A 72,089-nucleotide genomic window follows, 5' to 3' on the forward strand; every position below is an offset into this window, starting at 1 on the left:
TGCTCTATTACTTTAAAATAGACTGTATGACTAGCAGCTGGCAACAACCTTGGTGCTCATTTTCAGATGTATTATGTGAATTGCTTCCTTGAATACGTGCATATTTAAAAACGCTGGAGTACTTAGGAAGTGTTCTTGGAATTTTTTGATTTGAAGAAAATGGATTACACAGAACATTACAGCATGGAACCAGGCCACTCTGCCCAACTAATCCATGCTGGTGTTTACACTCCACATGACCCTCCACCTCTCCTATCCTACTCTCGCATACCCCTCTTCCTTTCTCCCTTGTGTATACACTTCTTTGTTGGAGATGTTATCCTCAGACAAGGCATTGAACCAAGGTCTCATCTGCCTGCTCTGGGTGCTAAGCCACCTTTTTGAAAAGAAGTGTTCTGGCCAACAACTTTCCAGATAAATTGGTCATTCAATTGATAGTTGTTTATGCGAACTGCCTTGGGCAAATTGACTGTCCCATTTGCTTACAAATATTACAAATGCACACATATTAACTGTGAAGTACTTTAACATTGCCAGTGCTGCATCAAGTGCAAAGAATATTATTTTATTATTGATTCTAATGGAAGAATTGAACAGGTCAAGATCTTACTTTATCCACTGCCTTTACAGTATTAGGAAGAGACCACCTTGCTCCCAGTTTGGCCAGAAGCTTGAAATTCAGTCTTCAATTATTTATGATCAAACAGAACTTTGGAAACTGCTTCTATTCAGTCTTAATTTGGAAGATGGTGTGCAACAATTGTTTAAAAAGGCTTCTCAATCAAGAACTATTTCAAGGACTTTTGACTACGTTGCACAACCTTAAATTTTAAGGCAAATGGTCCTAGAGGGCGGGACTACAACAACAACAACAACAAGATTCCATTTATTGAGCGCCATTCACGTCGGGAGGACGTCCCAAGGCGCTGCACAGTTGGGTCAGGACCCGAGCAGGGGGAAATGGTCAGGGTGAGGGGAGGGATGGGAGGGAGAGAGGAGGGGGTAGAGAGTCGAGAGGGAAGCTGAAGGCACGGTCAAAGAGAAAGGTCTTGAGACCGGCCTTGAAGGAGGAAAGGGAGGAGGCAAGGCGAAGGCACTGGGGGATAGAGTTCCAGAGCCTAGGGGCTGAGAGGCTGAAGGTCCGGCCACCGATGGTAGGGCAGATGGGGCGGGGGATGTGGAGCAGACCGGAGCCAGAGGAATGGAGGGTACGGGCGGGTATGTAGGGGGATAGTAGGTCGGAGAGGTAGGAGGGAGCAAGGCCGTGAATGGCCTTGTAGGTGAGGGTGAGGATCTTGAATTCGATCCTCTGGGGGATGGGGAGCCAGTGGAGGCGAGCGAGGGTGAGAGTGATGTGGTCCCGAAGCCTGGAGTGGGACAGTACACGAGCTGTAGAGTTCTGAATGACCTGCAGCTTGTGGAGGGAGGTGCCAGGAAGGCCGGCGAGGAGAGAGTTCCCATAGTCCAGCCTTGAGGTGATGAAGGCGTGGACCAGAGTTTCAGCAGCATGAGGGGTGAGGTAGTGCCGTAGTCTGGCGACATTCCGGAGGTGATGGAAGGCGGTGCCAGTTGTGGTGCGGATATGGGGGAGAAAGGACAGCTCAGGGTCGAACAGAACCCCGAGGTTCCTGATTGGCTTTGAGAGGTGGAGAGTGCAGCCTTGGATGCTGATGCTGTGAGCGCCTGAGGTGCGGAGGCGCTGACGCGAGCCAATTAGGAGGGCCTCAGTTTTGCGTACGTTGAGCTGGAGAAAGTTATCTCTCGTCCAGGACTCGATGTCGGACAGGCAGCTGTCAGGACATCGGTGGTCGTGGAGTTGAGGGTAGAAGAGGAAAGGTAGAGTTGGGTGTCATCCGCATACATGTGGAAGTTAACCCCATGTCTGCGGATGATGTCACCAAGGGGGAGCATATAGAGGGTGAAGAGGAGGGGACCGAGGACAGAGCCTTGAGGGACACCGCACGAGACAGTGCGGGGGCCGGAGGAAAAACCATTTGAGGAGACAAAGTGAAGACGGTGGGAGAGGTACGACCTAAACCACTCAAGGACAGGGCCTTGAAGGTTGAGGTGGGAGGACAAGCGATGGAGGAGGATAGCATGGTCGACCGTATCGAATGCTGCGGATAGGTTGAGGAGGACGAGGAGGCAGAGGGAGCCCTGGTCACAGATGGTCAGGATGTCATTGGTGACCTTGACCAGGGCAGTTTCTGTGCTATGGGCAGCACGGAAACCCGATTGAAGGGGTTCGAATAGTGAATGGTTGGAGAGGAAAGAGCGCAGCTGGGAGGCGACAACTCGTTCCAGGATCTTGGATAGGAAGGGGAGGTTGGAGATGGGCCGGTAGCTTGATAGCTGCGACGCATCACGGGAGGGTTTATTTAAGGTGGGAGTGATGGTGGCAGTTTTTAAGGGAATGGGAATAGAGCCAGAGGAGAGGGACAGGTTGACGATGTCTGTGATATGTGACTAAGTGAAATGTCAGGTCTCTCTGGTTTGGGCTGCATGTTGGCCTTTAATAAACTTAAATATCTGTTTTGATTGAGGGTGTAAAGCTCCCATAAACATATAAAGATTATGTTATAAACTGTACCATTGAGCATCCTTGCTCATGTGCTCCACTCACCATCTGTGTTAATGCTAAGGCAAGAATGAGTCCAGTAGAGTTTGCTTGTCACTGTAAGGTAATGCTAACCTTTCCACCTCCTTCCAGGATACTAATTTTAAGCGGTGCGAGTTGTGTCAGGATATTTCGCCAGCTGTGTAGCAATAGAGTCCTTAAATTATTTTAGCAGCTGCAGGATCAATCCTTGTTAGACTCGAAATCCCTTCCAAAGTTCACACAGCTGGCCCACCTCATTGCCAGGTCCAGTGGGAAAGTAGAGCAAGTCCAACCCTGGCCTGATTAAACAATTAATATCTTCAAATGTTGGTCACAGCATGTAATGGAGCAGTGAAGTCTGTCTGGAAGCTGGACCAAGGGGTCATGATCCTCAGTAGGAGGTCTGGAAGGACATCTGGTCCAGGATTAGTAAAGTGGCAATACCCAACTGACTTGCAGAAAGATTGTTGTTGAAGTTAATATTGTTTATCTGCGAATTGATTTTAGGAATTTACAAAACGACGCCTAATTTGTCAAGCTGTCATATGTTAAACGTGTTTTGTTGCACAATTGCTGCCTTCTGGGCGTTAGCTCCCTGATATGTCCATTACTGTGCATGTGTGAGTGACAGAAAGCGCTCTGTGCACACACACCATTAACAATTTATTGAATCAGCATAAAACGACCAATCTGCACATAATCCTACCACTTTGGCACCCTTCCACAAATCGCTTCCTTCTCCCCAGATCCTTGGCATTTCCATTTTGATGGCCATTTCTTTATCGCCACTAAAAATCCACAATTTAAACGGAGGGCTTCTGATTGTCTCATCTCTCTCCCCGCTCCCCCCACCCCCACTCTCTGATACATCTGTGTCCAAGTTGTTTTAGAAGCATATTACAATTTGGACAAATGTATTCAATCAGGCAAGGCAAAGCCCGACTTCTTTTAACAATCTGGCATGCACTTCTGTTTTACCTTAGGGAATCTCATCAATTGGCACTTATTAACTGGAAGGGTTGATTTCCTTGTACTTTACCTTCACGGACATTCTAAACCATTTCTGTCCTCGGCTCTGCTGTTGGCCGACCCCTTCCTCCACCATCCGGCCTTCAGCTTTCAAATTCTGAGACTCTTGCGTTGATTTTTAGTGATTGTATTACTTTTAAGACCCAGCTGATCAGGTTATAATGGGGTGTCCCTCTATTGGTATTTACCCTGAATGACTGAACTCATCCCAGATGAGAATTACTCATTTATGTTAAAAAAGAAACCTTGACATTAGGGAAGTCCTATCCATGTGTTGGGTGCGGATTATGATTTTATTTTATTAATTTATCAATACTGAAAACTAGCCTGAGTTCACCTTAGATCTAGTTTTCAACCTCTACACCATATGGCAAATGAAGGCAGCACATCAAGTTTAAATCATTTTCTGGAGCCACGACCAACATTATTCTGTGCTTCTCTGCACTCTTTGCATGTCCAAGCTTTCCAGTTCTACACTCCTTCTACACCAATTCTGCAACTCCCTCCCTCAAGTTCCCTGTCTCCCCTCAACTTCCCTCCTCATCGGCCTTCCCAACTCTTCCCTTCACAAGCTGCAGATCATGGAGTCCTGTAGCTCAGTGGTTAGAGCACTCGCTTTGCAAGCGAGAGACCTGAGTTCAATTCCAGGGAGGGCGAAACCTTGGGCAAGTTTCCTTACTCCACACGCCTAATAATAATCCCTCCAAAACCAAAAACAATAATAAATTGGTCATTTTCAATCCACGACTGTTTGTGAGACATTGCTGTGCGCAATTGGCTGCCGCGTTTGCCCACAAGTATACAGTCAGTTCACTTTACAGTGTGTTCTGTGCAGCGCTTTGGGACGTCCTCCCGACATGAAAAGCGCTATATCAAATGCAAGGATTATTATTATTATTTATCTAAAACTCTGCAGCTCGTGTACTCTCGCGCACCAGGCTCCATGACCCCATCACTCCCACCCTCGCCCGACTCCACTGGCTCCCCATCCCTCAGAGAATCGAGTTCAAGATCCTCATCCTCACCGTTAAGGTGTCCCCTCCTACTTCTCTGACCTGCTGTCTCCTTACCAACCTGCCTGATCTCTCCATTCAGCAGGCTCTGGCCCGACCCGCCCTACCATCGGTGGCTGGGCTTTCAGCCTCTCTGCCCCCACATTCTGGAACTCCATCCCACAGTCCCTTCGCCTCGCTTCCTCCCTTGCCTCCTTCAAGGCCGGTCTGAAGACCCTCCTCTTCGATCGTGCCTTCAGTCACCCTCCCACCTCTCTGCCTTCCCTCACCCCTACCCCACCCCTCCCCCATGCTTGGGTCCTGACCCCTAACTGTCCAGCGCCTTGAGACGTCCTCCCGACGTGAAAGGTGCTCTATAAATGTAATCTTGTTGTTGTCTTGCCCCTCTCTATATCTGCCTTCAAGTCCTGCCTCAAGACTTACCTCTTCAATCATGCCTACAGTCACCTCCTTCTCACCCCTTCCCCGCCCCCATGCTCAGCATCTGCCATGCCATTATGAGAGTCTCTGAGTCATTATTCTAGGTGAAGGATACTAAATAAATGCAAGATGTTGTTTTTGTTCAAAGGCAGCCTTTTGAACCACCCGCATTTATAGATTGGAACCTCCTTTCCCTCAAAAGCAATTTCCTCTTATTGCTGTGGTTTTCCCAATGCAACTACCCTCCAATGTCTGGACAGATCTACAATGGCAAACCACCAACTCCATTCATGAGGAATTCTGTACAGTAATCAACGGATACATTGAAGATTTAAAAATTGGTAATGTCTGGTCTTTGCAGCCATCTTGTGGAGGTTTAATAGAAATGCAGCAAGGAGTTTTGGAAACTGTTTTATGGCATTAACTACTATTCCATAAATAAGTCCCTATATTTGGTATAGTGCCTTTTCAAGTCAGGAGGATGTCTCAAAGAGTTTCACTTTGAGCACTTACTCTAATATACCATAAAGGATACACAATAAAGTGATTTTTTGTGAGCAAGCAATAAAGATCATAAGAATAGTTTGGATAAAGAAGGCCCTTTGGCCCATTTGATCTCATCTTTCCAGAATACAAAGCGTCTTAGCACATGCCTCAATAAGGAAAAATCAACAGAAATAATCAACCAATTATAAAAATAATAAGACACCTTGCATTTGACACATCGGCTTTCACAGTGGGAGGACAACTCAAAGTTCTTCACAGGACTCATGGTAAAGTGTCGTGACTTGGTATTTAGTAATTGTAAAAATACCTTTGAAAGCAATGTGCTTGTGGGACATTGAGTGGCAAAATTTGTGGCATTGCTTGTGATAATTATCACAAGGAACACATTATAAACCACTGCTAATTTTACCCCAGATCCCATTTTAGTCTAGGAAAAGGCTGTGAATGTTGGGCTCTGCTTTTGTTTTTTGTTGTTGCTGTTGTTTGTTTGTTTGTTTCTTGGCCCTTCATTGATTTGGTGCAAAACTTTGAGACGAGAGTGACGTATTTTCAGAATACTACATAGTGTTAAATGAGAAGAGCAAGAATTTGCCACATTAAATCCATCAGAAGAGATAGGGTAACAGTGTTTTGATTGATTGAATTTACAGCATGTTTCTGGAAGTGGTTTTAAGAACCATTACAATTTGATGGTTATGATTGATGCTTTTATGTATCCTTTTTACAGCTCTATAAATCTCCCAAAAAATAAATTTGGAAAGTTAAAAGTCCCAGTTGTCTAGTTGTGCTTTATCATTTTTGTAAAAACAAAGATGCATTCATAGATATAAATGAAGACATAAATGAAGACCAGTTAAGGTTCAATAAAATTAAATCAGAAGAACCAACGAATATCTTTCGATCTTTATTGAGCTATAAAATGTTCAGAGTGATAGACCCAAACTTTCACCTCGGCTCACCCTGAAAAAAAAGTTTTTGTCTTAAAATTTAATAGCACAGAATTGTGGAAAATTCTTAAATTATGCCTTAATTTGGAAGCTGTTTTTCTGCAGTCCTAAAACAACTCACTTTCTTATTATGTGGGTGAATACAGTAGCCAATTTCACTCAGCAATGTCCCAAAAACAGCAATGGAGTGAATTACCAATTTTATCTGGGGGATTGCTGACCAAGATATCAGAAGAAACTCCCTTCTCTTTTTGAGTTGCGGCACGTCCATGGGATTTAATATCATCAATTTCATTTAATTTGTTGTTAATGTCCATCTGAACAGGCCTAGAGGACCTAAGTTTAACATCTCAGGACGATACCGCCAACAATGCCAGAAACATTTGCATTGGAGTCATGTCAGCCTAGACTATGCAAATTCAAAGTCCTGATGTGGGGTTTGACATCCACCCCCAAACTGCTGACTCTTAGGTGAGAGTGCAATCAACTGAGCCAGGCTGACTCATTTCTTCAAGCTTGATTTGGTATGAAAATGCATTTGTTCTGAATATTTTGCTTTATAGCCAATGAAAGTTTGTGTAGGAGAAAATTGATGATATCTCAATTGAGCAATCTGCTGCACTCCTCAAAATTGTGGATCTCTGGCGCAATGTATCTTGTAAAGTGCGCACTAGAAGAGCAGCTACTGCAAATAGTTTCAACAGATAGGTGTCCCCAGAGATCACTGGAAAATTGAATCTACACATGACACATTTTGGGACCTCTTAATAGAGAAAGAAATCTTTCAATCACACTAGCCTGACATTTCAAATGGGTTAGAAGTGTAGCTCGTTCTTTAAGTTCTGCTTAGTTAACCTGCAATAAGAATAATGTAAAATTTGCTTTGTCTGTGAGAGAAAAGTGTAAACTATTCTTTTTTTTGTAGTGAATCACTTTAAGCTTTGCAGAGACATTGAAAGCTGCAACCAGGGTTTGGTCAAACTTTGAGTAGGAATGTGTCTTCTATAACCATTGAACAGATGAGCCCCATTTTTTTAACAGAAGACTATTAATGTGAATCTATTAATGTGTACTATTACAAAGGATCTTAAAAAATGCAATAATAATCCTTCCCTAAATAAATTGTCCATTGATACTTTCAAAAATTAAATCATATTTGTGCTTTTAAAGTTTTGTTTTCCAGTGGCACAGAATTAATGGTGGAACTGTATGTATAAGAAAAAAGATTATTCAGACAGCGAAGATGTCTGCGTAGTGTGCCTTGTTCTAAGCAGCTTACAAGGAAGAAATCAATTTGCATATCAATGTCGCTGACCTCTTTGCCCCGTAGGATTCTACAAATCATAGACACAGAGCTCGGAGATGAGAGTCAGAATAAGTCACACAAATTGCACTGATCTCCATTGTATATAATGGATTGCTTCAGATCAAATATTTTATTTCTTAAAAAATACCTTTAATTCCACCCCAATGTGATAAATAAGAATAATTTGCAAAGCCCCTCGGTGGAAAAAGGTGTTCTAGTAATGCAGATTTAAAGGGATTTAAAGTATATTTTTCTGTGACTGGAAATAGATATTTAAAAAACAGGACTGGAAAACAAATAGTTCTTACAGGAAGGTAGATCATTAAGTACTTTGGTAGGATAGTGCGCTGAATTGTTTTAAATTTCCATAGAGTTAAACGGCTAAGTGTTTAGTGGAGGAGTATGGAAATGTTGTGGGCCTCAAACGGTTACATGGTGAGGTTAAACAGAGTGCACAGCTGCCAATATGAAAGCACTGCAGTGCATAAGATTTATGAAGGCGCCATATGCATGAGCAGTACTGATGACCCATTCTGAAACACTAAAAGGCTCTGTTTACTAAGCATGCATGGTGACATTCAAAAACATCCATTTTGAAGCTGAAAAGGCCGATTGACATACAGGTATGTGTGATCCGAGCTTGAGCTGCGCTACAACCCGCAAGGATTGCACTGAGGGAACCGGAACACCCCTGAACACGAAAACAACTCCTTTTGATCAAGAGGTTACTTTGTGACTAGACCGTGTGAGCTGAAGAAATACTGAATCGTCATCGGGAATTTTTATGAGCAAAGAAAAAAATATTCTTGTGTAGAAAACCATATAGGATCTTGGTTTCAAAGGCAAAATTATAGTAACAATAGCACAGTGTTACCAAGCCACTTCATTAATACTGTCCTCACCCACGAAAATCACAATCACGACCATTAAGATGGAGTTTAGTCAACGGGCATTGGCTTTGTGTTAACACTTTGGCATCTCTATCCTTCCAACCAAAACGTCTTGACACACTGCACCTTCAAAGGTTTGCCAGACTAGGATTTAGAAAGGGAATTGGGACAATTAATCACCAAAGGAACATTGCGCTTCATCTAAAATGGGTAAACGGTTCTGCGTTCTATTCCGATTTACCAAACCCGTCCTTGACTTCATGACCTTGGGTCATGTGGTGTAGGATGATTTAGTGTTGATTTTGTGGTGTAGCAATGCACGTTTCATTTTTCACTTTTGTATGCTGACATTTATTGAAAATTGACTGCCACGCTACATTTCATGCAAGGCTTTTACAATCTATCTGTCGGTGCACTGGTGGAAATTGTAATTACATTTTGCTTCAGTTCAGCCATAATTTATGTGAAACCTATTTCAAGACAAGAGAGTGTAAAGCTTGCTCTGTGATAAGGTGACACAGCACACGATTTAAGGGGCTTGTTGCGGTTACACCTTCACAGAATGGACATGAAGGTTTTTAGGGTCATTCATTATATGGTAAATACTGTGCACAAGATGCATAATAATGTGAAAATCAGGTAATATTGTAACTAATAAATAGCTGAACACTGATTTCAATATTATTTTCTAACATTCGCAACAGTGCACTGGATGAGATTTTGAAAGCACTTCCTATGAATGAACTATTAACACAATCACAATTCAAGTCAATGTTTGAGCCTTTTCGGTTTACTTACTGGTATTGCAAACGTTTTGATGGTCATGTTAATCCAATTTGCCACTGGCTTGGTAAAGTCCTTACATTGAATGTAGGTAGTAACCTTTGCTGTAGCAATTACAGGTGGTTTATTGGGTTTGAGTATTATTTTTGCATCTGAAAGTTTCCTCAACCATAACTAACATGCTGCCCTCTCTCTGGAACTCCCTTCATCTCCATCTCAGCCCTTCTCTATCTATCTTCAAGTTCCACCTTAAAATCTCTTCAAACATGTCTATGGTTACCTCCCCCTTTCCTCTCCCCCCCACCCGCACTCAGCATCCATCCTCACCACTGTAGAGCACCCAGTGACATTATTCTACATGAAGCAGGCTATGTGAATGCAATTTGGTAGTGTTCTTGTAACATAATCTTAAAACAACAGCAACAACTCGCATCGAATTACTGTAGCACCTTTCATGTAGAATGAACATCTCGCCTCGAAGGGTTTACTGTAATACTCCATTAGTTGGTGCAGAGATGTGCACAGACTGCTTTCAACAAGCCTATTTTGGAAGTCGCTCATACAGAAACCCAACTGAGGAACATCAAACGAAATGCAGCACACACAGCATTGAATAACCTGAAGCTGGAGTACCTCACCATTCAATAAAATGAGAGTGGTTTATTGAGGCTCAGTTAGCAGTTCTACCCTCAAATAAACTTGGGCTTTTTGCATAATGTTTCAACTGGAAACAGAAGCTGTCTCTGTTGAATCAAACCTTTTCTGGTGGCTCTTCTTCAATGACTCATTTCAATGTTGTGGCTGTGTTGAGGAGCAATTTATTTAATATTGACTCAAATACTATATTCCATGAAACGCTACGTATTTGTCAATAACATTCTCCTTTGCTTTATTCTTTTCTGATAATAGACGATGCAGAAGTCTACCAAGGAACATTTTTCAGTCCAGGCAGCTTCAAATTCAAGCAACAACAGCAACTTGCACTCGTATAGCGCCCTCCACCCAGGGTAGCATCTCAGAGCATCACACAGTGTAAGAGGACATTCAATACATTCAGACTCAACACAGTTTGATCCTGTGTCTGATTTAGAACTTGAATCAGGACTGAGAAACAGAAACTAAATGGCATCTTGTATATAAACAAAGCAACCATAATAATGAGAAATGTAGGGATTTGAGTTTGATTTGTCTCACGAACGCTGTAACTGAGCCGCAGAGGGTTTTTCCAATGCTTTGAAGCATTCCTGTTTTCTCTTTGTGAATTGTGTGAATGATATCGCTTAGTCTTACAGTTAGTTCACAGTCAGTTCAAAAAAAAGTAATGACTGACTAAGGATAACTAAGGATATGCTGGGGATATTATTATTACTGTTGTGCTGAGATGTGGAAATTAGAATTACAAACCGTGTTGATATCTGCAGCCTTACCTATTTATTGCACAGCTAAGATCTCCTGTTGACTTTACTTGGTCCAGCTGCTATAATTCATCAGCCTGGCAGTGCCTGGCAGCGGTTTCATCACAATTTGCAGTTTCATTTCTCGTGCATTTGGGTGCACCGTGTACTGATTGCTTTTACAAACCTTTTGACCCTAAAATATAAGTGCATTCTAGTATTTCGAAAGTGCTATTGATGTTCTGTCATCAGAAGTATGGTCAGAGAGTTTAACATTCTATTGCATGGGAACATTTAGGTGCTCAACTGGCATTTTGGATATTTTTTGTTTGTTTTGTTGAAAATGCAAACAAACGTTTATTTTCAATATATTTCTAGTGAGTGAAATGGAATTACAGTGACCAGAATATTGACGGGAGGATCCAATTGGGCAGGTGAGTTCATTTCCAGCCCACAGGACAGAATCACTCTGTCACATTGCTCAAAGTATGTGTCCTGCATCAATTAACTGCAATGAAGACTCCTAGTCTGAGTACTGTGGCTTTATTCTCTATTTAACCACTGGTTTGGTTCTTGTGATTGATGTATTCATAATTGTGTGCCTCCATGCTGCTACTGGAAAATGGATTAACATTTTAATTACAAAAACAATGACATGTGAGAAAACTGACCATTTGAAGACGAGTGTCCAAAATAATGTAGTCATTTCCTGTTGATGACACTATGTTGTCAAGCATTTCTGGTGGCAGATATCATGGCTGGTTTGAATGTCGAGTAAGATTAGAGCTTGTCGCGCCTGAATCTTAGTTCTGTACCTTATTTGTTTATTTAATAAGAATAATAATCCTTGCAATTGAGTTAAGGATGAAAGAGACATTGTTGAGGGCTTCAACCCAAGCAAGGGCTTAAATCTGACTTCAAACACTTCAGGTGTTATCCTATCTGTGGAGTTTATGCCTTCCAGTTTTTTGTCCACTGTTCAGCACCTGGAATTTGTCCAAATTAAACTTCATTTGCCAGAGTTACCAGGTACATTCCCAGTCAAACTGGAAGTCTGTAGGCACAGTGGTGCATCTCGCTGTCAATTTGGGCTGCCATCTCCTCAAGAAAATAAGTCTGTGAGTTTGGCCAAATAAGATCTTCTGAAGCTGAGTCTATGAAGCTGATAATTTATCATATTTACAGAGCAGTTTGTGTCTCTGTCAGTTCCACTGACTGCTTATTAATTAGATTTATTAAAGTACTGTACTGCCGGAAGGGAAGATAATAAACCCAGGCCTACTCACTTACTTATAAAGATCCACTCTTTCTGTTGTATTGTTACCAGTATGCAATGAAATTAGGAGAGTTGCTCAATGTTAGCAGGTTCGGTAAATTTAGTCACAAAGAAGCAAAAAGAAGAGTTGCCCACTGTTTGCATCAAAACCCATTAGAACATTATTTATCTCGCAGCAAGGCATTTAGCAAGTTATGTCAAACCATTGAGCTAATTTGCATTGCATTAAGGTACACATAAAACATTCTTTACCAAAAACATCAATGTCTATCTCTGCGCAACATCAAGAACAATCTCTTGGTTAGATTAATGTTGACATTTCAATTGATTAGCATAACTTCTGACATTCACTGTAGGATATATTGCTCTAATGTTAGTTGCAGAGAGGAAACTGCCTCAACCTTCTGAAGGTTCAGGGATCATAATATTTGTAGATTATACGGCATGTTAGATTGTTTGTATTATGCTGTTTGATAATGCAGAAAGATAGGAGTAATAATTCAAATGTGTTTATTATCTGTTCACATAAGAACATTTCATGAACCAATGGACTGGATTTCTGTAAGGGTTGAGTCAAGAATGACAAGGTTTATCCTATATTTCATTCAATTATATTTTGCAACCAACATAAACGTAATTATTTCAGTAATACTTTATGTAACAAAATCCTGATGAAAACACTATAATTGAAAAAAATGTTTTCCTTTGCTATATGTATGTTGCATTATTGTATTGCTTTACACAGTATAATTTCTGTCTGTTCACACATGGACTACTCAAGCTGTGTACTTTTTTAAACGTTCATTTTATATATTCAGTATAAATAAATTGCTCGGTGTGGAGAGATCTTGATCTGGATTCTACACATTAAATCAATTGTACAGCATTACAGTAGATCTGTACATAATACTTAAACTAAGATAATCTCCCCGAAGAGTAGTTTGCACTGGAAAGTCAACCTTCTTTGCATTTTGTCACAATCAGTACGCTCTATCTCAATCTGTGTAACATACATACACCACCTTTGAATAAATATCCATTTTGCCTGTATTAGTTCAACACAGAAAAGCAGCAAAGTTACCATTAATGACAGCAACTGTTACAATGTGATTGCTCATGGCTGTCAACAAAAAACCTACAAACAGACAAATTGACTGAAAAACATGCCATTTCATAATAAATTCAACATCACAGATTTCGTATTGATGTTGAATCTGTTATGAAATGTTGCATTTTTTCACCCAAAGAATATAATTTCAGCACATGAATAACTGGTGAATTTTTGACCTATACAGTTCAGAAGGTCTTTACTATTACAGACCATACATTCAGTCACAGGAGTTGAAAGCAAAGCAGTTGTCACCCATGAAGTGACTCTAATGCTATTTAATTGTAAGTAAAATCTACAAAATCATGAAGTGAATATCTGTGTGGCTTGATAATGATATCATACTCTAGTTGGTTCATTACATAGCTCATTTAGCTTCAGCAGGTTCTCATACTAAAGAAGCCAACATAATAAATGTTAATGGTGCCTGTTAGGTCAAACAGCACAAGATTTTAATTTACTATAGTACACTGGACTATTAATCAAGTCATGCTTTTACTCTCCGAAGCATCAGTATACCTGCAAGCTGAAACAAAGTCACAGAAGTGCTTGCAATACTGCAGTTCCTTTGCACAGATGCATACCCTATGTTCATTTACACTTGGAGATTGAATTGCCACAAAAATACAAATATAAAATACTGTACAATTAACATAATACAATTTATATTGTGCCTTTCACGTCCTGAGGATGTCTCAAAGAGTTTAATATGCTGGCTGGGCACCCGAGGTGGGGGTGTTAGCCGAGCTGGATGGAGAGGGAAAAGATGATTGAAAGCGCAGTCAGAGAGGCACACCTTGAGATGGACCTTAAACGATGTAAAGGAAGGAGTTATTACAGGTATTCCTATAGGAAAGTGTTTGCCGATCAGTTTGATTAAAGTGCTTAACAGAGGAGAGGAAGTAGGCCTGGAACAATCCTTTCACATACACCAAATCAGCAACACAAGGAAGCATAGGTTTAGGGCTGCAAATTGCAAGTTTGGGAAGCACATCAGGAAGAATTTTTTTATACAGAGCATAACAAATCAGGATCAGGTGATTTTGGTGAGAGGATCCTCGACATATTTAAGAAATACTGTAGCTTGATATTGTAATGGAAAGATAGTAGAGTTGGTATTCGGAAAGGATGAGTGAGATGGGCCAAATGGTCTTCGACTGAACTTTGTCTTGTGGTCTTATGAAACAAGGATCCCATCTTCTTTGGAAATTCTCAGTAGTCTTTTGAGGAAGGGTATTATGAATTAACAAGTTTTTTGTTAAAATGCAGTGCATTAATAAATAACTTAATAGGAAATAAAAGTACGATGTATAGGCAAACTGTCCAACCAAAGGAAATTAGTTCCTGAGTGCTATTACAAATATATTTAAAGACAAAATTAATTCCCACTATATAAAGAGTTATGGAAATCACACATCTAAGAGCACTGCTCTCTGTTTGGAAAAAATGTTCTGCACACTTATGCACTCACATGTAAACACATGTATAAATATTTATCAGCACTTCCCACTTCAGTAACTACTGATACGCTCACCAGTAAACATGGTGCTCCAAGTCTGTGGATTTTACGAGTAGTTTTTGTTGCATTCATACAGCATTAAAGGCTAAAATTAAAATTAAAGCCCATTGATTGCTTTGTGTGAGTGTAATGGTATTCCGGTAAACATTTTCTATTTGACTATTACTCATGTTTTCTATAAATTTAGTGAGTAAACTATCTTTGCATGATTCTGAGAGATGCAAATTATTAAGCAGAGCATCCAGTACAAGAACATACCCAGCCATAGCAGGAGCAAATTCAATAAAAATGCTCTAAAATGGATTAACTGGAAAATTAAAAGAGTGGTTTAAAAAGATTTATAATGCTTGTAGAAGGAAGGAACAGGACAGCCCTTGGACTGAGTACTGGACTTTAGAGGAGTAGTTAAAAGGGAGTGTAAATTTGCAGCATGAACCTACCATTATGTTCTTAAACGAATAGAGCTTATGAATCTACTGTGGGTTCAATATTAGTTTGAAATTTAACTAGCTTACATTATGAGTCTTGACTGCCATTTTAGTGAAACAGAATTAGAGAATGAGAATACAGTACTTCATACCTCTCTGTGCTGGGTTTTAAATTGTTTGCCTAATGACACAAATCTCTTGTGATGTTAACCAGGTTAATGGAAATAATAGTAAGTCATGTCCAGGAACAAAAATAGAACTGAATTAAAGATTAAATGTCATTAAAGAAAGGAAANTTTTTTTAATTACAATTAATATTTGACTCACTTTGTAAATTGGCTACTTGAACCATTCTTTATTAGGTCAATATGGTATTATGATAATAACCTTATAGGACAGCGATGCTGTCTGGTTTTATGTCGTACGTCACAATGATTAACTGGACTTCATTTCATGCGGTAGTTCTATAATAAAGTAATTAAATATTCTCACATGAATAATTACTTACTGTGAAATAATTTTGAGTATGCCATCGCCGTTTTAATGTTCAACCCCAGCATCCAATATCGGACTGAACAAAGCTGGCAATACAACAATCAGACCTGAATGTCACTGGTTAAAAAATCAGCCAAGTGTGCAGTTGAGTGATTTATTAAGGACTTGTTTGCCTACAAAATACACAGTCACACTACTTTGCAGTAAATTCTGTGAAGTGCTTTTGTAGTGTCATCCTGACATGAAATGTAAGAGTATTTTTATTATTTCAGAATGGGTAAGTAGCAAACTGGTTTTTATTTCAAAAGACTATCAATTCTTTGATGTTTACTGCAGGAACGTGAAGATACAGCAAGGCAGAGCAAGGAGTGATCATATTCTTGAAGTAGCTCAGTGGTTAGAGCACTCGCTTTGCAAGCGAGAGACCTGAGTTCAATTCCAGGCAGGGCGAAACCTTGAGCAAGTTTCCTTACTCCACACGCCTAATAATAATCCCTCCAAAAAAAAAAACAATAATAAAATTGGTCATTTTCAATCCACGACTGTTTGTGGGACATTGCTGTGTGCAATTGACTGCCGCGTTCGCCCACAAATATAGAGTCAATTCACTTTACAGTATATTCTGTGAAGCGCTTTGGGAACGTCCAGAAGACGTGAAAAGCGCTATATCAAATGCAAGGATTATTATTATTATTATTAGTTAATATTTTCATTGATGGTTTGTGGCATCGCCATTGGCAACATTATAAGGCGTTATATCCGAAGCAAGGATTATTACAATCAATTGCTAATAACTGGATCCTGGTGTAATTTAGGTCATGGTGCTATCAATATCTCAGCCTCATTTATGTATACATTTAGATATATGCCTAACTCGCCACTCCACCCCCCACTGAGCCCTTTTCCTTTGGAGCAACGAGCTATCAGGAGTTTACTGTATATTACTACGTTGATGTGTGCAAATATGTGGATAAACCATCACATTCCTCTTTAATATATCTGCCTTCATTTGTTGCAACTCTGAGGAAAACAGACGTCTCCTAATGTCTCAAGAAGGTTTGGGGGGGGGGGATTTTTTTTTGGAGGGGGGATGGGGAGGGAGGGGAGTTTGAGGGATTATTATAATGATGATGATGATGACTATGAATCTTCGCCATCCCTTTAAGAGGCGGTCGGTGTGGAACCCGTCTGCTCTGTGGATGGATCTGCGTAAAGCTCCCCCTTTCCTCTCCTCCTCCTCCTCCTCCTCCTCCATCATCATCTCCTCCCATCATCTCCTCCATCTGCCAACACAGTCATAAAGTCGGTGCAAACACAACGTTGTTGGGGAGGAGGAGAAGGAGTGAGTGAGTGGGGAAGAGAGACAGAGAGAGAGAGACAGAGAGAGAGAGACCTCACAGCCAATGCACATCCCCAGGAACTGCTCAGTACTTTTCTGAAAGTGAGCAGCGCCGCTCCCATGGGCGAAGCGACCATCAGAGGACACTCGAAGGCATCCAAACGGCTCAAGAGCATCCGCAGGAACTCCATCAACCGCAGGATCTATGCTGCGGCTTACGAGGAACACGAGAACAGGTGAGGTTTGGGGCTCCGGGACCACCCACTCACCCACTCACTCACTCACTCACCCACAGGTGTGACAGCCCCTCTCCTCGCCCGTCTGGGAAGAGGCTGATGGATGGATCCAACGTGAAGCCCAAGTTAAAAGTACTTTGGGGCTTTAGGACTCCAAAGCGCTTGAGGGTGAGAGGGTGATGGGGGGGGGGGGGGGGGGGGGTGATAGGTTGTGGGGGGTGTTGGGGGGGTTTGGGGGCAAGAAAAGAGGTGAAAAAAAGTTGAGGAATTTTTTTAAATTAAAATTAAAAGACACACACACACACACACACACAAAAAAAATCAATGCGTTAAAAACCTCCCGTTTCAAGGAAGTTTCTCAACTATTTGAAATGATGAGCAAAAACACACACTCAAAGAAAAGGCGATTGGTTTTTTTTTAGTGGAGCAGTAGTTTGCTTTGCTTTGCTTTGCTTTGCTTTGTTGGTTTATTGGAGCGTCTGTTTGGTATCTGACTCGTTCATCAATGCTTTGTGTGTGTGTGTGTGTGTGTTTGTGTGTCTTTGCTGTAAATCGCAGTAATTCGGAAGATGATGATCAGGAGGATGGGAAAGCAGACTGTAAGGACCCAGAAGAAATATTTCAGAACATTCAGATGCAGAAAGAAATGATTTCCAACATTCGCTGCCGACCCTGGCCAATGAGACAGAAACTCAAGGCGCTCAGGTAAAATGCGCTAAACGAACAGCGACGGGATACTGTGGATTTGTGTGTTAATGTGTGTGTGGTGTGTGTGTGCGCTTTGATCCATTCCAGTGACTATAGAAAGAATACACTCTTAAATAAATGGACCCTCTACTGGGTGCGTAATAGTACTCTCGTCTCTATAATGGGTTGCCCCATCGGTTGTCTTCACTAAGGATGCCTTGTCACTTTGCTGCTTGTTAATTTCAAGTCACATTCATCTCATCCGAATCAGTCAGTCGCTGCTATCTACATTTGTACTCAGACAGACTGAGAACATCAGCACGCAAGCCGGGAACTGGTCAAGAAGCAAGAAATGTGAAATTGTGAAGAATAATTGTTGAAATTGTGAAGAGCGAAGCAGAAAGTACTGCATTGTACATTGCAATCCATTGCACATTTCACACTGTAGTGCTTGTTGTAAAAGGGAGCTGACAATTTTCGGGAGGGATAAGGATGGGAATAAAAACATGTTTTCGAATTGGGTTCATTTCCATCCTTTTTGTATTGCAATTTTCTGCTGTCCGTTTTAACCCTGCAATCCTAAAGATACACTGCGTGTGCACTGGCTTCATGTTCTTATAACCGGGCCAGTTCATTTCCTCAGGCAGCTGCAGCGACTACGTAATCCTATGCATTAAATTGGTGAGTGAATTGGACTGAGAGAGCCAGTGAGCGAGTTTGTTTTGCACTTGCTCTTTTTAAGCGCTCCGAGACACTGTCCAGCATGAAGGGCACTGAATAAATGCAAGTAGTTGTTCTTGTTGTTCCCGTTTTATTTTTATTTTGCAGCGCACAATAGATATAAGTAAGTTAGGGTCACACATTACAATCTTTACATCCATGAAAGTACAGAGTTAAAGCAGGAGTTGTTCCTGTAGTGCGATTACATTTTTCACTTTGCTCCATTGATCCGGGTAAGATGCTGGTATGATTTTGGTATGGTTTGCTTTGGAGGATGGGGGGTGGGGGGAAGGGAGATGATGAGCAAAAAAACTTAAGAAAAAACGATGGCATATTTGGAGGAGACTGACACCAACTATACTGTGTTCACTGTCAGTGCCTTGGGACATCCTCCTGACGTGAAAGGCACTCTATAAATGTAATTTTGTTGTTGTTGTTATTTTCTAATCAGAGAAACAGCTCTAAATTTGGCTACCAGGCACATCCATAGCCTCAGACTGCCCTTGACGTTTTAGCGTTAGGAAATATTTGGCTATTATTTTTCCAACATTGCAAACTCATGTTGAAGATAATGTTATTGTTGTTGGATCCCCACTGAGAGCTTAAAACTCAGCAGTGCACAGGATGCAGTTAGACTCGTTCAAAGCTTCGCAAGGAATTGGCAGATCAAAGTGACTTTTGTGCTCTATTTACACTAAAGGTGATCAATAGCTAGAAAGGATAGTTGAAGCCAAAAAATTGGACTTGATCAAAAAAAAACATCTTGATGGTGAAGGCATAACAGTAGGGCTGGTGGTCTGGAAGGGTGAAATCTAATAGGATCACTCTTGTGATCTTGCTATTTATATCTAGTTATATTGATCATCTTTTGTTAGTATAATAAAAAAAGCATTTTACACTAGTCCAATACCTACATTATAACTGTTTAATAAGATGAATATGCTCAATTATCTGTAGTGGAACCCTGCTTCACAGATAAGAAATTGCCATTTAATTCACTGGAACTTTTTTAATTAAATCCCACTGATTTTACATTAAGAGAGCTCCACTGATTTCATAGCCAGCATTTTCAAGTGTAGGTACTCCACTGTTCAAATTATAGCACTGTAGATTTTTTAAAAATAAATCAATACTTCACAGATGAGGTACCTTAATACTAAAAACTTGCATAGAATGAATTGGACAATAAATGCTTGACGTTTGTTTGATAAATGTTTTCAGCCAAGCCGAAAATAAATTATTTACTTTATTGCACCTACATATCCATTTACCAGCCCCCTTGTCCTCAACACCAGGTCTCTTTTGTAATAAAAAGGGAATTGACAATATTTTCAAAAAAATACACTAGGAGAAGGGAGTAAATGATCCGTGTACACTTACTATATCGAAATGATCTATTTTCATTATTTTTTCAATACACTTTGGGCAAAGTGGATAAGGTAAGCAGGAGAATAGCTTTTGTACATGTGACAGAAATGACAATTACGTCTGGCCCCTAAAGTACACTCTGCTGTGATATATTGATCAGGCAAGTAATAAGAACATACGAAACACTAGACAAAAAAAGACCAAGGTCCATCTAGTTCACCTTCCACCTTCCTGGCAGTCGAATACACATATGTCCCAAACTACCTACGTACTATATTCCATAATGTTATTTCTTAAAAAAAACTATCTAATCTGTGTTTGAAAGAATCAACACATTGTGCTTCAATCGTCTCCCTGGAGAGTCTGTTCCACAGGTTCACTATTCGTTCACTGAAATAATGTTTATGTAGATTTGTTCTGAATATACCCATCTTCGATTGCAGGCTGTGTCCTCTGGTTCTACTTTTCTGGACAAGTTGAAACAGCCTGTCATGATCCAGAATCTTTAGAATCTTAAAGAGAGCAATCATGTTGCCTCCCAATCTTCTCTTTTCCAGTGTGAAAATGCGCAATTTACTTAGTCACACCTCATAGACCAGTCCTTCCATTGCCTGAATCATTTTGGTTGCCCTCCTCTGTATTGTCTCGATTTCTCCAATATCCTTTTTGTACTGCAGCGACCAGAACTGTACACAGTACTCGGAGGTTTGGTCTCACCAATGATTTATACAGTGGCAGGATTACCCCACTATTTTGGTTTGCAATTGATCTTTTGATACATCCCAACATCTGGTTTGCTTTACTCACTGACACAGAGCATTGGTGCGAGAGCTTCAATTTATTGTCAATCAGGTCCTTTTCATTTTCCAAACATATTACTTTCCTTCCATTCAAATAATAGTCCCTTCCAGGATTTTTTGTCCCCATGTGAAGTATTTTACATTTCTCCAATTGAATTTCATCTGCCACTGATCTGCCCAATTCCCAAGTATGTTCAAATCCTCCTGTAACCTATCTTGCTCAGCTTCGCAATCTACCACCTTCATTAGCTTGGTGTCATCTGTAAACTTAGCCACTGTGCTTGCGACTCCTAGCTCCAGATCATTTATAAAAATATTAAACAAAAGAAATTCCAAAACAGACCCTTGTGGTACGCCACTGGTAACATTTTCTCAGTCTGATGACATTCCCTGTACCACCACCCTCTGGGTTCGTCCAGCCAACCAATTGCATATCCGTTGTAACATACCTTCACTGATTCCTGCTTTTTTTTTTACTTTCAGTGCCAAAGGCCTTGCATCAAAAGCCTTACAGAAATCCAAATATACAACATCCACAGCCTTACCCTTATCAAGCTCCCTTGTCACACCGTTAAAGAATATAGAATAGAGCCCTGAGAGCCCCAGGTCATTTTGGATCAGGGAACCCTTCTTAACTAAGATATTATGAGACAACAAGAAACTGACCTTTCGGACATCCTCCCGACATGAAAGGCGCTATACAAATGTAATTTTTGTTGTTTGTTGGTTTGTTTGTTGAAAAATAGGTTGCAGACATTATTAATAATAAGAATCCTTACTTTTTATATAGCCTCTTTCATGTCCGGAGGATGTCCCAAAGCGCTTTGCAGGATATACTGTAAAGTGCATTGACTGTGTGATTTGTGGGCAAATTACTTACTAGAATGTAATGAATTTGAGGTAGGTTGCTGTATACTTGCCCAGAACCTCCCTCTCCCCCAGTATACCTACAAATAGTGTCAAAACTGGAAAAGCTGAAGAAGCAGAAGTAATAGTGCAAGTGAATGAGTGTGTAAAGGCCTGGGATAGCAGAAAGTCCTGATAAAAGCCTTAAAATATTTTGCTTGAAACAGAATGTGTTGCAGGTAATAAAATTGCTCATTCACTTCATGGCTCTTTATGGGACATTACTGTCCACAAAATTGACTGCTGCGATCACCCGTAAAACACACAGTCACTGCACTTTACAGAATATCCTGTGAAGTACTTTGGAACATCCGCCTGAGGTGAAAGGCACTGTATCAAATATAAGGATTATTGTTATTATTATGAATAAAATGAGTATGTGGTTAAGTATGGACTGTCTTTATGGTCTTCTGTAAAGAGCTTTGAGATGGTTATTTTACGCAAAATGCTCTATTTGAGTTGCTATACTAAATGGTCAATATCAATGATGTCTTTTTAAAGCTTCACATTCTCTTACCTATGTGATGCATTACATCGGCTAAATAACACCAGATACATCAAACGCCAGGGCATGCCAGAATTGTCACTTCTGGTAATCTGTGAAAAAGCAAATTGGAATCCAGTAGAATCGATTTTCCAAGGAAACACTAAATGGTTTAAATCACATATTTCAGTTTTGCTTGTTGAGGTAGATAGAATATATACTTCATATTTTGTTGTCGTTACAGGACTGCAGTGTGGTGCAGCAATAGTGAAGAGTATGGATGATATGGGTTCTTTGGTGTTTCTTTACAGACAAGCCAAAGAAATTGTGCTGAAGTATGAAGGCAGGTTGACAAGGACAAGAGGCTATCAAGCAGCAGGAGCAGAAGTAAGTCAGTTTTGGCACAAACATTCAGCCCTTAATTCATTTTGATATTCTCTGGTAGGCTTTTTAATTTAAACTCTCATGAGTTTACTCTGCCTGCAGTAATTAAACTGCTCCCGCCCTTTAATGAATATTTATAACACCGCAGTGTAATGGCTTTAATTAAAATGCTCAGAGACTTGTAATAAAAGCTTCTCAAGTCATAAAATTAAATTACCATTTTGTCACCTGTATCAATCGTTGTATGTTTGGAGATGTTTCTTTCACTCCGTGAAATTGGTTACTTTCCTAGTAAATTTTTAACTTGTGTTCATTGCTTCTTGTCAAGATTACTTATCTGTGTAAAAAGAAGTGATTGGCTGTATTATTAGGGTTAACCCTGCCTGCAGATTAAATGCCAGTCATTTGGCATGGTAACAGAGCTTTTCTGTATTTAGTGGTGCTGCCTAATAGCTTATTCCAATCTATTTGTTTCATTTTAGCTTTGGAGAAAATTTGGGCGTCTGGCCTGCAATATAATAGTGCTGTTCGTTCCATGGGAAATGAGAATAAAGAAAATAGAAAGTGAGTAAGAAACAGTAAACGTTCAGAAAATATTCGTGCCTGTGGAATCGGCATATTTATTTATTAAACCAACATATTTATTTTGTGATTTTATATAAATTAGTTTACAAGATATGTGTCTCATTGATGGTACATGACCCTGAAAGGCTGTAACAAAAGATAAAATTATCAACAAACCTTTTGGATGAGGGTAGGAGAAATATTTTGATATGAAGAGTTGTAGGGGCATGAAATGTCCTGGCAAAACCTTGGTTGAAGCTTGCTTAAAAAAATAAATATTACTATATTACTATGAGGCAAGAGAAAAAGCAGGGAAATGGGACTAAATGGAACCGGTGGATACGATGGGCTAAATGGCCTCCCTTCTGGAAAAAGCTTTGATTGTTTAATCAAAATGTAAAAAAATTACTGTAGACATAATTTGTAAATTTATATTATATAACATCCTGCATGCGGGTAATGTCTCAGAGCACTTAAATATGACATATTTCCAAACATATAAAACAGAAGCAAACATCATACTATTGCTTGTTGCATTTCGCCCACAAAATATACAGTCTATTCACTTTACAGTATATTCTGTGAAGTGTTTTGAGAAGTCTCGAAGATGTGATAAGGCACTATATCATTATTATTATTATTATTATTATTGTATCAAATTATTTCCGTTGTCAGGTCATTTTGGCTCTGGAGTTGCTTCATATTTTATCTTTTTGAGGTGGATCTTTGGAATCAACATAGTTCTTACCATAATGACAGGAGCATTTGTTATATTACCAGAGGTAGGTGTGTGGCTTTTCTACAGTACAGAGCTTCGAATATTCTCTATGTTTTTGAAATAATCTGTTTGTGCATTGAACTGGAAAATGATTGTACTGCAAATTGCATCTGTGTATATTGGTTAATAGTTTAATTTTATATTTAAAACAAAGTACAAATGTCCTAGGTGATGTTACAGAAAAATGCCTTTTCTTTCATCTTAACCTTGTAAAATAATTTCACTATATTATGTTGTTACCGCATTACAGATATAACGTTAATGTTTTCTCATGCAATTCCCTCCTAAGATTTATCTAATCGTTCTAATACTCTGAGATGTCCGACAAATAAAATCAGTAATGAGATCGCATCTGTGTTTTTTTCACAAGCTTTTAGCAGGTGCTACGTTTGGAAGTATTCCCAGCAAGACTATTCCGCCCGAGCACATAGAATCTGCACAAGACCTGGACACCATCTGGTCACTTGGGGCAAGGCTATCAACATGTTTTATTACTTTGCCGTTATTACACCCCAGTGAATTGCACAACCATTTAATTAAGCCAGTTTCTTGCTCTGACTTTCATTCTGTCCACTGTACAGGGCTACCTCCAGTATTCTGTTTTGTTTTATGGATATTATGGAAACAAGAGGAAGATTGGACGTGCAGGCTATCGCTTGCCATTGGCTTATTTCCTGGTTGGAATAGCAGTGTTTGCCTACAGCTTCATTATTCTTCTACGAAAGTAATTTTTATATTCAAAAACATCTGTGTGTGTGTGTGTTTGTGTGTGTGCTATAAATGCAAGATGTAAATTACATATTGATATACATTTGCTATCAATTTTTTATTTAGATTGAGTCGAGATATAAAAAGATGTTCATTTGTGTCGATCTGTTTTTTGTATAATTCACAATCGGTTGCTTTTGTTTTTTTTTCCCCCTTTGCTTTCCCTTTAAAATTTTATTTATCTAGGTTTCAAAAACCCACAATGTTTACGGCTACAAAATATGTCAACTTGATTTAAATCATTGGTATACATGTGCCTCAGAGGTTTCAAGTTACTTTCCTCTTTTAAATAACATAATTTTCGGGGGGAAATTTCCGATGAGGTATTTCACATTTTAAATTCAAGGAAAGTGAAAGCTATACCTTGATTAAAATTAAAATGTATGTGTGTATAATTTGTTTGTGTGTGGTGTCTGTGTGTGTGTGGAAATGCTGCTGGTTATTTAAATTGTAAAGATGAAAATTGTTAACCTGTAATATCCTATGAAATACGTGCGATGCAACAAGTATAGTTTGACTTGTTCAGTATGTACATAATTGGAGAAATTATTGGTGAACCCAGTACCAAATGAAAAACAAATGTCTTTGCAATTTAACACCTATGGAGTCGGAGTTTATCTGCAGTGAAATATTTATCAAGTGTCACATGTCAAGTCGAACAAAATATAGTAACTTCTTAATTGCATTGTTCATTAGAATGGCAAAGAACTCTCGGCTAAGCATGGCCAGTGCATCTGACGAGAACTACACTTTTTGCTGGAAGGTGTTCTGCGCCTGGGATTATTTAATTGGCAATCCTGAAGCTGCGGAGAGTAAAACAGCCGCAGTAATCAACAATATTCGAGTAAGTTATCCGCAACTTCGTAAATTGGAATAATATTCCGAACTGTTCTAGTCATTCTATGTTTGTGTTGAGTTCATTCCGAAACTTTCATATCTTTCAAAAAGGATGACATTTTACTAACCTATGGGTTCAAAACATTTTTTTATTAAGGAAGCGATCTTAGAAGAGCAAGTGAAGAAAAAAGAAAAAAGCTTGTATGTATTGACTCTGGGATCTAATGCAAACCAGGTTCAAAAGAATCTCAGGTGTTGTGCTGAATTTTATAACTGTGGAATGCAAAATCATATCTTATTTGAATTCCTTCTCAGGGCAGTGTTAATAAGTTTAAGGATTCTTGCCAATATTCTCGTGCTTCTTTCACTCGCTGGGAGTATTTATATCATTTACTTTGTCGTGGATCGCTCACAAGAGTTGGAACGCACTAAGATTGAGTTGTCACTGTGGGAAAAAAACGAGGTAAGCTTCTGTCTGTGAAACTGCAGTGGGTCCAACACAACTCTCTGAAGTGCGACAATAATATAACATAATTATGCAAATGCAGTCAATTGTTTTTTTTCTTTAGGTGAGTGTCGTGGTATCACTCATCACCATGATCGCTCCCTCTGTTTTTGAACTTGTGTCTCAACTTGAGATGTTGCATCCCAGAACCACACTGCGCTTCCAACTGGGCAGGTAATAGAAGCCTAGAACTGCCTTGTCTGTCACCCCTGAGCTGTCTTCTGCAGATATTACAAGACAAGATAAAATCGATTGCTTTCCTAAATTGATGTCATCACTAATAAACATCAGAGAATTACTGCCGTAATAACATACTGAACAGCATAAGTTCTGTTCTCCTGTCACGTAGTGCTGTGTCAATGGCAGTGCTTGTGGCACAAAAGCAGTGGCTGTGTTTGCTCAAATCCCAAACATCAAAATATGATGGCAGGGAGTGAAGATTCAGGTCTCAAACTGGTGATGCGAAATATTATTTAACTGGTTTAAAAAGTGAAACGTGGCTTGAAAAACATATTATATAATCTGTACCTGTATCCAAAACATCCACAGCCGCAAAATTGTAGTTACCATTTCCTAGATTGCGAGATTAGGTGTCGGTTGATAGCGCTCTCGCCTCAGAGTCAGGCGGTTGGGGGTTCAAGCCTCATGTCTGGACTTGGAACTCGTAGTTTAAACTGACATCAGTGCAGTACTAGAGGAACTCTACATTGTTACTTAGATTGAGATGATGATGAAAAAATATCTGCAATGATTTATTGATTTTGGATTGAAAGCAATACATCATTTTGTTTTTACCCAAGTTGTTTAATGCAGAATATCACTTTGTTTGAAATGCAGGGTTCTGGTGTTGTACTTGGGCAACCTGTACAGTTTAATCATTGCTCTACTGGATAAAGTGAACAGCATGAGCATTCCTGTAAGTTTGTTGCATTTTAGTTTAAGATAATGTATACATTATAATATAATGTAACTTATACAATAGAAGACAGTAGATGGAACTATAGTTAATCTGTTGAGACAAGGCACATTGACACTGCATTGTCGTGCTGGGGAGGAGTGTTGTATTGTCAGATATGCCGTCCTTCGGATGAAGTGTTAAACCAAGGTTGTATCTACCTCGACGTTAAAGATCTCATGACACTATTCAAAAAGAAAAGAGAGTTCTCATAGTGGTTTGGACTACAATCCATCAGATAAAATTGGACATTCACTTCATGAGTATTTGCAGACATTTATGTGCGCTAATTGGCTAGAATGTTCACCCACAAATATAGTCTTCAGAGTAATTCCTATGAAGCTGGTTGAGACATCTCATGAAGTGCTATATCAAATGCAAGCACTATTATTATTATTATTCAAACTGTCACTAACCATATTCCCAAACTCAGGAACATACTATTCCCCAAATTCTCTTTAAATGCCAGGAATTTATTGGCAACACGCTTAACTAGATAATAGCCTTGACTTGTCTTTCAATTTAGCACCTACGCGTGAACTGTTTTGCAATTCTTTGGGAGATAGTGTTGTTTAATGAATGCATTAAATACCTCACAATCAATATGGTGTCAGGTGTAGCAGGCAAAACTACTCACTTCCACACATTTGGAGATAAGTGCAATCTTCACAGATAATTAAACTCCAATGTGCAAACCACCATTAGAAGTTCCATTTATGAAAGGAGCCATTTAACCAGTTTATAAATATTAATCCATCCTAAAGTGAAATGGACACTCGTCCACAAAACACACAGTTCACTGCATTTTACAATACATCCTCTAAAATGCTTTGAGATGTCCTCCTGACAAAGGATGCTTGTAGTAATACTTTAAAATGGCAGAAAAACTTAAAACTGTCTGCATGATGTATATTGAATCATTCTTTTCAGGATAATTCTACTGATGTGGGCACTTCCTTTTTGGCAACGAGAGCTCTCCCTGAGATAGAAAACTTCTCTACAGCTGTACCCGAGATAGGATTCAATCACAACATCACGTTCATCCTGGAAGAAGACCAAGAAACACCCATCATCATGTCTAACATGACGGCCTCATTTGATTACAACACACTGACCCAGCAAAATCAATGTTGGGAAACGTATGTTGGGCAGGTCTGTATAACTCTCGTTGCAAGAAAAATCTTTTATAATTTATGTGAAGTGTAAATGTTTTTTGTTTCAATGGTATGTTGATTCACAAGCTAACTGCACTTAAATTAAAGTGGCCTGGGAAGTTACTCGGGGAAGGAATGAATTAGATTCTTAGTGCAGGGTTTGGGTCCTGGGTTTGAGTCTCAGCATTTTCAGAAGGTTTTTAACCTAGTCTCAGCAGGTACCAAATCCTTTGCCAACTTCCCCAGCCATGGAGAGGACCTGACCTGTGAGCCTGGGGTCGGGGGGGGGGGCGGGAGAGAGAAGAGAAGCTTTTCTGTCCTGGGATTAGGGAGTGAGAAAGGAAGTAGGCATGAAGCAGCTCCATAGCTTCATCAAAGCAATTACGTCACAGCAAAAACATGGCAGCTGTGTAACATGTATTGGACTTTGTTGTTGTATAGAAATAAGATGCAACAGATAGAAGAAATAAAACAGTTCCAGCAGGATAAACGGTAGAATAAGCATGACTGCTGCATGTGAATTTGTACATTCAATATCCAGACCATTGGACAGCAAGTGGTCAGTTAATCATACCTTGTCTTGTGTACATTAATGGAAGGCAGTGAACTTAATGCNAAAAAGGCCCTTGTGTAGTCAGCGATATGGATTTCAGCTGCTACCCACCAGGGCTCAGTGCAGATCAAGATCATTTGTGTGTGTCTTCCTTCAGGAGATGCTGAAACTGTCCATTATTGACATGATCTTCACCGTCGCAAGCATCCTGCTCATAGATTTTTTCCGTGGCCTTTTTGTACGATATTTAAGTGACTGTTGGTGCTGGGATCTGGAGACTAAATTTGTGAGTACTGAACACCACCCCTTCTCCTCTCTCCCTACGGAGAGATTGTGTCATTGCGCTCATCGTATTGCTTTGTGCTCTTAATTCTAACTTTTTGAATTAAAATCTTTTGCAGCCCGAGTATGGAGAATTCAAAATCGCCGAGAATGTTTTGCATTTAATATATAATCAAGGAATGATATGGTATGTACAGGATATGTAGAGGGGGATGGATCTCATGAGGCAAATTTAGGTCAAATTATTGTAGTTTTAAATAACTGTGACTGTGATAATATCTTCCTAGGGGTGAGAGGGGGTCAGGGAGAAGAAGGCAAATTAGGCCTTCCTAATGCTGAGTCTGTTTCAAGGTCACATATTTGACAAGGGAATGTCAGAATCAAGAATTTTCAATATGGAAATTTCCGTGTGTCTGGAATGGAACGCGCACTGTCTCCCTGGAGGGATGCATCTTGCTTACCTAATTCTGGAGAGTACTGAGCACAGGTTGGCAAGAGCTGAGGCTTGGGGACACCAGAATGTGGGTTGGGGGACTATTAGAGTTTAACCAGCTAAAGCCACATTGCTTACCATTGAGAGCACTGTCTGGCAAGTTTCCCACTGCTTTTCCAGCAAGGACCACCCTAGCAGTTAGAGCTTTGGCTTGCAGGGTTAACAGGAACAACAACAACCACAACAAGATTTCACTTATGGAGCGCCTTTCACGTTGGGAGGACGTCCCAAGGCGCTGGACAGGGGAGAAATGGTCAGGGTGAGCGCAGGGAAGGGAGGGAGCGAGGAGGGGTGAGAGAGTCGAGAGGGGAGCTGAAGGCACAGTCGAAGAGAAAGCTCTTGAGACTGGCCTTGAAGGAGGAAAGGGAGGAGGTAAGGCGAAGGCCCTGGGGGATGGAGTTCCAGAGCTTAGGTGCTGAGAGGCTGAAGGCCCGGCCACCGATGGTAGGGCGGGGGCTGTGGAGCAGACCGGAGCCAGAGGAACAGAGGGTACGGGCAGGTAAGTAGGGAGATAGTAGGTCGGAGTGGTAGGAGGGAGCAAAGCCGTGAATGGCCTTGTAGGTGAGGATGAGGATCTTGAATTCGATCCTCTGGGGGATGGGGAGCCAGTGGAGGCGAGCGAGGGTGGGAGTGATGTGGTCGCGAAGCCTGGTGCTTGGGATGTAATTAGTAATTTCCTGTGAAGTGCTTTAATAATAACGATTCTTGCATTTGATATAGTGCCTAATCTTTAATCTTCAGGATGGGTGCTTTCTTTTCCCCGTGCCTTCCAGCGTGCAATGTTCTCAAACTGATTGGACTCATGTACTTAAGGAGCTGGGCAGTTTTGACCTGCAATGTTCCACATCAACAGGTGTTCAGAGCTTCCAGGTCAGTTCAGATCCTCACCGTACAAACTGCTGTATCGATGTATCATTTCATTTATAATCTATAAGGTTGCCTAGCTAAATATGCAACTCAATCAGAATGTAGCAGCCAATCATTGATTCAATTCAAACAAAGACAATACATGTAAAATGTTGTGGAAGACATGAGTATTATTCAAATTAATTAATCAATGTATAAACTGTGGTGATAACCAGTTTACTAAAGGTGAATTAAATCTTTGAGCATGTCTCTAGCACACCTGGACACAATACGAAAGACTTATTGTCTGAAATATGACCTCTCTTTTATCCCTGGCCAGTATCCTCTATCTCCATCACAATTTGGGGCCAAAGGGTCTTCTTCACCCAGACCAATCTTGTGATGTCTTGTGACTTTTTTTATCTTTAAGTATTTTATCAATATTACCGTGTTCATCACTGCTCTGAACTATGTTCCATCAGCATTCCTATGTTCCTAATCCTGAGCCACGTTCTGCATTCATGGGAAGAAATAACCACATGTGCTCATTGTAATAATACGAAGAGGCAATGTGCTGTGCTTCATCTTACTATTGTGTTTGGTGATACACAGATGATGTGTACTGCAAACACATGTTTTTTTGTTTAAAGACGCTCTTATTTTTCCTTTAGGTCCAACAATTTCTATCTTGCCATGACCCTGTTTATGTTGTTCTTGTGCATGTTACCAACAGTCTTTGCCATTGCAAGATACAGACCATCTCCCAATTGTGGTCCTTTCAGGTAATGAACATTTACTTACCAAATGATTCACAGGTCATCTATTTATAGGATTGTAATTTATGGTATTGTACATGCATCATTGCGCCAAACTTCATCTCGATCTTGTTTGTTTTCTCAGCGGCCAAGATAGAATATATGACATTCTGTCTGAAACTATAGTGAATGATTTTCCCGTCTGGTTCAACACCGTAATGGGTTATGTCACCAGCCCTGTAGTCGTTCTTCCTGCTTTGCTCCTTCTTTTGTAAGTATTCAGTCAGTTAAATATAAAAGCTTATATTCCTTTCTGAAGCCACTACTTTATCAATGTTCTTGTTTTCTGTGCACTGATAATTTGAACTAAAATAAGTTGTGTGTATTATAGAGTTGATCAGCATGAAGCATTTTTTGTTATCAGTAGACTTGTGGCTGTTGCAATTGGATCCTTGGGTAACATATTTTGTGTATTTTTACAACAATTCTTTTTGACGGGAAGATAATTTTCATTAACAGTGGGAAGAAGGAAATCCTGTTTATGTAGTGTTTTGCAATTTATGATGTGCAGTGGTTCTAATTAATAAAACGAGCTTAATTATAGGACTAGCGGCAGTGCATTCTGCAAATTATTCAGTTAGAAGCTAATACATAGATTGTAACTGAAGTACGACAAGTCAAAGCAACTGAATCTTTCGTAATACAACACTGTAAATGTGTTCCGATGTTAAAAGTAGGAAGATGTTAAGATGCAAACATTGTTATTTGACTAATTTATTTTCTTTACCTCTAGTATGCTGATATATTATCTTCAGTCAATTGCCCGCTCGTTAAAATTTACGAATGGTCAGCTCAGGATGCAGCTCCAAGTTGTAAGTATTTGAAATGTGTTAACCCTTCTACATAAATAATCAATTATTTAAGAAATTGCTACAGGTAAATAATAGGAGTATTTGTCTTTCCTACAATAGGAAAGAACTGAGGATAAGAAGAAAGTGTTACAGATGGCAGTCGGTATGAGAGCTCCTGATTTTTCATAAGAACTTGTATTTCGCCCACAAAAAATATACAGTCAGTTCACTTTACAGTATATTCTGTGAAGCCCTTTGAGACATCTCAAAGACGTGATAAGGCCGCTATATCAAATGCAAGGATTATTATTATTGAATTATTTAATAGACTAAAGTAAGAATGTTTAGAAATTCATAACTGTACTTAAAAAAACTATTTAACAAAGAAAACCAATCTGTTAATCCCTCTGTGCAATATTTAAATTCTTTCTTAACTATTCTTTAGAATATGTTGTTTCGCTACAAAATTTAGGGATATTTTTTATTTTTAAAATGTTATTGGAATGCACTTTGAACATTCTGGGGGCAGTTCACCTATAACATAGTAGTCACTGTGCACTTTATAGTAAACAATGTGAAGAGCTTTGAGACATCCTCCCGATGTGAAAGGTGCTAAATAAATGTATATTGTGTGTACATATCATTTGAACTATTGATGAGATGTATTGTTATTCGCAAACATTGTACAGATCTGTATTTTATAGCATTCCAAGTTAAATTTTTCTGTGCTTTTTCAGCACGATTTCAACATTTGGAGGACGGAGACAAAACAAATGAACAAGAGAGTGATATCACTAGCCAGGGGGAGTCATCAATTCGCTCATCACCTCGAAGGAATGGAAGTGTCACAAACTTTGACTCCCCAGCCCGAGTCAGCCGGGGAAACAGCATTACCAGTATCTCACAACACGTACCACATGCTGTAGTTACAAGACCTGCTAACATACCCTCAAACCCGCCAGCAGCTACTGCACCAAAACACAGGATCGAGCACATTTCCCAAAGGTCATAATCGTTCTTTTTCATAATAATAATCCTTGTGTTTGATATAGAGCCTTTTCACGTTGTCGAGACACCTCAAAGCGCTTTACAGAATATACTGTAAAGTGAATTTGACTCTATATTTTTGGACGAACAGGATGGTGTTGGATCAATGAGTTTGTTCAAAAAGCATAATTAACCCACTGCTGTATGTTTCTTCTCCATCCTCAACAGGCATCCTGGGATTTTGCAAGCTGCTTCAAGCGGTCTGTACAAAGCCAAGGCACCGTACAGCCAGGCAGCTAAATTCCCCGAAGATATCCGAATTGATCCCGAGTTCAGAAAAGGTGCTAGGCCGTTTCACTGCTCATCGGCAGAGGTAGCCCCTCTCTCGTTTGTGGGCCGCAGAGCCCACTCCACGAGATACGTAGTGGTGAACGAGCACGCATCGCGAAAACGACTCCTACGATCCGCCGTCAGAATCCCGAAGCACTACAAGGTGGACGAGGGGGCAGAGATTGTGGAAATGTTACCGAGGCATCTGAAGAGGTACACCGTTCATGGAGCGCACAGGCCGGTCTTCCAGCTGCATTTGAGTGAGGAAGAGGAGGATGAGGATGAAATGGAGCAAGAATCGTTTAGCAAGGGTCGCCCTCACTCACTGTCAGATCTCCAGCAGCCAGCCCGCTTCTATATCGGCGACAGCACAGATGGTCGAATATTAATCGGAAAGGACCTGACCAAGATTCGCTATGAGTTATACAATGAAAACTGCGACTTGGAATGGGATCAGCCTGATCCTGCCACCTCCTATACTCGTAGGAACAGCAAAAGCATGGGATGTATCAACCAAGTTGCGGGACCTCATGTGAAATGGAAAACGAAACACAAAGCAGACCAGTCATTAAACCAGTCGACAGAATCAGACTCTGTTTCACTCGAGTCCAGCAGTGATCAGCAAAACAGCAGCACTGACCAGTACATCCAGATCATCCACAACAAGGAGAAGTGCTTCAACCCTTCCAGTGAGAAGCTGAGTAGAGCCAAATCTAAAACAAGCATTCAGCTTAATGTCACAGAGCCCAATGATCTGATATGTTCAAATGTGTAGGTAGGAATGGAATTCTTCTTTCCCCCTTACTACTTTGATAGTTGGGGGAGAATAAGTCCTACAGGTTTAAATTGGGCACATTGTTGTACCTTCATATGCACATTTTGATCATAGAAGTAGCTATTAATCAGAGTTCTCTCATCTGCGATTGTCGGACTATCGTGACATTGACTTGTTTGTCTCCATTGCTTTCAAAGCCTCAGCATTGACTCCTTGTCAACATCACTTTTATAATAAAGACTGCCAAGTGTGCTTCAAAGTTCTCAAAGAAAACAAAACAGGACATGGTGCTGGTGTTTCATTGACTGTCAAAGTAAAGCTATTTCGTAATTGGTTTATCCTGATATAGGTACAGAAACTGCATGTTATATTTTACTACACTGAACACTAGTATTTTAATTGATGTGATCTGCCATTGGAGGTTATGATAAATGATAGGTAAGTGGATGGAAAGTGCTAATGATCAAGTTAACTATAAGATTTCTTTGAATTCAGATTGTTCATACTGATAAAGATGGTTTTGTACATATCAGAACCAATAAAGTACTTTACTTCAATGTTGAAACTACTTTTATTTATATATATATATACTTGACCCTCTACAAAGTCCTCTATAAAGAATTTAAAGAACTTGCATTTTTAATCACACCTTATGTCAAAAGAGCTTCGCAGGTAGTTACTGTCAAGTATAGTGATTGTTTCTGTAGGCTAACCTGACTGTCATTTTTGCACCAGCAACCCCAAAAACCTTTGAGTGAATGACCAAATTAATCTGGAGGATTTTTAGCCAGGTCAACGGGAGAAACTCCCTTTTCAAATAGTGGTAACCGGAGGCAGATAGGAGCTGTGTTTAACAGCTCATGGGAAAGAATTTCACTAACAAACCTACAACTTCAACATTTCTTCTGAGTTAGTCTTAAGGAATTTTCTCTGCACGAACCTGTTAATTGTACATGTGGATATTCATTTCTCTAGTTCCCTCCAGTAACAACACAATTTTAATTATATGATTTGACTTCTCTGTCACGTGGGCTTCCCATCTGTCCTGTTAACAGAGGATTAAGACACACAGAATTCAAAATATAAAGGACTTTTACCAGTAGCATCAGAATTACTTCCAGAGTAGGAGATTTTCCAGTGAAACAAGAGAGTGACAGTGTGTGTTTTGATGCAATATCCTCTGTCTGTAGTTCAGTGATCAGGTTAATGTGGAAATGTACACCACACAGAATGTGACTTAAGAGATTCGTGGATGACATCGTTGCAGAAATTATCTTGAAATGATCTTTTTGTACCAATTATAATCATCAGTGGGAATGCAGCATCTGCTGTCAGCTTTCCCTGCAAATTGGTGCTGAGGACCATTCAATTTGAGCAATTATTTTAATAACCCATATGTCAACTCTGGCTCTATTCCAACTGGAGAGAACTTAGAGATGAAAATTTTAATGATCAACAGCCGCTGCAGGTCACATAGAAATACATGGGATTGCACCTATCTGTGAAACAGAATTGGTCTCCACTGACATACAGCTTCTGCCCCAAGAGCTGAATAAAGCAGCAGCATTGCTGCTGTCTAATAGTATATTCCTGTGATATTAGAGAAAGAATACAGTTAACAATAAGAGAGAGTTTTGCTAGCCTTATAGTTGTACGTTATTCTGCGTTTAGGTTGTAACTGGAAGACAGAAAAAAATAATAATAATCCGTGCATTTGATATAGTGCCTTATCAAGTCATTGAGATGTCTAAATTGTTTCACAGGATATATTGTAAAAGTGGATTGACTATTTTGTGGGCAAAACGCGGCAGCCAGTTGCGCACAGCAAAGTCCCACAAACAGCCATGGATTGAGTGACCAAATTTATTTGGGGGATTGTTGACTAGGTCACTGGGAGAAACTCCCTTCTCTTTTCGAACAGTGCCATGAGAGGTTTAACATCCACCTGAACAGGCAGAAGGTACCCCAGTTTACCGTTTACCAACTTCGCTGGCCAATGTCAAATGTGAGTGCCTTAGCATTCTGTCTAGTCTTCTAGTTTTTATTAGCATGGTTTTGTGTCCACTTGGTGGAGCTGGTGGCAATGAAATGGTTTCAGTAGAAAAGTACCTTTAAAGGATACGTTTAACTATAACCATTTTTATGGATAAACACTGAATATCATAACTATATTCAAAGCTGAGAAACTAAGCTTATTAAGTAGACAGTTGCAGAAAAAATAAGCATTTGCTGCTTTTGTAACAGTAAGCCGTGTTAAATCTTGATCAGTGTAATGTTTTTACACATCTTTTTAGCTTCATCAATCTGAAGTATAACATTAAGGAAATTAGCAGGTCTGTTCATTTTTAATTTTTTCAGTGGAAAAGCAGAGACATTGACTCTATACTTCTCGCAGCATTTAAAAATTGTAGTAATTGTTCACCACAAACTTGTATGTGGAAAATTGTGAAATAGACGCTCAACAAATTAGGTAAATTCTTTGAAGAAATATAAACACTAAAATGTTGAGATGTAATGTTACTGTATTCCCAAAGGACAGTTAAACAGGAGCTGATCTGACCTGCCTTCCCCTGCAGATGCCCATTATTTCATACAGTGCAAGTACTCTGTGTTATGCTGCAGTACATTCTTGTGTGATCAAAAATCGTATTTTGCTTCATGTCACAGTACAGTGCCAGCCTTCCTAGGTCAATCCACTTAGTGTCTCTTTGAAAAGATTATCCCTACTACTTTCTGAGAATTCTGCATTAGAGCAAAATGCAGCATAATACTAACAGGAGAGTACCACTGTTAGCAGTACAGTACTGGTTCTGATAGTGCAGCTGTGCGTGCTTGTTTTTTTATAGATATATATATAAATATTTGTGGGTACAAGCTACTGCCTTTTTTTTACATTGAATAAAATAAACTAAGTCAGCAGTTTTATTTTTAACCATTGCCATGTGAGCAGGCTGTACAGGCTGGATGTTTCTGAAATGGTTCATGAATTGCACAAAGGGCACTATTGGGAAACACGGGGATAAGTCAGGTGACTCTGCACCCAGGACATTTTTCAATTGCATTGATTTCATGCTGCCACTAGGATCTTCCAGTCATTGGGGTTTATTCTCCTTGTATATTTGGGATAAATATTTCTTGTTTATAAATAAGTCTTAGTTTTATTAATCACGAAGGAACATCTTAGGCAAACCTTAGGCAAGTTTTCTTACTCCACACGCCACTGTTTATCTAGCAGTAAGTAGGAACCCGGTTGTTAGTCAATTGGCGGATTGTTTTCTGGGGGTAATAATCCCTCAAAACTAATTACAAATAATAATTTGGTCACTCAATCCAGGACTGTTTATGGGAAACTGATGTGTGCAATTGGCTGCCGCGTTTTGCCCATAAAAATAGGCAATTCACTTTACAGTATATTCTGTGAAGCGCTTTGAGATGTCTCAGCGATGTGATAAGGCACTATATCAAATGCAAGGATCATTTTATTTTCATGTTATAACATTGTATTAACTAATTGCTGATTCAAACTAGTTAACCTTTCTGGTGACCGGGAGAGCAATTACAGCCTGTTTTTATTATTTATGCCGGTAAACTAACAATCAACCTAATTGCAAGCACTGTAATGGACTATTGCAGCTTTTTCTTCAGCACTCTGCTTTCACTTTTCTTCATAAAATTCAGCAGATATTTTTCTTTTAAGGTAAAAATGAAACTATATGTCCTCTCTGTAATGCTTTAGTTTTGGTATTTTACAAAATGCTGGCAGAAAAGATGGGAGTGCTCTTAAAAATAGCCGAGCGCTTTATAGACATAGCTGAAAATTTGAAAACGAAAATATCTGCTTAGACCTCAGAATACAGTTTATTTCGCTTTTAGAAGATTGGTGAGGAGAAATTTAACCTGGATCTAAATTTACTCTACGTCGCAACAAGAATTTGGCAAATTCTTAATACTTAATTTTGAATCTGGTTTTCTGTAAATTCTTTAAGAAAGACAGAAAACTGACTTCAAAGTTGAAGCTGAATTCAACATTTTGACACATTCTGGGCACTCAAAAATGCTATGCTATGGAATTTCTCCACAATAGTTTGTAGTTGGTGACCTTGTCCAGCAGATTGTAAGGGATCAATAAATGATTCAATCATAAATGGATAAGGCTATAGTTTTCTGTGTGACTTGCTGTAGATTTCCAGGCTTTCTGATTTTCTTTCAGATTTACCACATTTCATTTCTTAATTTTTACTTAGCAGCTTTATCCTATAAATATGTGGAAATATATGAAAAGATAAAGGCTTCCTCAAATCTCCACTCCACGATTTATTGGCCCTTTCCCACAAAATGCATGCATGACCATCATCTTGATTTTCAATATGTTTGTCAGTTCCTTGAGATGTAAAACATCAAGCGATGAATAATTCATTTTTATTCACATTGGAGGACGTCCCTTTGGAAATTGAGCTTTCAGAAAATGAGCTCCAAAATTGACTGTATTTACAAAGACGTTTCAAAGCGCTTCAGAGGAATAGTAATAATAATCCTTGCATTTGATAAATAGCACTATATCACGTCTTCAAGACCTCTCAAAGCGCTTCACAGAATATAAAGTGAATTGACTGTAAATTTTGTGGGCGAAACACGGCAGCCAGTCGCGCACAACAGTGGATTGAATGACCAATTTCTTTTAGAAAAAGAATTATTACCCCGGTAAAGCGATCCGCCGAACCGCTTAAGAACCATGTTCCTACTCACGGCTAGGTAAAAAGAGGATATACTGTAAAGTGGATCGACTGTGTGTAATTTTTGTGGGATTTCTGGGATGTCTAAAGTGTTAAGAAAACAAGAGCAAATCTGCGGCCGAGCTACTGTGGCTCCTCCTGGCACCGAGTCAAACCAAACCCAACCCAACCCTGTCTCTGCCACTTCCAATGAATGAACAACGCCCTTTGCAGGCCAGAGAAGAGGTGCTTGACGTTGACGATGACGACGATAACAACGCAAGGTGATGTGACAGGCTCCTTTGTAATGAGAAGAGACGGGTCGGAAATTGGCTGGCTGAGAGCAAGTCGCGCCACCTCTGCGGCTCTCGAGCAAAATCACCGTCAACCTGGGAGGGTGGGTCAAGGTGGGGAACTTGTAGGTAGATGCAGCAAACAAACAAAAAAAAACAACACCACCCACCCCATCCCACCCACCTCCCTCCCCAAGTGTTGGGTACCCAACAGTGGCTGTGACTGCACCACTGCTGCTTCCCCCAGTGCCAGCCCCCAACTCAGCCCCGCCCCCCCCACCACCACCGAGCTGTCAATCACCCCGAGGGTGGGCGGAGGGGGGGAGCGCGAAGCCTGACGGGAGTTGTAGTCGATCGACTCCCCGCCACCCCCCCCCTCCACTCCCCCATCCGGGTCGGTCGGAGGAAGCCCACCCGCCGCGCGCAGGAGACTACAACTCCCGGCAGCCCACGCGGCGCCCACGTGTCATCCCGCCTCCCTCCCGCCTCAGACGCCGCCGGCTGTCGTTGACGCACCGCGTGAAGGAGTTGAGGCGGTGGGGCGGTTCACGTCTAAGGGAAGGCCGAGCAGAGCCGGAGACACAGATGATGCGAGTCTCTCGGTGGGGAGGGCGGCGGCTCCTCGGCTTGTAACTGCGGCTCTCGGGGAGTGGCTGAGGTGGGAAGACGGACAGTTGGTTGCGCCTCTCTCCCTCCCTCCCTCCTCCTCTCCTCTCCCTCCCGCCCTCCCTCCCCACCACCTTGACCGGCCTCAGGTGATGAGCGGTTGAGAGGTTGTCAAGACAGAAACCATCATGAATTACAAAGAAGAAGCCAATAAAGTAGCCGAGAAGCTGCTGGGATACAGGAGAGATCAGAGCGGGTGGACATTGTGTAAAAAGACGGTGAGTTATCCCTCCCTCTTCCCCCCTCTCTTCCTCCTCTCTCCCTCTTCCCTCTCTCCCTCTTCATTCTCTCTCCCTCTTCATCCTCTCTCCCTCTTCATCTTCCTTTCCCCCCTCTCTCCCTCCTCTCTCCCTCTTCATCCCCCCCTCCCTCTTCCCCCCTCACACTCCCTCTTCCCTCCCCTCACTCCCTCTTATTCCCTCTCTCCTTTCCCCCCTCTCTCCTTCTTCACTCTCCCTCTTCACCCCCTCTCCCTTTCCCCCTCTTCCCTTCCCCCCCTCTCCCTCTTCACCCCCTCTTTCCCTATTCCCCCCCTCTCTCCCTCTCCACCCCACTCCCTCTTCACCCCTCTCTCCCTATTCCCCCCCCCTCCCTCTCCCCCTCCTCCCCCCCCCTCCCTCTCCCCCCCCCCCCCCCCCCCCCCCCCCCCCTTTCCCTCTCTCCCTCTTCCTCCCTCTCCCCCAAGCATCTCAAGTTGGACATTTGCCCAGCTCCAGGGTGTGCATATGCAATGGGATAAGACATTCACCTGCACTGTTTGTTGAGGATCTCGTTTCCATTCGTTTTAGTCAAAATCTCTTACACAAATTGAAATGTATAAATGAGTAAGACAACAGTGCGAGTGCATATTATAGATCTGTTAATGAGTATCATTTGGATGCTGTGAGAAACTGAAATCTATTTGATTTGAAGCCATGATTTTGAAAGGGGTTGCGAACACCTTAAAATGGTCCTGGGGGCCTCTGTACCTCCTACTTCAGAGATGGTTTTGGAAGAGGAGTTGGTCAGCGACCTCTGATTGACTGGGTTAACTCCAGGCCCCAAGGGTCTGAAGATCAGCGTAGCCTGTCAATCAACCCCCCACCCAGTGCATGTCCTCTCAACTGTGTGTCAGCAATGCCATTGAAGACTCAGTTTGGTTTGGATACTCTTTAAGTCTGGTGATAGGTCAGACACTTGACTGACCCAAAAAAAGGCATAAATGGACATGCATCTTGAAGCGCCTTGGGACGTCCTCCCAACGTGAAAGGCGCTATACAAATGTAATCTTGTTGTTGTTGAACTCTCACAGCCTTTCTAACAAACTATATGAGTGTGTATGTGAAGGAAATAATTACAAAATGAAAGGGTTAACCAGTTGTGTCCATTGATTAATCGTACCTTTTAGCTAGAGCTGTTTGTCAGCTCCTGAGTAAATCTTATTATTCATGTTTCAAGGATAACCACAAATCTAGTTGCTGCAGCGAGTAGCGTATTCATGCTAGTTATTAGGTTTCCATGTAATAATGCATCTAAGCAAGCTAAATGTGGGTTTTAAATGAAAGCAGTGGGACTTTCATTAAATAGATTAATATAGAGTTTGGTAGAATATGATTTTAAAAATTATGTTTTGGGGGTATAATGTGTAACTTTGTAATTGAAGATTAATTCCACTGAACTTCTCTATTAGAGAACATATGGTAAATCTGTGGTGTATAAGCTTCATTAAAATAAACAAATATGACTAGGCATTATTCCGGAGTACTACACTGTGTATGTTTCTGCCAATATGTTTGTAAATAATCAAAAATTCTCCTGATATTTAGTACAGCGGCAGTTTTGTGATGTATAAAGGCTTATTAAGACACAGCTGTGGCTATATTGTAGGTTAGGAATGAATTATGAAAACAACTGAGAGGATTAATAGGCTAGGGAAATTGCATCCTCTCTGAGCATGCTGATTGAACAGATATACATATCTGATTCATGAAAAAAATTAAACAACCAATTGGAGAGTGATATCTATGTTAGTAGCCTGTAGAAGCTCCATGGTTGGTGCCAGTCTGCTTGTCTTGGATGGAGTGGGCGGCTGAGAATTGTATGTGTACAATATACATTCTATGTTTTTCATTCAGCAATGGAAGGAGTTATGTGTGATTGTACTCAGAAGCCAGTACATCCAAGTTATAAGAATAGTTATCCACCGTTCCTTTAACAACAACAACAACTTGTATTTATATAGCGGCCCTCATGCAGGGTAGCGCCCCAGATGCTTTAACCATTGTATTGCATTAATATAATCTACAATATGAAGCAAAGGAAATGCACAGGAAACGGATTTCAGTTACTTGACTCTTTGTTTTATACAGATTTTCAGTATAACACTTTGGTTTTAAGTTCCATCAAATACACTGTTTCAGCTTGTTGTCCATATGTTAGACGCTTACTTGTGCACTAGTTAATTAGTTACCTTAGCTAATACCCTTTTTTGTACTTTGCTTATTCTATTTGGATCTGGAAATCTCTGGCAAACCAATAGTGTGCATGACACTCGATCCTGCAGATCTAATGGGTAGAGTCAACATACTTTTTAACTAGGTAACACAATTCCTGAAAGGTATGGTGGTGGGGAGCAGAGATATAACTGTCTAACTTATTGATTTCTAACTTCAGACCATTTTCCGTAACATTGTATGCCCATTTTACCTTTGTCAGAAATATTTGCCTGCAGCAATTGTATACTTTTTAATTATATAACATAATTACAATCACTGAAATGGAATGAGATCATGGTTGTAATAATTACTGCAACAGAATAGAATTTGCTTACTTGGTAAATTTTGAATATAAACTTAAACCGTGCAAAATGCATTGCTTTACGTAAGATGCTGCTGTATTTATTGTTGGGTGTCTCCATGGCTCAGTTGGTAGCCCTCTTGCTGCTGAGTTAGAGGTTGTGGGTTCCTTTCGGTGTCTGGATGCAAATCTCCCGAATAAAAATTGGTCATTCAGTTCATGGCTGTTTGTGGGACACTGCTGTGAGCAAATTTGGCCGTTGTGTTCACCTACAAAATTTTCAGTCAATAAACTTGACAGTAAATCCTGTGAAGCACTTTGACACACCCTTCCAAATGTGAAATGCACTATATCAAGTCCAAATGCAAAGATTATTATTCATTGGTTGCATTTTATTATCACACTATCAGTGAGAAAAAGTACAGATTAAAGCACCCCTTTGCCAAATCTCTATTCTAGCCATAAATGTAATCCTCATCTCCCTGTGCTTGGCACTTAAATGCTTTCTGACTATTCTAAATCACCTCCTATCTTACTCCAACCAAACATACAAAATTTAGGATCTGTATCAGCCACTGTTCAGTACAGAACATCAGTGTTAACATATTCATACCTTCACTATCTCTTCTATGTTTGCACTCCGTGTTTCTTTTTCATTCTGTTTGTTTAAAAACAGAGTTGAAATTTCACACCCTCCTGTTGCTATTTCGTCAAATTATTTTCCCTAAATAACAATAAAATTACATTTATATTGTGCCTTTCAGGTCAGAAGGACGTCCCAAGGCACTGGACAGCATTTTATTACCCATCATCCAGTGTCTATTTGTGTCATCAGTTCTAATTACTTCCTAAATCCTTTTTTTAAATTTTGGCTTGCTCTCTGTTTTCTTTAGGGACCCTGCAAGCCACCATTTCAGTTTTGTTGAAGGGTCACAGTGAGGATGTCACTGAGGGCTCTGACCCTGGCAAAAGTTACCTTAAATTATTTCCTCACATTGCACTTGTAAATGTTGACACATTAGCATGAAATATGCTTTTTTGTTTTGAGTTTATAAGGCTTTCTGCACAAATATCCAAATAAACTTAATGATTTAATTTTGTTGTTTGATAGAATGACGTTTCTGTCTTCTGGAGACCGTCCACAGAATTTGCAGGAAACTTGTGAGTGTGCAAACGATTATACATGAATGTTTATTTGCCAACAGTTCTATTGAACATTGGCAACTTCAACAAGTTTGTTAAAGGAGCAATCCATTTTAAATAACCTTTGCCTTGTTATATGCTGCCCCTATACTCAAATACCAGTTAATTTTAACTAAGTTGTTTAGTTGTAATAATCACATCTAAATGCACAGAATGTTGCACACCTTTTAGTCCCACAATTGTCAAAGCAAAGTTTCAGGTACACAAATATGTGAACCAATTTCATATCAACAATATTAGACTTCTACATTCTGAGCCTATTCATAATATATATGTGGTTTGATTCCTGCTTGTAACTTGGTTGAGAAATGATTTACAGATTTTATCAATAAAGTAGTTATTGTTCTAATGCCATCTGATTGCCATTTCTCTTGTGGTTTTACATTTAGATACAAAGGAGAAGGAATCGTTAAATCATCACCAGAACGAGTCTGGGAGTGCCTGAAGCCAGATCCAGATGGGTTAAGGGTGAAGTGGGATAAAAATGTTAAAGCATTTGAAGTGATCGAAATTATCGATAATGTAAGTTTGTTAACTACTATGTTAAAATTCCATGATATGAAAAAAAATGCATACTTATAGTTTAAATTGTATTGGAAATTTAGATATAGAAACTGCTTCAAAGTAAAATAGCTGTGCAGGCTGCAAACAACTAACAGGCATGTCCATTGAGAATTCCTGTTGAATATGCTGCATGTGAAAAAGAATATGGCTTATTCAATATCTACAACCTTGGGCAAGTTTCCTTACTTCACATGCCTGATAATAATCCCTCAAGAAACCAAAAACAATAAAATTGGTCACTTCAATCCACGACTGTTTGTGAGACACTGCTGTGCGCAATTGGCTGCTGCATTTCGCCCACAAATATACAGTCAATTCAGTTTACAGTATATTCTGTGAAGCGCTTTGAGACGTCTAGACGCTATATCAAATGCAAGGATTATTATTACAACTACAAGAGTGAGAAAGTGAAGTGAATTAACTGCTGAACTGGATGTAACCTCTAATCCTAAGATTCTTTGTTTTTCATTCTCTTCAGGCTATATCTGTATGTAGGACTATTACACCGTCAGCAGCTGTGGGTCTAATCTCTCCAAGAGATTTTGTGGATGTTATTTTTAGCAAAAAATATGAGGATGGAACGGCATCCTCAAATGGTAACTAACACACAAAACACTCTTAGCTGTCGTATAATGGAGAAGTTCTTTTTGTCACATTTATTTTTACATATCGTTTTTTTTAATTCTCTGCTTAATTACTACACAGAATACAGTAAACTTTGCATAGAGCCGCAGTTCAAATGTTGAAAATGCAAGACTTTAATTGTGCTTAGTTTCACATTCCAATTAGTTTTTAGAATGTGATTTACTTTCATTATTCCAAGAAACTGAAGATGCTCTGTTTCATTGGCAGCTGTTCACGTAGAACATCCAGGTTGTCCTCCTAAGCCTCACTTTGTTAGAGGGTTTAACCATCCCTGCGGATGTTGCTGTGTTCCCATTCCTGGGTAAGAATCCAATCTTATTATTGTTTATTTTCATTAAAAAGCAGCAAATAGTCTGTTGTTGCTTTCTCCTAGAAACTTGTGTGTTTATGATTTGAACCAAAATCTTTAATTTTCTTCAATTACTCTGCACCAGGGGTGCAGTGTGCCTCATGGTCTTAGCCTAGTTTATATCATTGATTTAATATCAGATGTTTTTAAATTTAGTTTTAATTATAAGTTTACTACAATTTTTATCCAATCCTTAAAATGCTGAGAGGCATAAACGATGTATTTAAACAGGGTATTTAAATTCAGCTGTGAAAGTAGAACTGGAGGTTTGTAGTCAGGAGTTAATTATAAAACTATATCGTGGCATGGTCTTGCAATAGTCAACTTCAGTCTTTCATTGGAGCAAAGTAGCGGCATAGCATGGAGCGTTTTTATTTTAAGTGGAACAGAAGAATGCTAGTAATTGTAGAGTTGTGTTCACAACAATGTGCTTTTGTCTTTTATTCTCAGGGAACCTGGAAAAACACACTTGATCACTTTCTTCCAGACTGACCTCGGGGGCTACCTCCCACAATCAGTGGTCGAGTCTTTCTTTCCATCCAGTATGGCTGAATTTTACAGCAATCTGACAAAAGTTTTGAAGACTGTTTAACATTTGATTTTTTTTCTCTCTCTTTTCCCCTCCCACATGCTTTCCGTCCCAAAATACCAATAAATAATTTCACCACATTCAGTAATATTCAGACACCACTCTTCCAGCGTGCTCCAAAGCCACCCGAAGCAGCCTCACCATCCCTTCTTGCTCACACAATTACAATACCCTAAATGCCGGTAAATGCTTGTACTGGCACTGTAATTACACTTAGCTGTAAATTCTGGCTCGCTAGACAGGATCTCCTACCCCAACTCCCCCGCCCTCCCCCCCAATAGTCCGGCCAGCCAGGGTTTAAGTGTACAAAATCTGCATCATTTTAGGGCACATATCGCCAAGTAGACAGGAAGTGTGATTTTCAATATTATTTTCCATAAGGACCAAAATTACCTGAAATTCTGAAATAGCCACACAGATTTAAACAAAACAAAAGCACTTTGTAATATTTTTTCATCGATATGAAAATTTCTTTTATGCACTGCGTGGGTTTTAAATATAAAAATTTTTATTTGCTAAAGTGCTGCCAAAACGATAAACACTCATATTAAATATTTGTATTTTTCTAACATTAATTTATAACCCCAAAAAGGGATTTGCAGTAACACAGTGCACTAGCATGCATCTGAAGGGTCATGAAGCAGATTGAATACATTAGAACAAAAGACTGCACTAACCTTTTTGAGTATAGGTTGACCCTCAGAACTTTCATATTGGCGTCTTAAAAAGAGTCCTAGTGGCATTACTGATGTGTGGTCACTGGCAAAAGCGTCTCCTACAGAAATGGAGTGTACTCTAGGGAATCCCCAGTGGTGTGCAGAGTTGAGAAACTTGTGCTCCAATGAGATCTTGTGACGCTGTGCCTTACAGAGGACATCCTGTAACAACACTATTTACATTGCACGCATTGTTGTCAGGGATGATTCAGCAATTTGCCATCAATGAGCTTTGTAGGAACCAATATGCACTTGAACAAATGTTAGAGCAACATACAGAACTGTAATATTCTCCAAATAGAGTTACATTTATATAATAATGATCTTTGCATTTGGTATAGCATCTTTCACATCTGGAGTGCACCTTAAAGTACTTCACAGGATATATTGTAAAATGTTTTGGTGTTTTAGTAGGCAAATGCAACAAGTTGACAAATCGCATTCAGCCTGATAGTGAAAATGTCAAAATTGCTGCCCTTAAAGGAGTGAGGATTTTCTCACTCAGAATCTGAATAAATGACCACATTCATAAATATGTGCAATAAATCTCCCCACAAAACTTTCTGTTCCTTTGTCCTAACAATTTTGTAACCAGGCTGAGTGACTAGATGTCATGGCGTACCAGTGTTAAGGTAACTGACTCTAAACTGTGTTAAGGAATTTTGTGCTCCAGAAATGCTCTGGGAGGTTATTCTACAAACCACGAAGTAAGAAATCAATTCATATTATCTGATCCACCCCTCTAAAATATTTGAGTAATTTAGTACAGGTACCTTGCATGAATATAGCAGAAAGAGTCTTAAGTGTTACATTATGAATATCTGCTCCAAGCAAAACCAGTCTGATTGTACAGCTGTTTGTCTTGTATCTTCACTTTTTACAGAATCACAGTGATTTTTCTTTTGTCATCTTAATTTATTCCTCCTCCAAACTGGCACAAGTCTATTGAATTGGACTTTGTTTCCTGATGACTTGAATCTCTTGTTTTACAAGATATTATATAGCTGATTTATGCTGATAAAGATATTTGAATCTTTAAAATAGTGCGATGAATTTGGTCTGTATGAAATTCAAACACTAATCAAAGTTTAAATACTCTTATCAGCCAGTGGAAGGGTTAAATGTATTTACCTATCAAATATCAGAGCACAATTTTAAACTCATGTACATGTATCGACTCTCATAGCATCAAAGTGCTTTTCCCCAAAAAAGTTCAAGTGATGTGAATTTTTATTTTGTTAATTTAAATTTTGTTTTGTGAAGTTCAATGTTTTTTCATTTGCTACTTTTTTTTAACTACTGTATATTGAGATTTTGGTGGTGTTGATATGAACTCATTTGTTTGAAAGCATCTTTCTTCATTGCTTCATAAACTGAAGATGTCTATTCCACACTGTGTGCTTGGCAATTAATGTTGGAAAAATGGCAACATTAAAAGTTCTTACTTGAATGTTGATTGTGAAATTGGTCTGATTGAAAACAAAAGGAACAATTCTTTATAATCTCTTTGAAAAAGATGGTAAGGAATTTTATTTATCTTACATAAATGCAGGTAGCAAAATCACAGAATGATAAGACAGGATTTTGCAATATGCAGGGTGTTCTACTTGTCTCGTCTCAAGCTCCCTATGTAACCTGTGCAGTGGGAATTATCAGATTGAGTCATTTTCCACAGATGCAATATGTGCTCCCATCTGATCCTTAAATATAGGATATTGGCAGCAGAGAGCTTTATAGCCAGCACAGCTATCAGGACAATAAGGAAAATGTTCGGTAGTCAGAGTATGGGACCAATCAGTCTTAGGCCTCAGGTACGTTTTCTGCTCTTTGCAGACTAGGATTTAGTTGAGCAACTGAAGACAGAAGGGAAGGCAATTATTATTCTATTTGAACTGAAAACACTTGCTAGACAGCAGACTCAGTACCATTCATTATCAATATTCAATCCAATGAGCAAGCCCAGAATCTGATCAGTGAAGTTGTGCGTTTATTTGTGCAATTGTTATTTTAATTATCAGAAAATAACAAACACATTTGCCAAATCTGTCCTTCCGTACAGCAGTTGAAAGCATGGAACTCTGTTATACAGTTGAAAGTCTTAAGAAGTTACTAAAGCACAGAGCAGATGATAATATTATGTGCAAATTATTCTCACAATTTGCTAAAATTTTGTAACGGTCTGGCAGAATTTTAGCAGGAATCAAAGTGCAAGTTGATCAGGTAACTTTTTATCAGCAATGTTCTTTCAACGGATATGATGTTGATTGTTCTGTGAACTGTATAGCTATTTTACTGCCTGCACCAGCTATTGCCAAATACAAAGAATTCTTAAAATCAGTCAGAAGTCTGTTTTCAGCAGGTAATTTTAAGAACTGCAAAAATACTTTCCAAATTGAGACTGAACTTAATTTTATGGTCAAGACTATGACCAAGTTGGGCCCTGATATCTTGTGTGAGAGCTCAAAGTGGCACACTAGGATGTTGAATTATCTGGCATTAATACCTGCAGGGGTACAGAATAAATACACTTACTTACTTGAAGGGTGAAAACTAACCTGTGCAGAGAAAAGCCAGTTAAAAGCAGGTGTATCCAAGTAGAAAATTAGTATGCAATCAATTTTCTGATAAATGAAGTATTTGAAAAAAGATATGTCACACATCTTCGTTGGTTCTTATTTATCAGCAGATTTATTCAACACCTGAAGGTGGATCTGTTGACGTGACTATGTTGGAAATCAAACTTTTTCTCCTAATGATGACTTTAGTAGGGCCGTCGGGTAGGGATTTGATGACATTCCAGGCCTCAAAGCGGGTAAGACCTTGCATGGTAGTTGTGTTCAGCTGCACTAACTCATCTCCAGGCAGGATAATGTTGCTCTGTTCGGCTGCTCCTCCTAGGGTTTGGGGGGGTGGGGGACAGAGATGAACATAGACAAGGACTTTATTTTGCTACACTGGAAATAACATTCAGGATTATTTGTTCAATGGGCTCCTGGTAGCTTATTCATGGAATGATAGAAATAATCATCGAATAACCCTGTACAACCCTTCAAGCCTAAGATAGTGTCATACAGGTTCAGAACCAGGGAAGCCATGGCTTCCAAATTAGGACTGAATTCATGAAGTTTCTGAAATTCTACAAGATGTTAAATTTTGAAGTATTAGTTTTGAGCTTAAGGCCATGTCCTCTCCTGCACCAGGTTAAGTTGAGCCGATCCATTGACTCCCCATCATGAATCGAATTCAAGGTCCTTGTTCTCGCCTTCAAGTACCTTCACAGTCTTGCCCCATCCCTATCTCCACAACCTCCTTCAACCCTACCATCTTGGCTGCTCCCTTCGCTCAACAATCACTGGGCTACTTGATTTTCCCTGCCCTATCCATCCCACTATCAGTGGGCAGCCTTTCAGCCATTCGGCTCCTGCTCTCTGGAATTCCATTCCGGAGTTCCTTCAATTCATTCCCTCCTTCACCTCATTCAAGGTCCACCTCAACACTTTGAGGCTTTCGGTCATTCGCTATGTAAATCGTAAAACAGAGATGATGGCTCTCTGGACTTTACACACGCATCAATTTATAGATAAGACAATTTATTCTTGACATGTTAAATAGTAGGTGAAGAAATTGTTTTGACACATCCATGCCACGTACTTTCATTCATTCATTAATTTACAATGGGAAAACTAAACACTGAGCCAATGTACCTAACATAAAACAATGTACAAACCTTACTTAAAATGCAATCTACTCTCATTTGAAAAACTGCTTCCTGTTGCTTACCTTTAAAAATTCTGTTGATCACGACAGGTTTATCCCCGTGAATTGAACCCTTTCCACCTTCCAAGCTGAAGCCCATGCTACCAGCACTTTTTTCAAGTTCCAGAGTAAAGCTGCTCATTTTATCTTCTGTTGCTGCAAGCGACAATAGTAATGCCCTGTTAGAACTGTATTTCTGAGCTTTATAAGAATACATATAATCTGTAAACCATTTACACAATGGTCAGGCTGCAGGTCAATAGGAGGGAGGTGACCTCATAGTATGTCATTAGCTGAAAGAATTGGAAAGGGTTTGTCCTGCCTTTGGGACTATCAATTACAGAGTGTCATTGATAGCAATCTTCATCCAGCCTGAAGGAGAGAGCAATTCATCATTCACCAAATGGGTTTTGTTTTGGGAGATAAATATTTGAACCTGTTTGTAGAGTTTACATCATGCCCTCTATGCATTACATTCAATCTGGCCAAATTTATTTGGATTGCGTAAAGATCAAAATATAGAATTAAATTGCACTTTAAATGAGTGAATAAATTTGAGTTGAGAAAAATGCGTACCTGAGTCAATTGGACTCTCAGTTGATGAGCATTCACTTGACGTGCTGAGCTTTCTTTCATCTTCTTTCAACTTGTGTACTACAACCACAGCTTGCTGTGGCATTCGAGCCTGTCGCAAAATAGCCAGAGCATCACTGTGTGTCACTCCTTTCAGGGATTGTCCATTGATTGATAAAATCTCATCTCCTTTTTCGATTGTTTTTTCCTGAGCAGCCAATCCACTTGGAAACACTCGGTGAACCTATTTGTAAAGCAGGTAACAAGAAAGTAAAGTTTTTTAGCTGAACACAAGATGTACTGAAATTCAAGTGCTATTGAATAACTAGTTTTGCAATGCTCCTAAAACAGGAGGGTTAATATTGCAGATTTTCATTCTGCATTTCTTCACTGATGGCTACTCACAGTTGTTATTTTGTTCTCGAGGTCTATCCCTCCAGCGATGCTGAATCCCAGGCCAGCTCCTTCCTCTTTGTGTAAAACCACAACGTGAATGTCTTCAAATTGCTGCAAAACAAGGATGATTTTTATAACTATATAAATAGTTTAATCAACATTTTAAACTTGCATAATTGCCTTTGATAGCAGGAGGATGTCTCAAAGCAAGTCCCATAACATGGGACCCCAACTGATGGGAAAGTGACTGAAAAGGCAGGGAAGGGGAAAGGAGGAACTCACCATCATCTCAAACTTTCATTATATTCAAAAATCGCAGTTTACGCATTAACATTTCTACAAAATACAGTATATCGTTTATGAATGTTGCCATGCTGAATTAATACTTTAAAATTAAAGGGAAGTGCATTCATTTGAATTGCAGCATTTTAAGTTATAAATTTACATTTGTACATTACGCCACATCTGAATCTGTAAATTGCGGGTTAAGGGCAAACTTCCACATTCACACTGTCAATCAGGAGAATTTCACAAATTTTCTTTGAATAGAAATTCCATCCATTATATCACCTCAAAAATTTATTTTAGTTTTTAGTGTAATCAATATAGTGCGTGTCCAAATAGATTTAAAAAATGAAAAATTAGCAGGAGGACTTGGTACCTTTTTTTTGTACAAAGCAAAGACCTGTGAGTTTTTCACTCTATAATTTATGATCGCATATGGTATCTATATACACTTATTTGTGTTTTTATGCCAAGAAACCTATTGTTCTATTTCAGAGAGAAACAGCACGTATATGGTGAACCTGTGGGTATATAGCTCAGATGTGCAATTCACACTATCAATGCTGTCAGAAAAAAAACTAAAACTTTATGGTTGATTTTTACTTTGGGCTCTACTAAACAAGGCAGATCTTTCAAGACTTCTTCATGACAGCGATTCTTCAATATTTATTCTTAGCATGATCAGCCCAGCCATGTTCCCTATTTAGTATAATGTGTGCTGAAAAGACATAAAAATGTCTTTTTATTTAGGTTCTAACCTTTAGAGTTTCCTCATCCAAGTTCTTCACTTCCTGAATAAGTTCCTCCAGTTCTTCTGTAGGCATCAGGGACATAACAGACTGAGCAGAAACGTAGGAAGAAAGTGATAAGATGTGTTCCTTTTTACCATCTTCCTTTTTATCTTCGTCTGTCAGTCCAATAGTACAATGTCTCAATTCTGCAAGACTAGAATAGTGTGCAAAATGTTTTAAAGTGGAAGTATACACATTCATGAAACTGTTGCAACCTTTTATATGAAACTTAATAATTAGATGAAAACTCAAAAACAAGTCAAATACTTTTCTAATATTTCTTCAATCTTTTTAGAGGAAAATGTATACTCAGCACCAGAGGGAGCTTTACTCCATTTCTGGCAATTACTTCACATGTAATGTATCTTATGAACAAGCTTTTGTCAAAGAGCTTCACAGGAAATACTGTAAAATTAAGTGACTGGGTATTTTGTGTGTGAAATGCTGCAAACAGTTGAGCACAACAATGTCCCACAAACAGCCAAGGAGTGAATGGTCAATTTTATTTGGGGGATTGTTGGCCAGGACACAGGGAGAAATTCCTTTCTCTTTTTGAATAGTGCCATGGCACCTTTAACGTAAACCTGAAGACTCAGACGGGACCTCAGTATAACTTCCACATGTATGCGGATGACACCCAACTCTACCTCTGTCTCCACCCTTGACTCCAGGACCACTGCTGTCCTGACTGAATGTCGTCAGACATCAAGTCCTGGATGAGAGCTAACTTTCTACAGTTGAATGGCAACAAGACCAAGGCTCTCCTGATTGGCGCCCATCAGCGCCTCCTCATCTCAGGCGCTGACAGCATTACCCTCCACGGTTGCACACTCCACCTTGCTAAGCCAGTCCAGAACCTTGTTTGACCCTCAACTATCCTTTGTACCCCACATCTGCGCCATGACCTGCTCTACCTTCCCCCACCTCTGCAATGTCTCCCGGCTCCACCACTGTCTCACACCACAGGCCGCAGAAACTCTCATACACACTTTCATTACATCGAAGCTCGGCTATGCAAACTCACTGCTTGTCGGCCTCCCCATTTCCTCTCTCCACAGGCTGCAGATCATCCAGAACTCTGCAGCCCATGTCCTCTCCTGCACTAAGCTCCGCGACCCTATCACCCCCTTCCTTGCCCAACTCCACTGGTTTCCCATCACACAGAGGATACAGTTCAAGATCTTGGTCCTCACCTTCAAAGCCCTTCACGGTCTTGCTCCCCCTTATCTCTCCGACCTCCTAACCCCCTACCACCCTGTTCACTCCCTCTGCTCAGCGGGCTCCGGCCTGCTTCACGTCCCCCGCCTTGCTCGCCTAACTATCAGCGGGCGGGCCTTCCGCCATTCTGCACCCACCTTCTGGAACTCCATCCCCCAGTCCCTCCCTCTCACCCCCTCCCTCGCCACCTTCAAAACCCACCTCAAGACCCTCCTCTTCGACTGTGCTTTCGATTTCCCTGCTTCCCCCTCCCGCCCTCCACCCTCCCCCACTCCTCCACCCCTCAGCTCGGGTCCATAACTCTGTCTACCTAGGGCCGTCCTTCCGACGTAAAAGGCACTATACAAATGTAATTTTGTTGTTGTTGTTGTTGTTGTTAACGTCTCATTCGCAGGACAGCACCATCGAGTTATTTCACACAACTTAAAATACATTAGGTTATATTTCTGCACAAGTAGTTTCACCAAGTTCTAGTGCAAATGCTAAATAAAATTATCAGGTACTGAGCTTTCTCTTGACACTAAATACAGATGATGTGTGGTTACAATGTTTTCACCACCAAGTTGTAGTGAAGAACAGTGTAAAGCAAAATCTCCCCACTCTCTCTATGTTGAGGAGGGGTAGCAGGTTTAAGGGAAGTAAGAGGGAGGAGAATGGGAAATTAATCTTATAAAATATTGCACAATATCAGAGATGATATCCCAATGTTACATTCCTTACCTGAGAGAAAAGCCTTTTTCCAGCTGATGATTTTCAATGGTTGGTGAGGTCAAAGGAGATCCATCTGGCCACGACAAAGCATCTTCGGAAGAAGTGCAAGGAGACATAGGATGTGCATTCCACAGACTGCCACACCATGATACCGGTGACTGAGGAAATGCAAGTACACCTTTCATCAAAGCATACGATACATGGTTGCTGATGGTGTGTATTTTGTCACTGCTGGATGATAAAGTTCCTTCTCTTAGAGTGCTTGTTTCACGAACTTCATAAGAGGAGCTAATGGATAGTGGAAAGCTTCTGGTCCGTAGCCCAGTTGCTTTGACCACATGTGGTGGTATTTGTGGGGAACGTGATAAAGATGTGGATACATCGTTGATTGTACTGTTACTTCTCCTCGGAGAAGACTTGACTGGTGGCTGGTGAGAAACTGCACCAACGGCTTTCATTAACACTTCATCAGATGACTTGAGGGATTTCAGTATTATTTTCCTATCAGTAGGACAGTCCTTGTGATTGATCGGAGATGAAGTCTTTCCTTTTGAATCTTCTTCACTGCTTGACATGAACACGGTCTGATCCAGCTGCAAAGGTTGTGTACAAGTGTTGCCTTGATCTGGTAGATCCAGAGCAGACAGTGTTTCAAAAGAATGGATCGTGTGATTTATGGACTGGGTTGCTGATTCTGAGCATTCAGGCATAGGGAGGCTTTGTTGTTGACTGCTTTTAATTGTTGTATTGCTATCAGCCCATTTGCCACTTCTTAAAGCTTTCAGGCTTTGCCGAACCCAGGCTGGCTTGGGAGCTACAGGTGGTCCTTTTTTCCCATTCATTTTCTCAGCTGGCTTCATATTTGTTGGCGCTAGGATATCACCTTCTGCTTCCTGTTTTAACCCATCGGCCAGATGATGTCTTTTCACAGCTGCTGTTAGGTCATTCACAGATTCTATTTCTCCCGATTCCTTAGCTGATGGCAAAGGCTCCCTTCCATTGTATTTCTGTGGCGCAGTAGATTTGGAAACAGAGGAAGTCACTGCACAGTTTTCAGCAGATTTATCTCCTGGAGAAAGTCTGTGCTTTCTTCCAGGCAAATCCTCATTTCCCATCACTTTCGAGGACAAAGCCTGAGAAAAAAGGCTTGTTTTTTTTGAGACTGGTTGTGGCCTTGCTGCCATAGTAGTGGCCAATTCACAGTCAAAGTGACTGCTGCTTCTGTCTTGACTTGTAGCAAAAGCAGCTTTGATGTGGAAGTTTTCTGTGTTTTCAGCAGTTCTAGCACACACTTCCTGTTTCTCACCCTCACAAAAAGGATCTATTTGCGTCTGCCTTCTTAGAAGTGCTCTTTTAATGGCTGTGTTATTTGCTGTAATTTAGAAATGCAATTGTTAGTAACATTGCTTTGGTTTAATTAATCATTTGTTATCGCCCACTTCTGCACAGTAAATTAGTCAGTGGGTAAAAAACTAGCCCTTTTAAAAAAACGGATGCAACCAAATTTGTGCATTTACTCTGAATTTAGTTACTGATACTGATGCACCAAACCACACACAGGGAAAATAATTTGCATTTTGAATCTGACAGAAAACCGCAAAGGAAGAAAGTAATAACTCATTATATTCAAATGGCATATGTAATCGACTTCCTGTCTGTGCAAAATGAACCAAATGTAAGATACCGCTTTAAAATTTCATACAATTTCCTTTGTAAAAACATGCACTGTGCATTCATACAGAAATGTTAAAGCCTTAACAGTACACTTTAGTTTGAAATGTACAAGTGCATTTACTTCACACATCTTTACAAATAGGAAAAGAGAACATCTTGTTTAACACTCTTATTTTTAGAATGTATATGAGCTGCAACACTTGCTCAAGAGGCTTCTACGTTTTTGTTGCTTATTACTCAACTTCTTAACTTAAGTGTTCTCCTTTTATTGTCTATTACTCAACTTCATTCCGTGTTACTCAAGCACTTTACTTGTTTTATCAAGTTTTAACAGCTTTATACATTTAAGTCAATCGTTAAAACATTCTCCATCTCCTAATTCTAATGCTCCTGTGCTTACTTTGTTACTGTTCATGTTAAAAGCATACCTTGATACACTCCTCTCAATTCAAGTTGATAGGAATCCGGCAAAAAGAACAAGTGATCGACATCTCTTGACATCAAGGCGCTGCTGTGAATGGAAACAGTTTCATCCCCTTGTGGTAGTAAGTTCCTTACATCCTGCAAAACAAACAGGAAACTGCAATGACAAAGGTGTCGTAGCTCATAAACCTGCCTCTTCCTTTTCTGCAGCAAAGTCAATTCATATAGGTGTTAAATAATGCTTTGCTCAAACAGATGCTGATCACAATCAGCTAGCTTCTACTTTAGTGAGGTTTATATACCTTATGTATAATTTCTTCAAACTGCATAAGCCACCTTTTGCTGGAGGGATTGATGGCACCATATTTCTAGGACAACAATCTCAAACTCCAGTCACCAAAACAATCCACCTAAATATCCTTGCATGTCATATCATAGAAATTTACAGTGGAGAAAGAGGCCATTATGCCCATTGAGTCTATATTATGTGGCATTTCATTCAGTGAGATTAGGATATGGAATGCCCTGCTGGGAGCTTTGGTTGAAGCAAAATCCATATTAGCTTTCAAAAGGGCACTACAACAACCACAAATTGTATTTATAGAGCACCTTTCACGTTAGGAGGATTCCCAAGGCACTGAAATTAGAAAGATATCTAAAAACAATTGGGGTACGGGGAAAGGGCAGGTAAATAGGACTGAAAATATTGCTCTTTAAAAGAATCAGCACAGACATGATGAGCCAAATGCCCTTCTTCTGTGCTGTAAATTTCTGTGGTTCTATTCAGTTGATATCAGGTACCATAGAAAAATTGCAGTTTTAAGTGTTTTACTGTTTATCTGATTAAGTTACTGTGTCACATGTAACCACAACTACCTATAGAGCAGCACCCACAAAAAGTTTCCTTGCTTCCAGACTGATCTTCAGTTTTGCATCAGAACTAGTGCATCAATACGTATTTAGTGCAAAGACTAGGAGCATTGTTTTACCATTTGAACTCTACAACTGAAGCTGTGTGCACGTGTAGCACAAGTAACATTAAAAATGCAATCCATATGAAGTGTGGATTCCACTTTAATCATATTTATACACTTGACCTGGTTTCTCTGAACATTGAAATCCATCTACATGGGGAGAGGGGGTAAAAAGGACCACACATTGTTGGGCCGGGGGTTAGCTTTCTTATTTTATAAAACCATCCTCTCTTTTTCTGTCCCTTCTCTATGTTTCCTTTTTATTGTCTTCCTAAAGTTGGGACAATGGCTTGGGGAGGGCAGTTTCTGTCATTGTCACTGTGTTGGCATATAGGCAGCACACTTATCTGGTCATCTATAACCAGATGATTTTTTATTTCCCAATACTCTCAAGTTGGTAACTTAATTCTGATATTTTGACGTAAAGAAAGTTTAAAAGCCCATCAGGCTTGACCACTAATGTGTTGAGATTCCAGACTTAGTTTTATTTGTGTATATTTTCCTCCCTTTCTTTTAATCCCTCTAGCATCTCACTCTGGGGTAAAAATTCAATGGTTCTTAACAGATTCAATGTGACCGTTATCATACGGAATCTGTTATGAGTGTAACAGAGAAGACCTGATAGAGGTTTTTTATATGTTGAGAGAGTTTCCCATCCATAAACCTTTTTCACATACTCTATTCCTGTTTTAATCTTATTGAGATCCACATCTCACCTGGGAGTAACTAATCCAGGATTGTCCATTCCTTTTCTTCATGTTTAGATTACTGCTCAGTTCTGTGGTAAATTGAACTTTTTGCTGATTATCCTGGTTCCTCACGTTCCTCAGTGAGGGAGATGGCAGTAGTGGTGGCAGATTCTCCTTTGAACCACGAGTATTTCCATGAAATACTTCACTTGTGCCCTTCTCAAGGTCCTTGAAGTTATTTTTCAGTAAATAAAAATCTCTCCTGTCAATGGCCTCCTGTTCTTCCACATTGTCGGCCGGTGATCCCGATGGGACTGACACTGTATCTATTTGGCTGTTAAATCTATGTGTTTCTTCTGCCTGAAGTCCTTTGTTTTGGTTTATGTAGAAGATGGTGCCAGTGTTAATGGAAGCACTGGTAAAATAACTGCTGTCGCTGCTGGAGCGAGTCATTGGTTTGGGAGTTTTTTTGCTGAAGGTTTTATCTGTGCATTTTTCATAAATTTGCTTTCTGTCCCACCATGCTTCATTTTTATTTCCTCCTAAACAAAGACAGTCAGAATGATCATAAATGCTGTTATTATGGAAGCATAAAATACTCTGACTAAACATGGAATCTACTGGATCATTTCAGACTTCTTAAAAAGGATATCAAAACATTGACATAAACAATTGTGGACTTGCATACCACTGAATATATTTAGACGGACATAGTATTACTATTCAGTAATGTGATCAGGGAATTTAACATTTAAATATTATGTAATAGTCATTCTTCATTTGGTATAGCACTTATCATGCAGAATCTGTGCAGTTTATAGGTGAACATGACAGCTTATTTGCACATAGCAATGTCCCACAAACAGCCAGGAAGTGAATGACCATTTCTATTTTCTGGGAGGAATATTGTTCCGTAAGCCACTGTGACAATGATTAAATGATTGATATTGTTAAAGATTTAAACTAGGGCCATAGAGATTGTTAAAATACATCCCTTGGGAGTTTGTGTGTCCCCTGATTTTTTCACTTTGATCGCCAATAGAGTATTTTCTAAGACAATTGTGAACATTTCAAATAGGGACTGTGCCAGCATGTTTTAGTCTGCACTTAAGAAGGCTGAAATAAGTTGTAAAAACAAGTCAATATTTTGAGCCTTACTTGTACAGAGCACACTCAATGATAAATCATTAACGTACAATCTGTTCACAATGAATGGTCACTCATGTACCTGATAATTGTTCCAGATACAGCTGTTTACCTTCAAGCATCCTCGGTTGCCTTAATTTTGACTTTTAATGAAACAAATGACTTTATAACTAATGTAGCTTGACAGGTGTGAGAAACTTAAGTCATCTTGCACCAATGACTTTGCAAAACTGCATTAGAAACCGGGGGCAAGTCTGAAGTATCCATAACTATGGCAATCTTTAATCTGCTGCACTGTTTTGCCTTTTGATAATGATTCTTTTGAGTTTTGCCAAATGTGCAAACAATCTTGAATTGTCTCTGGAGCTTCTCTGAGTATTGTTTACAGTTGGTCAATAAAATTTTAACCTCTTTTGAATTATCTCACAGAACTTATCTTGCATCTCTTTTGACATACCTTCTGCATTCCATTGACAACTGTCCTTGTTAAATTTGCCATTTCCAAAAGTTTGTAAAATTGCTTCATTGAACTGTTGTTCAGAGATCTGCAGATACAAATGAGCTCATTAGCATTTCAAACATCAATACTGAATGAAAGTGGAGGAGGAGTAATGAGCAAAACCAAACTACACTAACATAAGAGCCGTAAACATCTTTAATATTGACAAGGAATCCTCTATAGCCGTGTCATTTATCCATTACAAACCAACCATCAAACCAATTACAACATTTTAACACAAAATAGGTGGTGGATTGTGTTAATCAGTGGCATTTTCACAGAACATTAAAGGGGAAATATGATTGTTCCTGGCTCTACCCAAGATCTTGGAAACAGTTTTTTTTTATCTCTTCTCTATTTCTCTTAAATGTACCTCCTGGTATTGGTTCATAAGCACTTTTTTTTCCAAAACAGTAACCATAAGAGTGTCACAAAACAGGAGATAAGATTCCTGCTTCCAATCACCCTGGCAACCTCTGCTGGAACATCTATGTGGGTGGACACCAGCTTTGATAACCTCCTCTGCTCCAACCACCAGTCATTTAATTGTTTGCCAAACCTCCTTGGTGGCTGTACTGCCTGTGGAACCAGACTTCATCCTGACCATCTTCAGAAGAGTGCAAACCAGCAGAGGGAGCACTTTATTGTTTGCTTGTAAAACTCTTTCCCCTGTGTCGCATGAATTCAGTGCACTTTCCTTGCTTTCTTACCTGTGGGTTTGGGTGTCGGCTGATGATGAGATTGATGGGTCCAGATTTGCACTGCTGCAGAAGGGCATGTGTTTCGTTCAAAGTCATATTGTGAACATTTATTGTATTAATTTCTAAGATCTGATCGCCACACCTACAGCATAAGGAAAACTGCAATGAAAAGATTTGACCACAAAATTGTTTATTTATCTTGGTCTCTATGGGCATAATGAAAGGATGATCCAGTGGCTCGAGCCATCGATGGTCAATTTTCTAGGAATCTCACAAATCTGTACAATTTACTGCTGGAAAATAGAAACTGGAACTTTTTGGGAATGATTGAACTTCTATCAGCTCTGTCTGACGTTTTTGAAAAAGCACATAGCTCCAAACTTTCACAAAGTCAAAAACTAAATCAAAAATCAAAACCACTTTACTTCAGTGAGCGAGTAGTAAATGCATGGAATAGACTCCCTCGGGACATGGTGAAAGCAGAATTGTCAATTCTTTCAAAAGCAAATTAGATATATTATTTCCTGAACGAAATCTATCCTTGGAATACAGTATATAGTTTGGGACATTACATGTGATTGCGTCTCTCAGGGTGGTGGAAGGTGAATTGGATGGGCCTTGGTCTTCTTTCGTGTAGCAATTCTTATGTTCAAATATTCTTTTCTACATGAGTCAAAGTCAGCCAAATCTGTTTCCAATTCTTACCTGAGTCTTCCATCCAGATGAGCCACTGATCCAGGAGAGAGAGTGTGGATGTAAATGCCAGGAACCTCCTTCTGCATAAAAACAGTGCACAGTCCTATTCCCAAACCAACACCATGCTCTGAAACATAGACACAGAAATTTTCAGTACACAAAGGCCACCATGTACATGCAACTGCTACCTGTCTTTCAAAATCACCCTCTTTATTTAATCCCACTTTTCATTATTTTTTCCCCCCACGTCCTTTAAATGTTTTTATTGCTCCATTGCTTATCCAGTACTCCTTTGAATGATTTTAATGATTCCAGTAAAGGAGAAAGAAATTGCTATATATTGCCTTCAATCTGGTCAAATCATCCTGTTAACTTTTATTATTCAAGTGGCAAATTCTATCGACGAGGTAATGCTGAAATGTTACTGCTGGATTGTTTTTTGCATTACCTTTGTGTAAAGTGACCTCCATAATGATTCTGTCATTGGGACTTGTAGCCTTTGGAAGTGAGGGAGCGTTATCCAATTCAGAACTGGAGTAGCTTCCTCTGCGCATGTAAATGTTGGAACTCAGGGACCAGGAACGGCTCACATGTGCTGTTGAGTGGCTGTGGGTGAAACTGGGACTTCTTAGACACGTCCTGACTGTAAGTGTGAGTAAACCTTTCTTTATTTGCTGTATTAAAGAATGGAGGAAAACACAGTTTTCATACAGAAGAAATGTTTAAGGTCATTTTTTATTAACATGGTGAAATTACGGGTGAGGAAATACAGACTGACCTTAAATGTTTGTATGGCCTCACCATGGGTCAAATCAATCATAGCGACTCCATTCACCTCAAGTATTTCATCTCCTGCACAGCGAAAGATCGATACTTTGAAGACAATATTACACATTCCAGTGATAATATTAGACATCAATAACAGATTTTTTTCCTTCAGTGAAAAATCTACATGTTACAATTACAATTTACTATAGTTCATGACAGCAACTTCTTTTGGTAGGACACCAATACTGCCTCAAAGAGTTCCTGGTGTAGATGTGTGTATCTGCAAGAGCAGATCCCTTTCTGTACCAGGTAGGTTTGGTGTTCTTTCTATTTCGTTTTCTTCTTATGTGGCTTCATTGAATCAAATTAACTCAAGAAATAACCAACCATACAGAAAGCCTTTTTGTTTTCCATTGATTCCTGTAACCAAGGAATTTAATTCAAAGAGTCTAAGATGCTACCTCATATGAAGGATGCTATATAAATGTTGTTCAAACTATTGTAACTTGGATAGACCCCTTGATACAAGAAAGATAAAGCCTTGTTAACGAGCTATTAACAGGAGTCTTTCTGATGTTACACACCTTCTCGCAACCTGCCATCAGCAGCCGCCGCTCCATCGGGGTAAATTGTTTTCACAAAGATTCCCATTGGTCCGTAAACACTGTCTCTTCCTCCTACCACACTGAAGCCCAGACCCTGAAGGTATAAGAGCAGTTAGACTTTGAGAACGAACTCAGATCATAACCATCAACTTAGCAATATTTCATTTCACTATTTTGCCTCCGAGATCACTTGTGCCCGAGGCTGGAATCCATTTAATTAGCAGCTCTAAAATTATTGCATTTGTTTTAATTTTTCATGTGTATATTACTTACAATAATAAGAATGAAAGGCTTACCTTGCCTTGCCCTTTCATCAAAACAATGTTTGAAATAACTGATGGCTGAGTGTTGCAGCTCGGATGGATTAAATGAGCTGAACTTAAAGACCGAGCAGCTCGTGTGACATTCTGTGGGAAATCGCATGGAGACATTTTATACAAATACAAGACAGTCCCATTACCGTTAGAACAAGACAGCTTGAAAGCATTCAGGTGAAACTTGTGGCATTTTGTTACACATTCTTTGAGATAATTATCACAGGAAACACATTTGAAACATTTCCACCCCATTCTTCAGTGCATTGAATTAGTGGTCAAAGGAAACTCACTGTTTTAGTGCAATTAAAGGACTTTATTCTATACAGTATATGGCTCTAGTAGGCAGATCTAGCTAACTGTTTCGTAACTATCTGTAACCTGACTCGCATCTCCCAGGCTCCAATGAGGGTGCCAGTGACAGATGCAATAGACTCTCTATCATATCAGGTCTGTCTTTCCAGCTCATTTGGAGGGAGAAACAGATCAGCTGCATCTAAAATTGAACCGCGATTTGCTTTCAAATTTTCTCTGCAGTAATGGGGGCTCATACTTTACAACCAAAGTCCTCCAGATGGGAACGATGCTATTTAAATGTAAATTATATTGTAAAAGGGGCAAAATTGCAGTATTCATAAGAAATATTGCTAAAACGTGTTTGTACTTAATCCCCCGCTCTCTGTGTGGATGTAGCTGATTAAACTCCAGCAGCACTTGTAATGCACACTCTGGGTTCCCAAGCCTTGTTCTTGCCAAACTGCACCTTATATTCCCATCTTGTCATAACAAAGGCCTCTCTTATCCCTTGTCCGCCCACTCCGTTCTAGCAGGCTGCTCATTGGGGCATCCGAGTACTAACTAGCGTGAAGGATACTATATAAATGCAAGTTGTGGTATTCCATGGGATCCTAGCAGTGTGAGGCATAACTATTGATTAAGTTGGCCTTGCATAAAAGATACAAAATTAAAAGGAAATATGAGAGATCTGTGGAGTAAGATTTGTATTAATGCAGGTCATTCTGTGGCATTTCTTGCCTATGTTTGTCATTTCCTGGATGTGTGTATGGAACAGCTTACATGTACACCTCCTGCAGCTTCCAGCTGTTCAGACAGGGACTTCCTGTTGCCGCAAAATGAATGGGTTTGAGTATTCCTACAGAGAGCTTGTTTCGTGGCAACCAGAGAATCAACATCTTTCTCCATCCAGAATGAGCTTGCACCTGCCAAAAGCACACAAGTTTGAGGATTAGAAGTGGCTGGAACAGAGAAGGTGGTCTGTTATTAACAGCGCATTCAGATCATGAGAAACACAGAACATATACGGGTGATGAGCATAGATTTAAGGTCACAAAAGGACTTTTTGGAATCATAAATTTCATGTTATAAGAATTACAATTGGAGCAAAGACAGGTAAATAATAATAATAATAATCCTTGCATTTGATATAGCGCTTTTCACGTCAGGAGGACGTCCCAAAGCGCTTCACAGAACACACTGTAAAGTGAATTGACTATATATTTGTGGGCGAACGCGGCAGCCAATTGCGCACAGCAATGTCCCACAAACAGTCGTAGATTGAAAATGACCAATTTATTATTGTTTTTCTTTGGAGGGATTATTATTAGGCTCTGTGTGGAGTAAGAAAACTTGCCCAAGGTTTCGCCCTCTGCCTGGAATTGAACTCAGGTCTCTCACTTGCAAAGCGAGTGCTCTTAACACTGAGCTACAGGACTCCACAATTGGAGTTGAGGTACAGATCAGCCGTGATGACATAGAATGGCGGAACAGGCTTGAAGGGCTGAATGGCCTACTCCTGTTCCGATAAGAGAAAGGAAATACCACTTTGTCTGCGATTCTTTCTTGGTAAAGCTCTTAAAGAAGCAAATGTTGGTGAAATATCCTAGCTCCCTGACTCTGCCACCAATACATAGGTTAAATGTCCACGAGCATGGTGGAAAGCAATGAACAAGCAAAGATTCTGAAATGAAGGACTTCATTCACTGTTTAAAAAACTATCACAAATAATTGTTTAAAATTTACATTAGCCTTCGATTTTCTCCTCCCTTCACTCCTTCCATTGTTCATCCTGTAATTTACCTGTTGAATTACACCGAATCCTTTGACAAGAAGCACCAGTCTGCAGGCAGCGAGCTTTAAAACGCCTTACTTTTTCAAACCTAAATTCACAGTCATCTTCTGCATTGTCCTCCTACAGAAAACAAAAGCCAGATGTTAAGAACTGTTCAGTTAATCCTGATTGCTATGTACTTAGACATACAGTATTGCATCCTTTTTTTACTGATGCCCTTCACTTTGGTGAACTCCACCTTAATAAGGTGCGGTCCAGTGTGAAGGGCGCTATATAAATGCAAGGTGTGGTTGCTGTTTTTGTAATAAGCCATTTCACCAGAAATGTTTGAATTAAAAAATGTGACATATCAGATTTTATCACATCAAAATGTGCGCAGAAGTGTCGCTTTTTTTCAACTCATTAACACAGGGTTTTTTTGGTGTCCAGTAAATGTGTGCACATCGCACAAAGTCTGTTGCATATTGCACTGGAATATTAATGTGTTGCATCTTTTTCTTTTCGGGGAATTTTTTGATACAATATTATTATTTTATTTATCAATAAACACACATTTTGTTTTGGAAACAGTCTTGTAAAATGATTTAAGAGTAAAAGTCGCACAAGGATAGAGAACTCTGATTGAGACATAACCTTAGTATAGCTGTTTGAGATGATATCTTTAGTAAGCCGTGTCTCAAGGTTCAGTGAAGCCTCCAAACTTTCCTCATCGTCACCGGAGGGGGGCACTGTGGCTGAACCAGTGCATTTATCCAGCAGCTCGGATTCCCAGTGTTCTGAAAAATGCTAAAGTAAAGCATGACAAAAATTACACTTCCATCTGAGGGAAAGCAATAAAGATTGTGATTAATACTCAGCTGGTTAAAAGGTGAAACACAAGCAACATTCTGGCTCTAAAACTAGCACAATATTAAAGTGTTTAATAAGTCCAGTACTCAGTAAATTTAACAATAGATTGTTGTTCTGTAGGTACTGCTGGGCTATGTTGCAGGTCTTGAGTTTCTGTTGTACATCAGTCTCCTTGTAAATGTTTTACCAAGGCACCCTGGATTACTGCAGATGACCTACATGTTATTTAGTTGCTTTAACCAAGACAAACACTGCAGGGAAGATTGATCACTATAAATGGGGAGGCTGGAAACTGCACAGTCATTTCAGATATGGACATTGTCAAAGAAAAGCTTTGTTGATGTCTGAATTTTCCATTTCACATGTAATTTGACCCTGTTTTTGTAGCATCGAGTCTCACGTCGATCAAAACAGTGTAACGACTTTATCATGTGTTGCAATGTCCTCTACCAACACATTTATAATATAACTTTTAATGTAAATTCTATTTTTTATATGAAAATTATTTAACTATATTAATTTTAATGGGGTATATTATCAGCATGCAGATAGAAGCAACACATACCCACAAAATAAGCTACAAGATAAGTCACCAAACACACAGCTCACATTGCAAAGGTGTGAATCGATTGTAATCGCAGTAACAATAACTACTTTGGACAAAACTCCATTAATTGCCACAGAACCATTGAAACTTACAGCATAGAAGAAGGCCATTTGGCCTATCGTGTCTGTGCTGGTTATTTTAAAGAACAATCCTTTCGGTATGCATTCTCTTTTACTTTAATAAGAAAACAATAACTCTTACTTGTTATCGGACGTGCCAGCAAATTGGGTCAACCCCAGTCTGAGTTTCTGTAACTGATGGAACATATCTCTATGGTCCCAAGACCATGTGTGAGAACAGCATTTTAACACAAACATTTACCACATTTTTGGCCACTGAAAGTAAAACTCCAAGGAAATAAATGTACTCTTTCAGTGTACACATCTCCCACTGCAGTGTTGAGCTTTATTATGGTGGGAACATTCACCCCCACAGCCTGACATCATTCCCTGACTACCTCCCACGGTAACTTGGATAAGAGTGCTATATCCTGCTGATGTGACACATCTCATGCCTGAGCCAGAGTGGAACAGGCGAGGATTTATATTAAAGGCTTGACTCCTTTGATTTTAAAATAAAATTACGCATAATTCTTAAATGAAAACTAGAAACGTGATTCTTTTAAAAAAGAGCAAGAATGGAGCCTTTCGACAGAAGCATCCACCAGCGATTTCAGTTAGATTTTTTAAATCAATGAGTGTATATTTAATAACATTTTTTTTAAATTTTGATGGGTTATTACTAAGCTAAAGTGGAACAAAACTTTAACAAATTCGGGCAGATTCATTTTAACACAAGCACTTAGAAGCTCTGGGCTGTACTCGAGAAAAACGTGACCATTGCCTCTCAAAATAACATTAACACTTAACACTTAACACTAGCAGCAACTCAAGGGTGTGGCGTTCAGAACTTGCAGAAATGATGGACCACGCCAAAAAGCTGCACATATCTCACCACACAGTCGTGCTCTGAAGCAGAAACCAGCCTGGGTTGTGAAACTGGGGGTGAGAGGTGGTGGAGGGGGAGAGGATTAAACAAATATATCCTTTGTCATATGGAAAAACAAGTATCTGTACATATTCAGAAAGCCGAACAAAACAATTAAGGGGTGAAACTGTTATGTAACACTTTGTTGAACAAAAACACAGCCAGTTGATGGTCTAATTTGGTGGCCGGTCCATAGGTTTGCCTTGCTCAGCTCCGACACAATGGTTCACAAAAATTCAGCTTGAGCCAACTACACTGGCCATTGAACATTTTTTATTTTATTTTTGAAGGGTTTATTCCCCCCGCAAAGTGATCCGCCAACTGACTAACAACTGGGTTCCTACTAACTATTAGGTAAACAGAGGCATGCGGAGTAAGGAAACTTGCCCAATGTTTCGTCCTGCCTGGGAATCGAACCCGGGTCCTCTCATTTGCGAGGCGTGTGATCTAACCAATACGCTACAGGACCTCACAAATAAGTTATTCTAAATGTTCCTTTCCACCCAAATCTGTTAAAAGTTTTTTTTCTCGATCTGGATAGCTAGAAGAAAGGAAATGTTCAGTATTTTCGTTCTGCGCCCCCGTCTCCCCCCTCCTGACTTTAGTCAGATGCAGACATCTGCTATTTATTAGCACAGCACTCTGCAGCAACAAATCAACCACTGATTTAGGTATCCCGTACATTGTAATCAGGCGGGTTATATTTAGATTTTACATGCCATGCATGCCTGCATATTGGCAGACGAGTAAATTGTCTGCAACATCTTTGATGAACCAGACCCAAGGTTCTTGTGTAACACTGAATGTCTCCAATGTGACACACCAATATTTCTGATCTAGCTCTAGGCATGAACAATGCCAAAACATAGTCATCACATTGAAATAAATTAAAGCGTTCTGCAGAGATTTATATTTGCAGTTAATGCTGACCATCCATAGAGGCACGGAATTTGGGATTAAAACTACAGTAATACGAAAGCCTGCTCAATTTGCTCTTGTCATGGTAAATAAAATGCTAATCATTAAAGGAAGCTGCATTGGCTGGATGCATAACATATTTATCTTTTTCCCTGGTCGTTATAAGGGGTGGGGGGGGGGGGGGGGGTGGAATTGCAAAAGGAAGCGGTTGTTTCACCCAATAAACCATCATTTTTATTGTTATCAATCCTGGTCCCGTGTAGAAAGTTGTCTGCTGGACTGGTTACAATTAGCATTCAATCATATTGCATATCGCAAAATGATTGAGTGAGTTTGTGCAACTTACATTGCAAGAAGCGTTCAAATTCACAAAGCCTTTTGTTGACTGGATCACCAAATCATCCTCTTTCAGCAAAAATCAGTAAATGACTGTCCTTGTAGATTGTGTCCAGGCTTGAGTTGTCCGTCCCTACTTGAAACAAAACTTTTCTTTCAGATTAGTGCTTTATTTGATAAACAGAAGTTTATTAACAATCAATTGATAACTCTGCAGGAAGATCTCTGTATCATTGTATTCTTATTCTGTTTTCGCCTACAAGTACAGGGTCACTTGCACTGCATAATAAAAATCTGGTGAAGCACTCTGAAATATTATGATGACATGATAAGACACAATATAAAATGCAAGGATTATTATTATTTATCCTGCATTATTTTCAACAAGAGAGTGGAAAAGGATATTTATATTCAGCAGCTTACACCTACTTGCCATTGGCGCTTCTAAACTGATCCTTATAGTTATGTCATGACAAATTTTAAAATTATAAAATTATAATCGGTTCACCTACAGTTTGGTTCATTTCAAATTTTCTAAAGTCTTGCAATAAAAAAATCTTGCCTACATGCCAGTTTCATCAATGTTTCTTTTAATTCTTTTGAGATTGACACATTTCCAGCTTTCAAAATACGTGCAATGTTTTGTAAGGCTTAAGTATAATGTGTAACAGTTATTGTGGAGGAGAATCAAATCTTTTTTTTTATAAATGCTTAGTAATTCTGGAATAAATATCTAACCTGATGTGCAATTTGTGACATTATCCAAGGAAAACAATGTTGAGGCCCAGAACTGCTGTGAACTACTAAACGCATGCAAACAATGAGGTAGGTGGCTTTAACTACAGAACTTTAGAGCACAGAAAAAGACCATTACAGTACTGGTAAGGAATTGAGTTCACTGTAGAGCTGGGAAACCTTACTGTGCACAATGGGCAAGCTACCTGTCTGCTGTTCTTCCATTGATTGCAGAGGATCCATTGCCATCAGAGACGAGCTGAACTCCCATTTGTTTGCCTCCTGCAGCCATACCCATCCTCCTGGAGCTCACTGCAGATTCCTGCCAATGAAATAAAGCAAATCCAGTTCAGACTCTCCGTGAGACAGGTGAGATTCGCCCTATTGACGATGTGACGTTGCAAAAGTGCAGGCACCCACATCATTTAGAACGAAAGCATTGCAATCTATTTTGCACAAGTATTTATTTATTTATTCATGGTGCATCTGCCTACAATCTAAAAGAGTTGGGTTTCGTTGTGTCAGGGCATTCTTGAAATGGTTCTGCAATAGGAGACAATGCCATTGATCTACTGAGACATCATCATACTTGGCAGTGCTCAAATAACAAGCCTCCTTGTGTGAGCAGCTTATATGAGTTTGCCAGGTGGATCATTCTCAATCTGATGCAATTACGTTTTTCTGTAACATACAGGAAATATTACGACAAAAAAATGTAATTTCAGTGTTACATTTCTGGATACATTTTCACACAGGAACAGAACACTGTTGCAGCCAAATTAGGTTGTTACAAAATGTGCAAACGCAATTATAAGCAGCTGAATTCATGTTGAATGAACTGGAGTGCTATCTGGGGAAAGTAACCATAGTAAGCACTGCATTGTGGTGGTCTCAAAACCAGTTCCAAAAACATCAGCACCGCAGCTTCACATGTCTCCTCAAACGCCTACTATTCATTTATAAAGCCTGAGACAGCAAGTGTTGTTGCTGAAATACAATACCACAGGCAGCAGGCACTCTCATCAAGCGATTCTTCATGTGTGAGTCTTGATAGTGTGTTATGCCAGGCAATTTAAACAGGGATGTACCAAAGTCAGTATCTGTCATTCCAGACATCCACACTTTCCAACCATTGTTACTTGATTAGGAAGCTTGTCTAATTTTTTTCCTTCTTCCAAGTCCAGCAATGCTAACCCTGGTGATTTTTTATTACAATGTGGCCCACGAAACAAATCAAGGATTTGACCTGGATCCCACCTGATCTGTGTGTGACTGAATACTTGGCTGAGTGCTGCAGTCATCTACAAACCACTCAGAGAATCTCTTGACTTGAATTCTAATAAACAGAAAAATATGTATGATATCAAGCAATGTGACACAAAATCTAATTAATCGCTGGCAATGGCAATAACAGTCTGCAGTGGATGTGAACAAAGCTTTGTTTTACTGGAAGAAATTAGTTCCATAAAATCATTCTAAAATATTTCCAATGTTGCGTCACACAAATAGAAAGCCTAAAGGCAAAACAATGAAGCTTACTGTGGTTTTGTTTGGCAAATACGCAAAGTAAAACATACTGCATAACATACATTGATCTGCTTGTTGTAGGAGTCAAGCATCAAGTGCCTTCTGTTAGAAAATATGATGTCCCACCCTTTGAAATTCTTGCTACTGAATTGTTAACATAGATCAAGCAATGCATACTGATCTACAAATGTTGGTGTTTGATTTAGAGGTATCAGTAATGGATTTGTACTAATTCATTGCTCAATTCCGTCTGTTCCAGACGACATAACTTACTGCAATCTACAAACAGGGGCACTCAACAAGAGTTTGGAGAGACTCTGTTCATTAGAAATTTAAGTCAATGCTCTTTCAATGCCCTTTTCTAGGATTAGCTGGCAGTGGGTACTGTTTATAGAAACTTGTGAGAAATATAAAACTAGCTCACCCAACCACAAGCCATCAACATCCAAGTCAAATAGTAAGAGTTTATGTTATACCATTCATTTGATATCATTCATGCCTCATATTTTGATCCTTGTAAAGTTTTATTCTCAATTCAGCATACTTGAATTTGGTTATGTGTGGTGGGCTGCTGATAAGATTTCCAAGCTGTTTTATTGTCTTATTTTTAAGTTGTTATATTGACAAAGTACAATTTAAAAGGCAAAAAAAAGTTACCTTAAAAGAACATTCTTGTCCGATTTTCTTTTCAGCTTCATCATTTGCACTCTGTTTCAATTCACTGGGAATCCCAGGAACCATGAAATTAGAAATTTTATGGTGGGCTTGTGACACGCGTATTGGGTGTGACTTGGGGTCATTTGTGGTCAATTCAGAGGCACATTGAGTCAAGCCATCCACTGAGGCAAGATACTTCTCTTCCGCATTACTTCCATCATCAGGATTCTTTGAATTGCAAAGCAAAATGTTCTGGAGATTACCCCAAACTTTCTGGATTTCTTGTTACTTCTACCTGAAGTGCTTTTTCGACCCATTTGGGAAGGAGATGCATCCTTTTTTTTCTTGCTGTTGCTACAAGAGTAAAGCATCTTGGTGGAGTCCTTCACTCCACCCTCCTCAGCCTGACAAAGCTCTCTTTTTATTCCGTTGGTACTGAGCGGAGATATTCTAGAAATATACACGGAGAAGGATATTGAAACAAATTAGGCATTTTCCATATAACAAAAATACTTTGTATCTGGTGAAGAAATGCTTACTGCCTTTATTCTGTGCGATAAAGCCAAGTGCTTCATCATGACT

General features: G+C 39.6%; 3 protein-coding genes across 3 annotated transcripts; 2 read left to right on the forward strand and 1 right to left on the reverse strand.

The window, feature by feature from the left end:
• The first annotated feature begins 16,943 nt into the window (after positions 1 to 16,943).
• LOC103187557 (transmembrane channel-like protein 3) lies at positions 16,944 to 34,558 on the forward strand. The gene is made up of 22 exons (XM_007907109.2): positions 16,944 to 17,289; positions 17,848 to 17,994; positions 22,566 to 22,641; positions 23,121 to 23,202; positions 23,878 to 23,984; positions 24,351 to 24,449; positions 24,562 to 24,704; positions 25,445 to 25,592; positions 25,743 to 25,786; positions 25,901 to 26,048; positions 26,155 to 26,264; positions 26,928 to 27,006; positions 27,976 to 28,197; positions 28,910 to 29,038; positions 29,154 to 29,221; positions 30,269 to 30,397; positions 31,045 to 31,155; positions 31,274 to 31,399; positions 31,922 to 32,000; positions 32,100 to 32,142; positions 32,717 to 32,984; positions 33,195 to 34,558. Exons 1-22 carry the CDS (start codon positions 17,174 to 17,176, stop codon positions 34,069 to 34,071), a joined length of 3,351 nt encoding a protein of 1,116 aa, XP_007905300.1. The 5' UTR covers positions 16,944 to 17,173; the 3' UTR covers positions 34,072 to 34,558.
• Positions 34,559 to 39,614: 5,056 nt separating this feature from the next.
• Positions 39,615 to 46,934, forward strand: stard5 (StAR-related lipid transfer (START) domain containing 5). The gene is made up of 6 exons (XM_007907123.2): positions 39,615 to 39,960; positions 43,629 to 43,678; positions 44,110 to 44,242; positions 44,763 to 44,880; positions 45,137 to 45,230; positions 45,729 to 46,934. The coding sequence occupies exons 1-6, from the start codon at positions 39,871 to 39,873 to the stop codon at positions 45,868 to 45,870; spliced, it is 627 nt and encodes a 208-aa protein (XP_007905314.1). The 5' UTR covers positions 39,615 to 39,870; the 3' UTR covers positions 45,871 to 46,934.
• A 1,619-nt stretch (positions 46,935 to 48,553) lies between these two features.
• il16 (interleukin 16) lies at positions 48,554 to 68,698 on the reverse strand. The gene is made up of 19 exons (XM_042344084.1): positions 68,599 to 68,698; positions 65,525 to 65,677; positions 64,900 to 65,011; positions 63,880 to 64,022; positions 62,785 to 62,895; positions 62,468 to 62,582; positions 61,894 to 61,967; positions 61,564 to 61,789; positions 61,125 to 61,242; positions 60,429 to 60,561; positions 59,677 to 59,764; positions 58,101 to 58,615; positions 56,416 to 56,548; positions 54,323 to 55,685; positions 52,352 to 52,538; positions 51,318 to 51,419; positions 50,916 to 51,156; positions 50,364 to 50,495; positions 48,554 to 49,477 (listed from the first exon to the last, which is right to left on the reverse strand). The coding sequence occupies exons 4-19, from the start codon at positions 64,003 to 64,005 to the stop codon at positions 49,272 to 49,274; spliced, it is 3,870 nt and encodes a 1,289-aa protein (XP_042200018.1). The 5' UTR covers positions 64,006 to 64,022; positions 64,900 to 65,011; positions 65,525 to 65,677; positions 68,599 to 68,698; the 3' UTR covers positions 48,554 to 49,271.
• Between the last annotated feature and the right edge of the window lie 3,391 nt (positions 68,699 to 72,089).

This window comes from Callorhinchus milii, unplaced genomic scaffold (genome assembly GCF_018977255.1).
Source record: "Callorhinchus milii isolate IMCB2004 unplaced genomic scaffold, IMCB_Cmil_1.0 Scaffold26, whole genome shotgun sequence".
Classification (NCBI taxonomy): Eukaryota; Metazoa; Chordata; class Chondrichthyes; order Chimaeriformes; family Callorhinchidae; genus Callorhinchus; species Callorhinchus milii.

Bases quoted from the DNA above. Each gene is read 5' to 3' on its own strand.
- LOC103187557 (XM_007907109.2), top strand. From the start codon at position 17,174: ATGGGCGAAGCGACCATCAGAGGACACTCGAAGGCATCCAAACGGCTC. The intron at 24,450-24,561 runs GCAAGGCTATCA...TCCACTGTACAG, and splicing joins ACACCATCTGGTCACTTGGG to GGCTACCTCCAGTATTCTGT. The intron at 31,156-31,273 runs GTAATGAACATT...TTGTTTTCTCAG, and splicing joins CCCAATTGTGGTCCTTTCAG to CGGCCAAGATAGAATATATG.
- stard5 (XM_007907123.2), top strand. From the start codon at position 39,871: ATGAATTACAAAGAAGAAGCCAATAAAGTAGCCGAGAAGCTGCTGGGA. The intron at 39,961-43,628 runs GTGAGTTATCCC...GTTGTTTGATAG, and splicing joins GGACATTGTGTAAAAAGACG to AATGACGTTTCTGTCTTCTG. The intron at 44,881-45,136 runs GTAACTAACACA...TTTCATTGGCAG, and splicing joins TGGAACGGCATCCTCAAATG to CTGTTCACGTAGAACATCCA.
- il16 (XM_042344084.1), bottom strand. From the start codon at position 64,005: ATGGAGAAAGATGTTGATTCTCTGGTTGCCACGAAACAAGCTCTCTGT. The intron at 62,583-62,784 runs GTAAGCCTTTCA...TTATACCTTCAG, and splicing joins TGATGAAAGGGCAAGGCAAG to GGTCTGGGCTTCAGTGTGGT. The intron at 49,478-50,363 runs GTAAGCAACAGG...CCCAAACCCTAG, and splicing joins GATCAACAGAATTTTTAAAG to GAGGAGCAGCCGAACAGAGC.